Source organism: Orcinus orca, chromosome 13 (assembly GCF_937001465.1).
Source record: "Orcinus orca chromosome 13, mOrcOrc1.1, whole genome shotgun sequence".
Lineage (NCBI taxonomy): Eukaryota > Metazoa > Chordata > Mammalia > Artiodactyla > Delphinidae > Orcinus > Orcinus orca.
The window spans coordinates 4,862,137-4,918,135 of record NC_064571.1 but is presented as its reverse complement, the minus strand read 5'-3'; the positions used below and the strand labels follow the sequence as shown (position 1 = coordinate 4,918,135).

The following is a 55,999-nucleotide window of genomic DNA, read 5'->3' as shown; positions in this document are numbered from 1 at the left end:
AACCCCAAAGTTAGCAGAAGGAAAGAAATCATAAAAATCAGATCAGAAATAAATGAAAAAAAATGAAGGAAAGGATAGCAAAGATCAATAAAACTAAAAGCTGGTTCTTTGAAAAGATGAACAAAATTGATAAACCATTAGATAGACTCATCAAGAAATAAAGGGAGAAGACTCAAATCAATAGAATTAGAAATGAAAAAGGAGAAGTAACAACTGACAATGCAGAAATACAAAAGATCATGAGAGACTACTACAAGCAACTGTAGGCCAATAAAATGGACCACCTGGAAAAAAATGGACAAATTCTTAGAAATGCACAACCTGGCAAGACTGAATCCAGAAGAAATAGAATATATGAACAGACCAATCACAAGCACTGAAATTGAAACTGTGATTAAAAATCTTCAACAAACAAAACCCCAGGACCAGATGGTTTCACAGGTGAATTCTATCAAACATTTAGAGAAGAGCTAACACCTATCCTTCTCAAACTCTTCCAAAATGTAGCAGACGGAGGAACACTCCCAAGTTCATTCTATGAGGCCACCATCACCCTGATACCAAAACCAGACAAGGATGTCACAAAGAAAGAAAACTACAGGCCAATATCACTGGTGAACATAGATGCAAAAATCCTCAACAAAATACTAGCAAACAGAATCCAACAGCACATTAAAAGGATCATCCACCATGATCAAGTGGGGTTTATTCCAGGAATGCAAGGATTCTTCAATATATGCAAATCAATCAACGTGATACACCATATTAACAAATTGAAGGAGAAAAACCGTATGATCATCTCAATAAATGCAGAGAAAGCTTTTCACAAAATTCAACACCCATTTATGATTAAAAACCCTGCAGAAAGTAGGCATAGAGGGAACTTTCCTTAACATAATAAAGGCCATATATGACAAACCCACAGCCAACATCGTCCTCAATGGTGAAAAACTGAAAGCATTTCCAGTAAGATCAGGAACAAGACAAGGTTGCCCACTCTCACCACTCTTATTCAACATAGTTTTGGAAGTTTTAGCCACAGCAATCAGAGAAGAAAAGGAAATAAAAGGAATCCAAATCGGAAAAGAAGAAGTAAAGCTGTCACTGTTTGCAGATGACATGATACTATACATAGAGAACCCTAAAGATGCTACCAGAAAACTACTAGAGCTAATCAACGAATTTGGTAAAGTAGCAGGATACAAAATTAATGCACAGAAATCTCTGGCATTCCTATGCACTAATGATGAAAAATCTGAAAGTGAAATCAAGAAAACACTCCCATTTACCATTGCAACAAAAAGAATAAAATACCTAGGAATAAACCTACCTAAGGAAACAAAAGACCTGTATGCAGAAAATTATAAGACACTGATGAAAGAAATTAAAGATGATACAACTAGATGGAGAGATATACCATGTTCTTGGATTGGAAGCATCAACATTGTGAAAACGACTCTACTACCCAAAGCAATCTACAGATTCAATGCAATCCCTATCAAACTACCATTGGCATTTTTCACAGAACTAGAACAAAAAATTTCACAATTTGTATGGAAACACAAAAGACCCCGAATAGCCAAAGCAATCTTGAGAATGAAAAACGGAGCTGGAGGAATCAGGCTCCCGGACTTCAGACTATACTACAAAGCTACAGTAATCAAGACAGTATGGTACTGGCACAAATACAGAAAGATAGATCAATGGAACAGGATAGAAAGCCCAGAGATAAACCCACGTGCATATGGTCACCTTATCTTTGATAAAGGAGGCAGGAATGTACAGTGGAGAAAGGACAGCCTCTTCAATAAGTGGTGCTGGGAAAACTGGACAGGTACATGTAAAAGTATGAGATTAGATCACTCCCTAACACCATACACAAAACTAAGCTCAAAATGGATTAAAGACCTAAACGTAAGGCCAGACACTGTCAAACTCTTAGAGGAAAACATAGGCAGAATGCTCTATGACATAAATCACAGCAAGATCCTTTTTGACCCACCTCCTAGAGAAATGGAAATAAAAACAAAAATAAACAAATGGGACCTAATGAAACTTCAATGCTTTTGCACAGCAAAGGAAACCATAAACAAGATCAAAAGACAACCCTCAGAATGGGAGAAAATATTTGCATATGAAGCAACTGACAAAGGATTAATCTCCAAAATTTACAAGCAGCACATGCAGCTCAATAACAAAAAAACAACCCAATCCAAAAATGGGCAGAAGACATTTCTCCAAAGAAGATATACAGACTGCCAACAAATACATGAAAGGATTCTCAACATCATTAATCATTAGAGAAATGCATATCAAAACTACGATGAGATATCATCTCACACCAGTCAGAATGGCCATCATCAAAAAATCTAGAAACAATAAATGCTAGAGAGGGTGTGGAGAAAAGGGAACCCTCCTGCATTGTAGGTGGGAATGTAAATTGATACAGGCACTGTGGAGAACAGTATGGAGGTTCCTTAAAAAACTATAAATAGAACTACCATATGACCCAGCAATCCCACTACTGGGCATATACCCTGAGAAAACCATAATTCAAGAAGAGTCATGTACCACAATGTTCATTGCAGCTCTATTTACAATAGCCCAGAGATGGAAACAACCTAAGTGTCCATCATCGGATGAATGGATAAAGAAGATGTGGCACATATATACAATGGAATATTACTCAGCCATAAAAAGAAACGACATTGAGCTATTTGTAATGAGGTGGATGGACCTAGAGTCTGTCATACAGAGTGAAGTAGGTCAGAAAGCGAAAGACAAATACCGTATCCTAACACATATATGTGGAATTTAAGAAAAACAATGTCATGAAGCACCTAGGGTTAAGACAGGAATAAAGACACAGACCTACTAGAGAATGGACTTGAGGATATGGGGAGGGGGAAGGGTGAGCTGTGACAAAGCGAGAGAGAGGCATGGACATATATACACTACCAAACGTAAGGTAGATAGCTAGTGGGAAGCAGCCGCATAACACAGGGAGATCAGCTCGGTGCTTTGTGACTGCCTGGAGGGGTGGGATAGGGAGGGTGGGAGGGAGGGAGACACAAGAGGGAAGAGATATGGGAACATATGTATATGTATAACTGATTCACTTTGTTATAAAGCAGAAACTAACACACCATTGTAAAGCAATTATACTCCAATAAAGATGTAAATAAATAAATAAAACGAAGAGGAACAAACAAAACCCAAAGTTAGTAGGAGGAAATCATAAAGATCAGAGCAGAAATAAATGAAATAGAAACAAAGAGAAAAGCAAAAATCAATGAAACTAAAAGCTGGTTCTTTGAAAAGAAAAACAAAATGGATTAATCTTTAGCTGGACTTATCAACAAGAAAAGGGAGAGGATTCAAATGAATAAAATTAGAAATGAAAAAGGAGAAATTACAACTGACAACACAGAAATACAAAGGATCATAAGAGACTATAACAACTAACTATATGCCAATAAAATGGACAACCTAGAAGAAATGGATACATTCTTAGAAAGGTACAGTCTCCCAAGACTGAAACAGGATGAAATAGATAATATGAACAGACCAATTACAAGTACTGAAATTGAATCTATGATTTTAAAAGTCCCAACAAACAAAAGTTCAGGACCAGATGGCTTCACAGGCAAATTCTACCAAATATTTAGAGAAAACGGTTATGCCTATCCTTCTGAAACTATTCCAAAGAATTGCAGAGGAAGCAACACTTCCAAACTCATTCTATGAGGCCACCATCACCCTGATACTAAAACTGGACAAAGATACTACAAAAAAAGAAAACTACAGGCCAATATCCCTGATGAATATAAATGCAAACATCCTCAAACAATACTAGCAAAACAAATCCATCAATACATTAAAAGAATCATACACCATGATTGAGAGGGATTTATCCCAGTGATGCAAGGATTTTTCAGTATCTGCAAATCAATCAGTGTAATATACCACATTAACAAATTGAATAATAAAAACCATATACTCATCTCAGTAGATGCAGAAAAAGCTTTTGACAAAAGTTAACACATATTTATGATAAAAACTCTCCAGAAAGTGGGCATAGAGGGAAGCTTCCTTAACATAATAAAGGCCATATATGACAAACCCACAGCTAACATCATACTCAGTGGTGAAAAGCTGAAAGCATTTCCTCTAAGATCAGTAACAAGACAAGGATGCCAGCTGTTGCCACCTTTTTTCAACATAGTTTTGTAAGTCCTAGCCACAGCAATCAGAGACGAAAAATAAAAGGAACCCAAATTGGAAAGGAAGAAGTAAAACTGTCACTGTTTGCAGATGATATGATACTATACATAGAAAATCCTGAAGATGCTACCAGAAAACTACGAAAGCTCATCAATGAATTTGGTAAAGTTTCAGGATAGAAAAATTAATACACAGAAATCTGTTGCATTTCTATACAGTAACAATGAAAGATCAGAAAGAGAAACTAAGGAAACGATCCCATTTACCGTCTCATCAAAACCAATAAAATACCTAGGAATAATCACACCTAAGGAGGCAAAAGACCTGTACTCTAAAAACTGTAAGATGCTGATAAAAAATTGAATACAACACAGATGGAAATATAGCGTGCTATTGAACTGGAGGAATCAATATTGTCAAAATGACTATACTACCCAAAGCAGTCTACATATTCATTGCAATCCCTATCAAACTACCAATGGCATTTTACACAGAACTAGAAGAAAAAATTTGTATGGAGACACAAAAGACTCCAAATAGCCAAAGCAATCTTGAGAAAGAAAAACCGAGCTGGAGGAATCAGGCGCCCTGATTTCAGACTATACTACAAAGCTACAGTAATCAAAACAGTATGGTACTGGCACAAAAACAGACATATAGATCAATGGAAGAGGAAGGCCCAGAAATAAACCCATGCACCTATGGTCAATTAATATACAACAAAAAAGGGAAGCATATACAATGGAGAAAAGACATTCTCTTCAATAAGTGGTACTGGGAAAACAGAACTGCTAGATGTAAAAGAATGAAATTAGAACATCCTCTAACACCATATATAAAAATAGACTCAAAATGGATTAAAGAGCTAAATATAAAACCAGTTACTGTAAAACTCCTAGAGGAAAACAAAGGCAGAACACCCTTTGACAAATTGCTGGAGTATCTTCTTGGATCTTTTTCCTAGAGTAATGAAAGAAAACAAAAATAAAGAAATGGGGACTAATTAAACTTAAAAGCTTTTACACAGCAACAGAAACTGTAAAAAATGAAGACAACATACAGAATGGCAGAAAATATTTACAACTGATGTGACTGACAAGGGATTCATCTCCAAAATATACAAACAGCTCATACAACTCAGTATCAAAAGGCAAACAAGCCTCATCAAAAATGGGCAAAAGATCTATGAAGATATCTCTCCACAGAAAACATACAGATTCCAAAAGGCACATGAAAAGATTCTTAGCATGGCTGATTATTAGAGAAATGCAAATCAAAACTACAATGAGGTATCACCTCACACCAGTCAGAATTTCCATTATTAAAATGTCTGCAAATAACAAATGCTGGAGAGGGGGTGGAGAGAAAGGAACCCTCCTACACTGTTGGTGGGTGTGTAAATTGGTGCAGCCACTATGGAGAACAATATGGAGATTCTTTAAAACTATAAATAGAACTACTATGTGATCCTGCAGTCCTGGTCATCTAGTTGGAGAAAACCATAACTGAAAAAGATACATGCACCCCAAAGTTCATAGCAGCACTATTTACAATAGCCAAGACATGGAATCAACCTAAATATCCATCAATAGATAAATGAACAAAGAAGATGTGGTGTATATACATACAATGAAATATTACTTGGTCAAAAAAAAGAATGAAATAATGCCATTTTCAGCAACATGGATGGATCTAGTGCTTATCATACTAAGTGAAGTAAGCCAAAGACAAATATCATATAATATCACTTATATTTTAAAAATCTTTAAAAAAAGATACAAAACAAAAATAGACCCACAGACACAGAAAAACTTAGGGTTACTAAAGGGGATGTGGGGGGACAGGTATAAATTACGAGTGGGGGATTAAGATATACACAGCACTATATATAAAGTAGATAACCAAAAAGGACTACTGTATAGCATATATATTTATCTGAATCAATTGACTGTATACCTGAAACTAATGCAAAATTGTAGTTCAACTATATTTTAATTTAAAAAAGGGTATTGGGGATAATATTCATTTAGCTTTCTGAACTTTCTGGGCAGAGCTGGTGCCTTGTCAACTCCAGCTGCCTTCTTGTCTGCTGCTTTGATGACATCCACAGTTACTGTCTATCTCATGTCATGAACAGCAAAACGAACAAGAAGGATAGTCATAGAGGTTCACAACACACATGGGCTTGCCAACAAGCATATCAACAATGGCAACATCACCAGATTTCAAGAATTTGGGGACATCTTCCAGCTTGTTTTTCCAGAATGATGATCAATCTTCTCTTTCAGCTCAGCAAACCTGTAAGCAATGTGAGCTGTGTGACAGTCCAGCACAGGTGAATATCCAATGCTGATTTGTCCTGGATGGTTCAAGATAATCACTTGAGCTGTGAAGCCAGATGTTTCCACCGGTGGGTCATTTTTGCTGTCACAAGCCACATTGCCATGACAAACATAGTTGAGAGACATGCTCTTGACATTGAAGCCCACATTGTCCCCCGGAAGGGCTTTACTCAAAACTTAATGGTGCATTTCAACAGACTTTACTTCAGTTCTAACAATGACTGGAGCAAAGGTGACCACCATGCCAGGTTTGAGAACGCAAGTCTCCACTTGACCCAAAGGGACAGTACCAGTAACACCAATTTTGTAGACATCCTGGAGGGGCAGATGCAAGGACTTGTCAGTTGGACAAGTCGGTGGCAAGATGCAATCCAGAGCTTCAAGCAGTGTGGTTCCACTGGTATTGGCAACTTTACAGATGATTTTCCATCCCTTGAACCATGGCATGCTAGCACTTGGCTCCAGCATGGTTCCACCATTCCAGCCAGAAATTGGCACAAATTCTACTGTGTCACAGTTGTAGCCAATTTTCTTAATGTAGGTGCTAAATTCCTTAATAATTTTCTTGTATCTCTTCTGGCTGTAAGGTGACCAGTGGAATCCATTTTGTTAACTCCGACAATCAGTTCTTTCACGCCCAGAGTGTTAGCCAGAAGGGCATGTTCTTGGAGATACCTGCTTCAAATTCACAACACCAGCAGCAACAATCAGGACAGCGCAGTCGGCCTGGGATGTGCCTGTAATCATGCTTTTGACAAAGTCTCTGTGTCCTGGGGCATCAATGATGGTCACATAGTACTTGCTGTTCTCGAATTCCCACAGGGAGATGTCAATGGTGATAACATGCTCATGTTCAGCTTTCAGTCTGTCCAAGACCCAGGCATACCGTAAGCAGCTTTGGGCAGGAAAGAGCTCTCTGCAGGAGACACCTCTTGCCCTGTCCCTAACCTTAAACAAAGCACCTCCATATTCTACACATCTACAGCCCTAGCACACCTTTCAAATCTTTGGATCACATAATACCTTCCTAATCTGTTAGCTCTTTCCATAGATCAAAGAAGTAGAAATGAAGAATAAGTAATTAACAGATGACGAAATCTCTTCCCTGGCTTTCCCTTCAGTAATCTTGTGAAAAAGCTGTGTGAACAAGATAGCATCTAAAGAAAAACCACAAGAAGTCTATAAGCCTGCAGACGAGCCTGCGTACAGTGGGGGATGGTGACCATTCTGATCCCCTATCTCAGTGATTAACTGAGATTACACCCTTTTACCCTTTAAAAACTTTCATGGTCAAGCAGAAACTTTGGAGGTGGGTTTTGGGGGACACTGAGTCCACCATCTAACCAGATTGCTGGCATTCTGATGAAAAGCAGCTTTCCTTTCTACCAACATCTCTCTCTCATGTATTGATTTTCGAGTGGCGAGCAGCTGGATCTGATTTGGTAACAGATGTTTTGGCACCCAATGTGGAGCTGAACTCTCATGATATTTGGGTCCTCTGGGCTTCCTGGAGTAAGGCCACCAGCCACAGCAATGCACCAGGACAGTAGTGATGAGTCAGCTGCTTGTGGCTAGCTGGCCTTCGTGGGGAAATTTCTGGGGAGGTCTTGGCCGCTGACTAAGCCAATTTTTTAGAGGACTCTCCTGGTCTCTTTCCTGCCTGACACCAGCTGCCTTTTTACTTCAGGTTGATAGAAATGAAACTTGCAACTTTAAGAGCTGATGGGCTCTAGATGTGGGTAAATCTGCTGGAGCTAGCACCAGCCAATCTCTCTTACCTGTTCTGTGGCAGCTTGCTGCCCTTTGACCTTGATGAGTGTCAGTCTTCGCTGCCATAGAGTGTCAATTCTTTAAGGGAGCAAAAAAAAGTGAGATTCCAAATTGGTCTCTCCACGGGCTTGAGGAGGATTTGGGTTTGTGACCAGTCTGGTTTGTGAATTTGTGTTTCGTCTCTATCTTTTGTCTTTTGAAATGGGAAAGATTTTTGTTATGAGACAATGACTAAGAGAAAGATGGTATTTTATTATAACATTGTGTGGCCACAATACTCTTTAGACTCTAGAGAAAAACTGGTTAAGATGAAACTCTTTTTTTTTTTTTTTTTTTTTTTTGCGGTACATGGGCCTCCCACTGTTATGGCCTCTCCCGTTGCGGAGCACAGGCTCCGGACATGCAGGCTAAGCAGCCATGGCTCACGGGCCCAGCCGCTCCGCGGCATGTGGGATCTTCCCGGACCAGGGCACGAACCCGTGTCCCCTGCATCAGCAGGCGGACTCTCAACCACTGCGTCACCAGGGAAACCCAAGATGAAACTCTTTTGAAACTCCAAAACAGATTCCTTTCCTTGTATATGCAATTAGAAAAATCTAGCTTGGAAAAATATCTCTTTAAATTCTGATCCTTAGAGAAGGGCCTTTCTGGGAGAAGTTGTTTCCTGTGCCTTTGAGATGTAGATGATCTACCTGGGCTCTTAGGAGCTTATGTAATCAACGTGTGATCCTTGGACTGAAGGCTCCATCAGCCAAAGTTTAGTTCATAAGCCTTCTAAGGGTTTATCAAGAACAAATAGTAAAGCCTTTATCATCTGAGCAAGCAACGTTTATTCCTTTGTAAACTAGTAAGTTTATATTGTAATACCTGATTCATAACTGAGTTTTTAAATATATTTTTAAATTTTTATTTTTTAAATGTATTTATTTTTAGTTGTGTTGGGTCTTCGTTGCTGCACGCTGGCTTTCTCTAGTTGCAACAAGTGGGGACTACTCTTCATTGCAGTGCGCAGGCTTCTCATTGTGGTGGCTTCTCTTGTTGCAGAGCACAGGTTCTAGGTGTGCGGGCTTCAGTAGTTGTGGCTCGTGGGCTCTAGAGCGCAGGCTCAGTAGTTGTGGTGCATGGGCTTAGGTGCCCTGCAGCATGTGGGATCTTCCTGGACCAGGGCTCGAACCCATGTCCCCTGCATGGGCAGGTGGATTCTTAACCACTGCACCACAAGGGAAGTCCCATAACTGAGTTTTTTCAAGTGAACCTATGAGAGCTCTAGTGTTGTCTGTTTATATGTCTGTGAACACATTATACATATGAAATATCTCTACCTCTGGAAAATATTATCAAAATTGAATCTATAAAGAGCTCTACTTAACTGACTTAAAAGTAAGCAAGCACTTACAAATTAAATATAAAAGTAGCTAGACAAAATGGCTTTCAGGTTCATGTGAACTGGGAATTATTCAATATTAGGTTGATATCTGGTATTTAGGTTAGTTTAAGTTTGCTGATCTAATTAATGTAGAAATGTCTTTAGAGTCATGAACATTAAGTATAATACTTTTATTATACTTGGGTTTAATAGAAATAACAAACAAGACCTTGTTATATCTGTTGCAAATTTGTCAGCAAGAAAATTAAATTATTGTGATAAAATTCTTATAAGTAAATTGAATGCAAATGAGGCAAGAGTTTTTGGGTGAATTGTTTAGAAATGATCATGTTTTAGACATGTGTACTTAAACATAATAACTCCAGATATTTGGTAAATTGAAATCTTAGAGTTATGCCAAATTGAGTTAAATGATGGAAGTTTAATAACTAGGTCATTCCCTCCCAAAAAAGAAATATTGAAATATTACCTGACATTGGCTTCCCTTTTTGGAAAAACTAAAAGTGTTCAGAACTATCGATGAATATGTTTGGTGCCACCCTTAGATATTCTCTATAAGAAAGCACCTATATTTAGAAATTATTATTGGTATTTATATTTGCCAATCTATTGAATGCTAATGCAGAAGACAGTTCATAATTGCTTATTTCTTAGTTTTCACTGGAAACTAAGATTTTAAGAGTTGAGGATTCTATCTTAATCATGTAGCTAAGGCTACTAGAAATAATAAAGAAATACATTTCAGTATACAGTAGGAAAGTAAGATGTGTGTTTTAAAAAAGGAGGTATAAAGGATGGAATTACATTTCATTAAGGGAAAAGTAATTTTGTCTTAGAGCTGGTTGTCTCTAGATGGGAAAAATAAGGGACAAACTATTTGGATACAGAAAGTGATGGAAGTTTTGTGGAAAAGAAATCCTAAGATAAACGGTTTGTGCATGGATAGAATTGACCAAATTTAGATTTAATTCAATTTAGTAAGCAGATTTTCTTGTTAAAAGTAAGCTGGGGGCTTCCCTGGTGGCGCAGTGGTTGAGAGTTCACCTGCCGATGCAGGGGACACAGGTTCGTGCCCCGGTCTGGGAGGATCCCACATGCTGCGGAGCGGCTGGGCCTGTGAGCCATGGCCGCTGAGCCTGTGCGAACGGAGCATGTGCTCCGCAATGGGAGAGGCCACAACAGTGAGAGGGGCCCACGTACCACAAAAAAAAAAAAAAAAAAAAGTAAGCTGGTATAAGACTGGAGTTTAATTTTCTCTCTGTTAAGGGAAGAAAGTTTTCTTGGAGTGTTGCTTTTGATAACAGATTGTGTGAGTTTCTGTGCCTTTAAGTAATTTTTTTGGAAAACTTTCTTAAAGCCTTTAGTTAAGTGAATAAGTAATATTTCACAGTGACCTCATGTGTTTTAAAACCTTTCTGATATATTTAACAAACTTCCCAAATATCAAATTCTAACTAAATTTCTTTTAACCTCCAGCTAACTCTGAGATGTGCTTGCTTCAAAGGAACCCTGAGACATATCAGAGAGGAATGTAAAACTAATTAGGCTTATTTGGTATGTTAAAATTACTTGAGAAACATTCTCAACTGATTGGAGATGAACTTTCGGTTATATAAGTAAATGTCATTAATATAGATATTCCAAAATTTATATGAAATTCCTAAAATCTGCTATGCCCTGATATGTTGTCATAATTCTAGGTGTTATCTTAAAATGTTGCATGTCACAACATCTTGGTTAAGCTCCTTTGTAAAAAAAATTGTAATTATATCTCTAACGTTGCGTTTTTAAGCCCGTTGCCATTCATAGACAGTTATGTTTTGCAAAGCATCAGCTTCTTCATCTTCAGGAAGATTCATGGAAAATGACTTTGACAAGTACAGGTATCTGAAAACTTTAAAGCATACAGCTAAAATGGGTAAGAAATTTTAAAGAGTCTAAGGGAAACTGATTTCACAAAGCTAAGCAAAAAAGATTACATAGAGAGGAACCATGATGGTGGAGTAGAAGGATGTGCTCTCATTTCCTCTTGTGAAAACACCAGAATCACAACTAGCTGCTGGACAATCATCAACAGGAAGACACTGGAACTCACCAAAAAGGATACCCCACATCCAAAGGCAAAGGAGAAGCCACGATGAGATGGTAGGAGGGGTGCAATCACAGTAAGATAAAATCCCATAACTGGTGGGTGGGTGACTCACAGACTGGTGAACATTTATACCACAGAAGTCCACCCACTGGAGTGAAGGTTCTGAGCCCCGTGTCAGGCATCCCAACCTGGGGGTCTGGCAACAGGAAGAGGAATTCCTAGAGAATCAGACTTTGAAGCCTAGTGGGAATTGATTGCAGGACTTTGACAAGACTGGGGGAAACAGAGACTCCACTCTTGGAGGGCACACACAAAGTAATGTGCGCATTGGGACCCAGGGGAGGGAGCAGTAACCCCAGCAGAGACTGAACCAGACCTGCCTGCTAGTGTTGGAGGGTCTCCTGCAGAGGTGGGGGGTGGCTCTGTTTCACCGTGGGGACAAGGACACTGGCAGCAGAAGTTCTGGGAAGTACTGCTTGGCGTGAGCCCTTCCCAGAGTCTGTCATTAGCCCCACCAAAGACACCAGGTATGCTGCAGTGTTGGGTTGCCTCACACCAAACAACCAACAGGGAGGGAACCCAGCCCCATCCATCAACAGTCAAGTGGATTAAAGTTTTACTGAGCTCTTCCCACAAGAGCAACAGTCAGCTCTACCCACCACCAGTCCCTCCCATCAAGCCTCTTAGATAGCCTCATCCACCAGAGGGTAGACAGCAGAAGCAAGAAGAACTACAATCCTGCAGCCTGTGGAACAAAAACCACATTCACAGAAAGACAGACAAGATGAAAAGGCAGAGAGCTATGTCTCAGATGAAGGAACAAGATAAAACCCCAGAAAAACAACTAAATGAAGTGGAGATAGGCAAACTTCCAGAAAAAGAATTCAGAATAATGATAGTGAAGATGATCCAGGACCTCGGAAAAAGAATAGAGGCAAAGATCGAGAAGATGCAAAATATGTTTAACAAAACCTAGGAGAATTAAAGAACAAACAAACAGATGAACAATACAATAACTGAAATGAAGACTACACTAGAAGGAATCAATAGCAGAATAACTGACGCAGAAGAATGGATAAGTGATCTGGAAGACAGAATGGTGGAATTCACTGCTGCTGAACAGACTAACGAAAAAAGAATGAAAAGAAATGAAGACAGCCTAAGAGACCTCTGGGACCACATTAAATGCCACAACATTTGCATTATAGGGGTCCCAGAAGGAAAAGAGAGAGAGAAAGGATGAGAGAAAATATTTGAAGAGATTACAGTTGAAAACTTCCCTAACATGGGAAAGGAAATAGCCACCCAAGTCCAGGAAGCACAGCAAGTCCCATATAGGATAAACTCAAGGAGAAACACGCCAAGACACATAGTAATCAAACTGGCAAAAATTAAAGACAAAGAAAAATTATTGAAAGCAGCAAGGGAAAAATGACAAATAACATACAAGGGAATGCCCATAAGGTTAACAGATGATTTCTCAGCAGAAACTTTACAAGTCAGAAGGGAGTGGCATGATATATTTAAAGGTATGAAAGGGGAGAACCTACAACCAAGATTACTCTACCCAGCAAGGATCTCATTCAGATTCAATGGAGAAATCAAAAGCTTTACAGACAAGCAAAAGCTAAGAGAATTCAGCACCACCAAACCAGCTCTACAACAAATGCTAAAGGAACTTCTCTAAGTGGGAAACACAAGAGAAGAAAAGGACCTACAAAAACAAACCCAAAACAATTAAGAAAATGGTCATTGGAACATACATATCGATAATTACCATAAACGTGAATGGATTAAATGCTCCAACCAAAAAAAACAGGCTTGCTGAATGGATACAAAAACAAGACCCATATATATGCTGTCTACAAGAGACCCACTTCAGACCTAGGGACACATACAGACTGAAAGTGAGGGGATGGAAAAAGATATTCCATGCAAATGGAAATCAAAAGAAACCTGGAGTAGCTATACTCATATCAGATAAAAGAGACTTTAAAATAAAGACTGTTACAAGAGACAAAGAAGGACACTACATAATGATCAAGGGATCAACCCAAGAAGAAGATATAACAATTATAAATATTTATGCACCCAACATAGGAGCACCTCAATACATAAGGTAACTGCTAACAGCTATAAAATAGCAAATCGACAGTAACACAATAATAGTGGGGATTTTAACACCTCACTTATACCAATGGGCAGATCATCCAAAATGAAAATAAATAAGGAAACAGAAGCTTTAAATGACACGATAGACTAGATAGATTTAATTGATATTTATAGGACATTCCATCTAAAAACAGCAGATTACACGTTCTTCTCAAGTGCGCATGCAACATTCTCCAGGATAGATCACACCTTGGGTCACAAATCAAGCCTCGGTAAATTTAAGAAAACTGACATAATATCAAGCATCTTTTCTGACCACAACACTATGAGGTTAGAAATGAATTACAGGGAAAAAACGTACAAAACACAAACACATGGAGGCTAAACAGTACGTTACTAAATAACCAAGACATCACTGAAGAAATCAAAGAGGAAATCAAAAAATACCTAGAGACAAATGACAATGAAAACATGATGATACAAAACCTATGGGATGCAGCAGAAGCAGTTCTAAGAGAGAAGATTATAGTTATACAAGCCTACCTCAAGAAACAAGAAAAATCTCAAAAACATTCTAACCTTACACCTGAAAGAACTAGAAAAAGAACAAACAAAACCCAAAGTTAGCATAAGGAAAGAAATCATAAAGATCCGAGCAAATAAATGAAATAGAAACAAAGAAAACAATAGCAAAGATCAATAAAACTAAAAGCTGGTTCTTTGAGAAGATAAACAAAATTGATAAACCATTAGCCAGACTCATCAAGAAAAAGAGGGAGAGGACTCAAATCAATAAAATTAGAAATGAAAAAGGAGAAGTTACAACAGACACTGCAGAACTACAAAGCATTCTAAGACACTACTACAAGCAACTGTATGCCAATAAAATGGACAACCTGGAAGAAATGGACAAATTCTTAGGAAAGTATAACCTTCCAAGACTGAACCAGGAAGAAACAGAAATTATGAACAAACCAATCACAAGTAATGAAATTGAAACTGTGATTAAAAATCTTCCAACAAACAAAAGTCCAGGACCAGATGGCTTCACAGGTGATTCTATCAAACATTTAGAGAAGAGCTAACACCCATCCTTCTCAAGCTCTTCCAAAATATTTCAGAGGAAGGAACACTCCCAAACTCATTCTATGAGGCCACCATCACCCTGATACCAAAACCAGACAAAGATACTACGAAAAAGAAAATTACAGACCAATATCACTGATGAATATAGATGCAGAAATCCTCAACAAAATACTAGCAAACAGAATCCAAGAACAAATTAAAAGGATCATACACCATGATCAAGTGGGATTTATCCCAGGGAGGCAAGGATTCTTCAATATATGCAAAATCAATGTGATACACCATATTAACAAATTGAAGAATAAAAACCAGATGATCATCTCAATAGATGCAGAAAAAGCTTTTGACAAAATTCAACACCCATTTATGATAAAAACTCTCCAGAAGGTGGGCACAGAGGGAACCTACTTCAACATAATAAAGGCCATATATGACAAACCCACAGCAAACATCATTATCAATGGTGAAAAATGCAAAGCATTTCATCTAAGATCAGGAATGAGACAAGGATGTCCACTCTCACCACTGTTATTCAACGTAGTTTTGGAAGTCCTAGCCACAGCAATCAGACAAGAAAAAAATAAAAGGAATACAAATTGGAAAAGAAGAAGTAAAACTGTCACTGTTTGCAGATGACATGATACTATACATAGAGAATCCTAAAAATGCCACCAGAAAACTACTAGAGCTAATCAATGAATTTGGTAAAGTTGCAGGATACAAAATTAATCCACAGAAATCTCTTACATTCCTATACACTAATGATGAAAACTCTGAAAGAGAAATCATGGAAACACTCCCATTTACCATTGCAACAAAAAGAATAAAATACCTAGAAATAAACCTACCTAGGGAGACAAAAGACCTGCATGCAGAAAACTATAAGACACTGATGAAAGAAATTAGAGATGATAACAGATGGAGAGATATACCATGTTCTTGGATTGGAAGAATCAATACTGTGAAAATGAGTATACAACCCAAAGCAATCTACAGATTCAATGGAATCCCTATCTAATTACCAATGGCATTTTTTACGGAAGTAGAACAAAACATCTTAAAATTTGTATGGAGACACAAAAGACCCCGAATAGCCAAGGCAGTCTTGAGGGAAAAAAACGGAGCTGGAGGAATCAGACTCCCTGACTTCAGACAATACTACAAAGCTACAGTAATCAAGACAATATGGTACTGGCACAGAAACAGAAACATAGATAAATGGAACAACATAGAAAGCCCAGATATAAATCCATGCATCTATGGTCAACTAATCTATGACAAAGGAGGCAAAGATATATAATGGAGAAAAGACAGTCTCTTCAAGAAGTGGTGCTGGGAAAACTGGACAGCTACATGTAGAAGAATGAAATTAGAACATTCCCAGCACCATACACAAAAATAAACTCAAAATGGATTCGAGACCTAAATGTAAGACCGGACAGCATAAACCTCTTAGAGGAAAACATAGGAAGAACACTCTTTGACATAAATCACAGCAAGATCTTTTTTGATCCACTTCCTAGAGTAATGGAAATAAAAACAAAAATAAACAAATGGGACCTAATGAAACGTCAAACCTTTAAAGCTTTTGCATAGCAAAGGAAACCATAAACAAGATGAAAGACAACATTCAGAATGGGAGAAAATATTTGCAAACGAATCAACAAAGGATTAATCTCCAAAATATATAAACAGCTCATGCATCTCAATATTAAAGAAACAAAAAATCCAATCCAAAAATGGGCAGAAGACCTAAATAGACAGTTCTCCAAGGAAGACATACAGATGGCCAAGAAGCACATGAAAAGCTGCTCAACATCACTAATTATTAGAGAAATGCAAATCAAAACTACAATGAGGTATCACCTCACACCAGTTAGAATGGGCATCATCAGATAATCTACAAACAACAAATGCTAGAGAGGGTGTGGAGAAAAGGGAACCCTCTTGCACTGTTGGTGGGAATGTAAGTTGATACAGCCACTATGGAGAACAGTATGGAGGTTCCTTAAAAAACTAAAAATAAAATTACCATATGATCCAGCAATCCCACTACTGAGCATATACCCAGAGAAAACCATAATTCAAAAAGACACATGCATCCCAATGTTCATTGCAGTACTATTTACAATAGCCAGGTCATGGAAGCAACCTAAATGCCCATCAACAGATGAATGGGTAAAGAAGATCTGGTACATATATACAATGGAATATTACTCAGCCATAAAAAGGAATGAAATTGAGTCACTTGTGGAGCCATGGATGGATCTAGAGACTGTCATACAGAGTGAAGTCAGTCAGAAAGAGAAAAACAAATATCGGATTCTGGAGAAGACGGTGGAAGAGTAAGACACAGAGATCACCTTCCTCCCCACAGATATACCAAAAATACATCTACACGTGGAACTCCTCCTATAGAACACCCACTGAATGCTGGCAGAAGACCTCAGACCTCCCAAAAGGCAAGAAACTCCCCACGTACCTGGGTAGGGCAAAAGAAAAAAGAAAAAACACAGATAAAAGAATAGTGACAGGACCTGCACCAGTGGGAGGGAGCTGTGAAGGAGGAAACGTTTCCACACACGAGGAAGCCCCTTCACGGGCGGAGACTGCGGGGCGGTGGAAGGGGGAGCTTCGGAGCCATGGAGGAGAGCACAACAACACGGGTGAGGAGTGCAAAGTGGAGAGATTCCCGCACAGAGGATCGGTGCCGACCAGCACTCACCAGCCCGAGAGGCTTCTCTGCTCACCCACTGGGGCGGGCGGGGGCTGGGAGCTGAGGCTAGGGATTTGGAGGTCAGATCCCAGGGAGAAGACTGGGGTTGGCGGCATGAACACAGACTGAAGGGGCTAGTGCACCACGGCTAGCCGGAAGGGAGTCCGGGAAAAAGTCTGGAGCTGCCAAAGAGGCAAGAGACTTTTTCTTCCCTATTTTTTTTTTTTTTTTTTTTTTTTTGCGGTACGCGGGCCTCTCACTGTTGTGACCTCTCCCGTTGCAGAGCACAGGCTCCGGACGTGCAGGCTCAGCGGCCATGGCTCACGGGCCCAGCCGCTCCGTGGCATGTGGGATCTTCCCGGACCGGGGCACGAACCCATGTCCCCTGCATCGGCTGGTGGACTCTCAACCACTACGCCACCAGGGAACCCCTTTCTTCCCTCTTTGTTTCCTGGTGCGCGAGAAGAGGGGATTAAGAGCGCCACTTAAAGGAGCTCCAGAGACGGGTGCGAGCCGCGGCTAACAGCGTGGACCCCAGAGACAGGTATGAGACGCTAAGACTGCTGCTGCAGCCAACAAGAAGCCTGTGCTTGTGCAAGGTCAGGTCACTATCCCCACCTCCCCTCCTGGGAGCCTGTGCAGCCCGCCACTGCCACGGTCCCGTGATCCAGGGTCAACTTCCCCGGGAGAATGCACGGTGCGCCTCAGGCTGGTGCAATGTCACGCCGGCCTCTGCTGTCGCAGGCTCGCCCCATATCTGTACCTCTCCCTCCCCCTGGCCTGAGTGATCCAGAGACCCCAGCGCAACTGATCCTTTAACCCTGTCCTGTCTGAGTGAAGAACAGACATCCTCAGGTGACCTACACGCAGAGGCAGGGGGAAATCCAAAGCTGAACCCCGGGAGCTGTGCGAACAAAGAAGAGAAAAGGGAAATTTCTCCCAGCAGCCTCAGGAGCAGCGGATTAAAGCTCCACAATCAACTTGATGTACCCTCCATCTGTGGAATACCTGAATAGACAACGAATCATCCGAAATTGAGGAGGTGGACTTTGAGACCAAAATTTATTATTTTTTCCCCTTTTCCTCTTTTTGTGAGTGTGTATGTGCATGCTTCTGTGTGAGATTTTGTCTGTATAGCTTCGTTTTCACCAATTGTCCTAAGGTTCTGACCGTCCGGGTTTTCTTTTCTTAAAAAAATTTTTTTTCTTAATAATTATTTTTTATTTTAATAACTTTATTTTATTTTATCCTACTTTATTTTATCCTCTTTCTTTCTTTCTTTCTTTCTATTTTTTCTCCCTTTTATTCTGAGTGTGTGGTTGAAAGGCTTTTGGTGCTCCAGCCAGGAGTCAGTGCTGTGCCTCTGAGGTGGAAGAGCCAACTTCAGGACACTGGACCACAAGAGACCTCCCAGCTCCACGTAATATCAAACGGTGAAAATCTCCCAGAGATCTCCATCTCAACACCAGCACCCAGCTTCACTCAACGACCAGCAAGCTACAGTGCTGGACATCCTATGCCAAACAACAAGCAAGACAGGAACACAGCCCCACCCATTAGCAGAGAGGCTGCCCAAAATCATAATAAGTCCACAGACACCCCAAAACACACCACCAGACGTGGACCTGCCCACCAGAAAGACAAGATCCAGCCTCATCTTCCAGAACACAGGCACTAGTTCCCTCCACCAGGAAGCCTACACAACCCACTGAACCAACCTTAGCCACTGAGGAGAGACACCAAAAACAACGGGAACTATGAACCTGCAGCCTGCGAAAAGGAGACAGCAAAACAATAAGATATGCAAAATGAAAAGACAGAAAAACACATAGCAGATGAAGGAGCAAGGTAAAAACCCACCAGAGCTAACAAATGAGGAGGAAATAGGCAGTCTACCTGAAAAAGAATTCAGAATAATGATAGTAAAGATCATCCAAAATCTTGGAAACAGAATAGAGAAAATGCAAGAAACATTTAAAAAGGACCTAGAAGAACTAAAGAGGAAACAAGCAATGATGAACAACACAATACATGAAATTAAAATTACTCTAGAAGGGATCAATAGCAGAATAACTGAGGCAGAAGAACAGATAAGTGACCTGGAAGATAAAATAGTGGAAATAACTACTGCAGAGCAGAATAAAGAAAAAAGAATGAAAAGAACTGAGGACAGTCTCAGAGACCTCTGGGACAACATTAAACACACCACCATTCGAATTACAGGGGTCCTAGAATAAGAAGAGAAAAACTAAGGGACTGAGAAAATATTTGAAGAGATAATAGTTGAAAACTTCCCTAATATAGGAAAGGAAATAGTTAATCAAGTCCAGGAAGCACAGAGAGTCTCATACAGGATAAATCCAAGGAGAAATATGCCAAGACACACATTAATCAAACTGTCAAAAATTAAATACAAAGAAAACATATTAAAAGCAGCAAGGGAAAAACAACAAATAACACACAAGGGAATCCCCATAAGGTTAACAGCTGATCTTTCAGCAGAAACTCTGCAAGCCAGAAGGGACTGGCAGGACATAAAGTGATGAAGGAGAAAAACCTGCAACCAAGATTACTCTACCCAGCAAAGATCTCATTCAGATTTGATGGAGAAATTAAAACCTTTACAGACAAACAAAAGTTGAGAGTTCAGCACCACCAAACCAGCTTTACAACAAATGCTAAAGGAACTTCTCTAGGCAAGAAACACAAGAGGAGGAAAAGACCTACAATAACAAATCCAAAACAATTAAGAAAATGGGAACAGGAACATACATATCGATAATTACCTTAAATGTAAATGGACTAAATGCTCCCACCAAAAGACACAAATTGGCTGCATGGATACAAAAACAAGACCCATATATACGCTCTCTACAAGAGACCCACTTCAGACCTAGAGACGCATACAGACTGAAAGCGAGGGGATGGAAAAAGATATTTCATGCAAATGGAAACCAAAAGAAAGCTGGAGTAGCAATTCTCATATCAGACAAAATAGACTTTAAAATAAAGACTATTAGAAGAGACAAAGAAGGACACTACATAATGATCAAGGGATCAATCCAAGAAGAAGATATAAAAATTGTAAATATTTATGCACCCAACATAGGAGCACCTCAATACATAAAGCAAATACTAACAGCCATGAAAGGGGAAATCGACAATGACACAATCATAGTACGGGACATTAACATCCCACTTTCACCAATGGACAGATCATCCAAAATGAAAATAAATAAGGAAACACAAGCTTTAAATGATACATTAAACAAGATGGACTTAATTGATATTTATAGGACCTTCCATCCAAAAACAACAGGTTACACATTTTTCTCAAGTGCTCATGGAACATTCTCCAGGATAGATCATGTCTTGGGTCACAAATTTAGCCTTGGTATATTTAAGAAAACTGAAATCATATCAATTATCTTTTCTGACCACAACGCTATGAGACTAGATATCAATTACAGGAAAAGATCTGTAAAAAATACAAACACATGGAGGCTAAACAATACACTACTTAATAACGACGTGATCACTGAAGAAATCAAAGACGAAATCAAAAAATACTTAAAAACAAATGACAATGGAGACACGACGACCCAAAATCTATGGGATGCAGCAAAAGCAGTTCTAAGAGGGAAGTTTATAGCAATACAATCCTACCTTAAGAAACAGGAAACATTTCAAATAAACAACCTAACCTTGCACCTAAAGCAATTAGAGAAGAACAAAAAAACTGCAAATTTAGCAGAAGGAAAGAAATGATAAAGATCAGAGCAGAAATAAATGAATAAGAAATGAAGGAAATGATAGCAAAGAGCAATAAAACTAAAAGCTGGTTCTTTGAGAAGATAAACAAAATTGATAAACCATTAGCCAGACTCATCAAGAAAAAAAGGGAGAAGACTCAAATCAATAGAATTAGAAATGAAAAAGAAGTAACAACTGACAATGCAGAAATACAAAAGATCATGAGAGACTACTACAAGCAACCGTATGCCAATAAAATGGACAACCTGGAAGAAATGGACAAATTCTTAGAAATCCACAACATGCTGAGACTGAACCAGGAAGAAACAGAAAATATGAACAGACCAATCACAAGCACTGAAATTGAAACTATGATTAAAAATCTTCCAACAAACAAAACCCCAGGACCAGATGGCTTCACAGGCGAATTCTATCAAACATTTAGAGAAGAGCTAACACCTATCCTTCTCAAACTCTTCCAAAATATAGCAGACGGAGGAACACTCCCAAGTTCATTCTATGAGGCCACCATCACCCTGATACCAAAACCAGACAAGGATGTCACAAAGAAAGAAAACTACAGGCCAATATCACTGATGAACATAGATGCAAAAATCCTCAACAAAATACTAGCAAACAGAATCCAACAGCACATTAAAAGGATCATCCACCATGATCAAGTGGGGTTTATTCCAGGAATGCAAGGATTCTTCAATATATGCAAATCAATCAACATGATACACCATATTAACAAAGTGAAGGAGAAAAACCGTATGATCATCTCAATAGATGCAGAGAAAGCTTTCGACAAAATTCAACACCCATTTATGATAAAAACCCTGCAGAAAGTAGGCATAGAGGGAACTTTCCTCAACATAATAAAGGCCATATATGACAAACCCACAGCCAACATCGTCCTCAATGGTGAAAAACTGAAAGCATTTCCACTAAGATCAGGAACAAGACAAGGTTGCCCACTCTCACCACTCTTATTCAACATAGTTTTGGAAGTTTTAGCCACAGCAATCAGAGAAGAAAGGGAAATAAAAGGAATCCAAATCAGAAAAGAAGAAGTTAAGCTGTCACTGTTTGCAGATGACATGATACTATACATAGAGAACCCTAAAGATGCTACCAGAAAATTACTAGAGCTAATCAACGAATTTGGTAAAGTAGCAGGATACAAAATTAATGCACAGAAATCTCTGGCATTCTTATACACTAATGATAAAAAATCTGAAAGTGAAATCAAGAAAACACTCCCATTTACCATTGCAACAAAAAGAATAAAATATCTAGGAATAAACCTACCTAAAGAGACAAAAGACCTGTATGCAGAAAATTATAAGACACTGATGAAAGAAATTAAAGATGATACAACTAGATGGAGAGATATACCATGTTCTTGGATTGGAAGCATCAACATTGTGAAAACGACTCTACTACCCAAAGCAATCTACAGATTCAATGCAATCCCTATCAAACTACCATTGGCATTTTTCACAGAACTAGAACAAAAATTTTCACAATTTGTATGGAAACACAAAAGACTCCGAATAGCCAAAGCAATCTTGAGAAAGAAAAACGAAGCTGGAGAAATCAGACTCCCTGACTTCAGACTATACTACAAAACTACAGTAATCAAGACAGTATGGTACTGGCACAAAAACAGAAAAATAGATCAATGGAACTGGATATAAAGCCCAGAGATAAACCTATGCACATATGGTCACCTTACCTTTGATAAAGGAGGCAAGAATATACAGTGGAGAAAAGACAGCCTCTTCAATAAGTTGTGCTGGGAAAACTGGACAGGTACAGGTAAAACTATGAAATTAGAACACTCCCTAACACCATACACAAAAATAAACTCAAAATGGATTAAAGACCTAAATATAAGGCCAGACACTATCAAACTCTTAGAGGAAAACATAGGCAGAACGCTCTATGACATAAATCACAGCAAGATCCTTTTTGACCCACCTCCTAGAGAAATGGAAATAAAAACAAAAATAAACAAATGGGACCTAATGAAACTCCAAAGCTTTTGCACAACAAAGGAAACCATAAACAAGACCAAAAGACAACCCTCAGAATGGGAGAAAATATTTGCAAATGAAGCAATTGACAAAAGATTAATCTCCAAAATTTACAAGCAGCTCATGCAGCTCAATAAGAAAAAAACTAACAACCCTATCCAAAAATAGGCAGACGACCTAAATAGACATTTGTCCAAAGAAGATATACAGATTGCCAACAAACACATGAAAGGATGCTCAACATCATTAATCATTAGAGAAATACAAATCAAAACTACAATGAGATATCATCTCACACCAGTCAGAATGGTTATCATCAAAAAATCTAGAAACAATAAATGCTGGAGAGGGTGCCGAGAAAAGGGAACACTCTTGCAGTGCTGGTGGGAATGTGAATTGGTACAGCCAGTATGGAGAAGAGTATGGAGGTTCCTTAAAAAACTACAAATAGAACTACCATATGACCCAGCAATCCCACTACTGGGCATATACCAGGAGAAAACCATAATTCAAAAATAGTCATGTACCACAATGTTCACTGCAGCTCTATTTACAATAGCCAGGACATGGAAGCAACCTAAGTGTCCATCAACAGATAAATGGATAAAGAAGATGTGGCACATATATACAATGGAATATTACTCAGCCATAAAAAAGAAATGGAGTTATTTGCAGTGAGGTGGATGGACCTGGAGTGTGTCATACAGAGTGAAGTAAGTCAGAAGGAGAAATATAAATACTGTATGCTAACACATATATATGGAATCTAAGGAAAAAATAAATGTCATGAAGAGCCTACGGGTAGGACGGGAATAAAGACACAGATCTACTAGAGCATGGACTTGAGGATATGGGGAGGGTGAAGGGTAAGCTGTGACAAAGTGAGAGATTGGGATGGACATATATACACTATCAAATGTAGGGTGGATAGCTACTGGGAAGCAGCCGCATGGCACAGGGAGATTAGGTAGGTGGTTTGTGACCACCTAGAGGGGTGGGATAGGGAGTGGGGGAGGGAGGGAGACGCAAGAGGGAAGAGATATGGGAACATATGTATATGTACAACTGATTCACTTTGTTGTAAAGCAGAAACTAACACACCATTGTAAAGCAATTATACTCCAATAAAGATGTTAAAAGAAATCTCATATATTAACGCATGTATGTGGAACCTAGAATAATGGTACAGATGAACCAGTTTGCAGGGCAGAAGTTGACACAGATGTAGAGAACAAACGTAAGGACACCAAAGTGGGGAAACCGCGGTGGGGTCGGGATGGTGGTGTGCTGAATTGGGCAAGTGGGATTGACACGTATACACTGATGTGTATAAAATTGATGACTAATAAGAACCTGCAGTATAAAAAACAAAGAAAACAACTAATACTAAACTTTCTGTGGGTTATTTGTATGGAAATATGTTAATATAAGTGTTTCAGACATTACATGAAATTTCTAAAACTCTTATATGTTCTGGTATAATGTTATAAGTCATAATTCTAGTTATTACTTTAAAATGTATATCTCAAAAATAACTAAATTTCCTTGTCAATTGCATTATTATGACCTTTCATCAAATCTTTAACCGTGGTCATTTTTAAGTCTTTTGTCATTTACAGAGAGTTCTGGGTGTACTCTGATGCTTTTGCAAATATGTTCCTATAAAAGGGTTTCATCTTCAAGGAATTCATGGAAAAGATTGACAAGTACAGGTTTCTGGTAACTGACTATACTGCTGAACTGAATGAATAAGTATTTTCCGAACTCTAATGGAAAACTAATGACTTCATAAAAGTGCTAACAAAAGATCAAGATGAAAAAATATTACATGGGACTGAGTGAACTGATGAGGATGATTATAATTTTTATGACTTTCTGTTTGGAAAAAAAAAATCCCACAAGGACACAGAGGCAAAAAATATACAAATCAACTTTCACTGCAAAGTAAAGGAGCTATTACAGTGGAGGATTACTGGACTGAATGTCAATATTATGACATAGTATGAGTGTGTTTCATGTTTGGTAACTGCAATCATTGTTGCTTTTGTTGTGATCATACATTTACAATGCTTGGTGTCAGTTTATTTTTTGTAAAAATAAAATACAGTGTGTGAGTGAAAAAAAAAAAAGAGATAAAACAGTCTGAGGGGCTTCCCTGGTGGCGCAGTGGTTGAGAGTCCGCCTGCCGATGCAGGGGACACGGGTTCGTGCCCCGGTCCGGGAAGATCCCACATGCCGCGGAGTGGCTGGGCCCGTGAGCCATGGCCGCTGAGCCTGCGTGTCCGGAGCCTGTGCTCGGGCAACGGGAGAGGCCACAACAGTGGGAGGCCCGCGTACCACAGAAAACAAAGAAAAAACAGTCTGAGGAAAGGGTAATGATTAAAATTTTATTATCAGAAAAACAAAGAACAAACAAACCAAAAAAAAAAAAAGATTACATAGGAGTAAAGTGATGAATGTGGTTATATTTTTGGTTTTGTCTAAAATATTACTGGCTTTTAATCTGTGTTTTTTCCAGGTAAAAAGAAAACTTTCCCCTTAAGGTAATTATGACTTACGGGAATTTGGTAAATTATACCTTTGTAAGGAAAACTGAAGCAGTTTTCTCTCTACCTGATCCCTCCAGAAATTGGAAACTCTTAGTTCCAGCAGCTTTATCAGATAAATTAGGAAGGCCACCTCCTAACAGGTTCAGAAATCTTAAGGTATTTGGGAGACCTCAAAAAGGAAGGAATTCACCCAAATTTGTAAGATAAAACCTGTGACTAGCCCTTGGTGTGGTTTTCCTAAAGGCCTTTTCGAAGGTTCAATCTGAAGACTCCTTATGGAAAGTTTCAGCACAATCAGTTTAAAAAGAGCCTATATGATCAATTAATCACTCATTTTGCAAACAAATAATTTTAATTTGGCTGTATTTGGTAGAAATGAGGATAATTTTAGAGAGAAAATTATGTTTCAGTAGATATTAAAGTCTAGTTTTGTTAATTGTGGTCTGTATTTACTAAGATTCACATCCCAGATAGTTCCTCGCTGTTAGGTTATATTGTTGCAAAGTTTAATGGAATTAGTAAAAGGACACTCTATTTGTTTCTGAAGCTTATCTCAGTAATCTGTCTTTGGATGGAGATGAGATGCCCCATGACCTGCAACCAGATGATTATGCATAATTTAAAGGACTATCTCCAACCTAGATGGAAGGACTTTTATCAAATACTCTTAACTAGCTCATGCACAGCAAAACTGAAAGGAATTGAGTCTTTGATTAATATTTCCACTTAGAAAGGGCCTCTGCACTGGACTGGCCTATAGAGAGGATTGTTGACGTTAAAATCACCTTAAAACAATGCTCAGAGAGAGGAGAAACTATCAGACCAGGATAGGAAGAAGACGACATCTGAAGTGGAGAGCTGACCCAAGATGCTGGACCAGGCTTATATATCAATTACTTTGATAATTGCTCACACATTTGCTTATGAACCAACTGTATTTCACAATCTTATGCAGAGCTACATTTGACCCGGTTGGTAGGTTTATAGTCAATTAACTATACCCAGTACTTCTTGGTTACCTTGGTGGATTTTTCCACTCCATGGCTCTTACTGGTTAGCCCTTAGGGAATTTATTCTAGGAGAAAGAAATTATAGTTCTGTTCAGGCCACTACTGACGTTATTGGCCAGGGGAGGTGGGATCCCCTCCCCTGGCCAATAAATAATACCTGCTCTGATTCTGGTCATAAATGTAAATTTTCTTCTAAAGTTACTCAAGCTCAATCACAGCAACAAGCAAAATTTCAGCCAAAGAATATAACCTCCCACAATTATGGGATGGATTTATGTGGTTAACACCAGGCTATGGTCATTGAAGTTTAAAGGCTCCCTTATGTTGGGAACAATTAAACCACACTAAGGATATCCAGCCTAGTAACATTAGGAAATTGGGCTGGGTGCCCTATGGACAATGCCAAGATATAATTTCCCTTAAAGATAAGGTTTGGTACAGAATAGACTAAGTCAGATGACCTGGGGATATATTGGGCTGCACCTAATGGAAGTTCTTAACTTAAATTCTTACTTATGACCTTACTAATACTGCTAGCTATATTGTTTTCTATATTTCCTATTTTACAAAATTGTTGCTTCTTGTATTACCAAATGTATGACAGACTGATAAAAATAATGATGACTAGGCAACTTGAAACAGTTGATCAGATATATAGTTCTATGTAAGGTCAATGATTGTAATAGTGTAACTCTAGATATGGGAAGAAGCAACAAGAGGGAATTCTTTCCTGGACCATAACAGACTAGCAGGACAGGTGGTCCAGAGACTTTTGGCTACTGTTAATAAGGCCTAGTCCAGTAATAGCACATTGAGTGGCCTATTAACAAAATCCTCGCCTGACCTAGGAATGAACATTCCTAGCACCATGGGATGAAATGGTCATGAAATGCCTTCCAAACCATGGTCGAACTTATGACCATGAGGGGGCCCTGCAGACCAAAACTTGGCACTTGCCATCTGCCTCTGCAAGGATTGAGTCACAAGCCACTGCAGTTGCTGACCTTCAACACACCCTGAAGGGAGTTCAGGGTGGAGATCAGCAACGAGGCACTCCGTGTTCTGAGAAAAACTGGCAGGACAGGCCTTCAGGTAGTGAGATATTCTCAGGAGAAGCTTTCATGAGCCCAAATTCTTGCATCTCCTCATATCTAGAAAAGCACTAAAATCATTAATGGTGACACCTGCTTTGTCCATTAAGGAGAGAAATGTATTGTACAGTCAAAATGGAGTAGCTGTGGTTCAGACATCCAAGGTAAAACTGGGTGGCCACTGTGAATGTCATTTCATATACAATTCTGTATTGCCAAGAACTTGAATTCCCTGAGTTGTGTCGGACTCAGATACCACCAGCCATTCTGAAAGCAGTATCTGCTGGTGAAACTGAACAGCACCCTGTGGGTTCCTTGGTCAAGTTTATGATTAGCCTCTCTATCCAAAACGTTACTCCTTTTTTTCGGTCTGCACCTGTCCCTCCTCAGCATTGAGGAGTATCAGAGAAGAGGGGGGATGAGAACTGAGTAGAACCCTGCGGGCCCCCCATCCAGTATGGAGACCCCACCTTGTCTCCTGCCTCTTGTTTATAGAAAAGCCGAAGTCTCCCAGGCCTCACTGAGTCACAAAACAGCAGGCTGAGGCAGCTAATGATTAGGAAGATTGAGTCACAGTGTCTGATGCACATTCCTGAGTTGTTTTACAGATACTATAACTGCCAACAGAGGGAAAAAGCCAACTGCAATGATGACCAGACTGCAGCCATGACACAAACTGCTCTATCTTGAGCAGTACTGAGTCTAGGGCTAGCACAATTCCAAGAACGGCCTTAAGAAAATGGGATTAACACTATTGCTCATAATAATCTATACCTTTGTGGGCATCAAAATAATCGTAGCTTGTTCTTCCAGTATATGTAAACGGGCAACTACAGCTGTGAGCAAAGAGATGCTACAGACCCACGTCGACATCTTCCATGCTAAGAATACCGCGCCCTAAGTCGGCAGGAAGAAGTTACGGAAGATGGACTTTCACCCATAATCCCATAGAAATGGAATGATGTTCTAACAAGGGGGATTTGTGAGCAGCTTTTGGCAGGAAAGCTCTCTTTGCAGGAGGTCCCTTCGTCTTGTCACTAACCTCAAACCAGGCGCCCCCATGCTCTACTCATCTCCAGCCCTAGCACACCTTTCAAATCTTTTGATCACACAATATCTTACCTAATCTGTTGGTTCTTTCTGTAGAGATCAAAGTAGAAATGAAGAATAAGTAATTAACAGATGACCAGATCTCTTCCCTAGCTTCACTTTTAGTAATCGTGTGAACACACTGTGTGAACAAGATAGCATATAAGAAAAATCACAAGAGGTCAACAAGCCTGCACACCGTGGGAGATGGCGACAACTCTGACACCCTATCTCCATGATTAACTGAGATCACTTCCCTTGTTCCTTTTAAAAACTTCCATGGCTGAGCAGAATTTTCAGAGGTGGTTTTGGGGGGACACTGAGTTCACCGTCTACCCAGATTGCTGGCGTTCTGATGAAAAGCAACTTTCCTATCAATCTCTCTCTCTCATTGATTGATTTTCGAATGGCAAGCAGTCAGATCAGATTCGGTAACAGCACTATTCAGACCTTTTCTGTCCAGGTGGGATATACCTCTACCTATCCTGAAGAAATGGTCACGAACACCAGCAGGTATCTGAAATTTCCTGCAGCTCAAGGCATTCCAGTCCAGTCCTTGGTGGTGCAGGTTCCTCTGGGGAAGCTTAAGAGCACTCTTTGGGTTCTTTTTAGCACAAATCATACAATTCTGAGTGACTGGCTGGCTGGCCTGTTGTAGGTTAGGCCCCATTATCTATTTTTGAATCCATTAAGGTGGCATCTCTCCCAAAATAGGTACAGCACAGTGTCCAAGAGTGCCTCAGGAATCAGAACAATCGTACACTACATTTTCAGCCAGGTGAGGTGGGATCCAAGGGAAACCCCACTCTTTGTCCTTTTCTGACTCCACTGGCTGGTATTTTGACAAGTCAATCTGTGGGAGAAGTGATCCCCTTGCCTCAGAGCATATTGTTTTTGATTAGGTGTCCCAGTGTCCCTATTTAATGGGTTTCGTACTGGCCATGTGTTTTTGGCCTTCCCTTGGGCGTTGTTAGCACACACATCTGTTCTTACCTTTTCACAGACCTCGGAGGAAAGTGTTCTCTCTCTTTTCCTGGGGTTTTCATGAGCACCATCTGTAGGCTTAAAGCGTGTTTGGGTGGGACTCTGATGTCAAGCTGCTCTGGTGAAAAACTTCAGGGTGAGGTCTATCAGAAAGCTAATCACCTCGTTCTCTACGGGCAGTTTTACCCTGGACTCCTACAGGGAATCAGGTGCCTCAAGTCCAAGGGAGCCCCTGGACCTCTGAATTCATCAGAGTGTTCCTCTCTTCCTACCCTATGAGAGGCTCTCATCTTTTATTGTTTTTCATCTTATGATTTAGCCTAGGGTAATCTGATTTCCAGCGTTCATTCAGTAAGGAACAGGAAGTGCATTGTTCCTTCCCCAACAGTGGCTTACCTCTCTTCGGGTTACTCACCCTCTGGGAATCCGGTGTTGCTGCCAAAAAAGTGCATTTTGTTTTGCATCTTCTTTCTTCCGTTGTTATTCCCTATTGAACATTTTAAAAGCAACATCTACCAATTGAGAAGGGTTCACTCCAAATGTACCATCTAATTTTTGCCACTTTTCTCCTGATATCTGAGGCACTTTACCTCCCCCCCCCCCCACCAAAGAAGGTCAAATGTACCATTCTAATATTTCCAGGGGCTTCGGGATCTGAGTTAGTATAATGTCTGTAGTCTTGATAAAGCTCTTCCAAAAATTCAGAGGGGTCTCCTTTTTGGGCTGAGTTTCTTGAATTTTTCCAACGGCTTTTGCTTTGGTTCCCCTTTTTCAAAGCCCTGCACTAATAAGTAGTTCTCCAACAAAGGCATTCTTCCTTCATTGGCGTCTCAATTTGGTTCAGCTGTCAAGTTGGCTTCAGGTGTAGAGGATCCTCCCTATAAGGAGGGTTGCCATCTTTCCAACTAAATGAGTCTGAGAAACCCAGCCAGCTGGTCATTTGCATTTAGGTCCCTATGAGATGATGGCATAAGGGACATTATTCTGCCCCAGGAGTGTCTCCTGGCCAAAACTGGGTGCCCTGTTGGATCTTAGATGGTAATACCAGACACCATATCCCTGTGCTCCAGGAACTAACACAGGATTTTCTAACTGATCCCTAGAAGGAGGGATAGTCCTGATTGCCAGGGTCAGGAATTGGGGCTGGATAGACATGGAAGGTAGTGGAAGGGTTGGATATATTGGAATAACATCTGGAGTGGCAGGGACAGCTAGCTCAGCTGGAGGAGTTAAGGTTTGAAGCAATATATCCTCACTCTCATTACCTTCCCTTTCTTATTTTCCCTGATGTAATGATAGCAGAAATGCTTGTACATAAGGAATTTCATCATTCTTTCCCACTTCATTACAGAATAGCAACCGTAAAACCATAAACAGCAATTGATAATTTCTAACCATTAAAAGGATGCCTTTTTGCCTAGGCATCAACCAACTGGGTTGAATTCTGGGATGGGACTTTTGGAGATTTTAGGAACAAAGTGGAACCTTTCTCTTCTCCTCAGGAATGTCCCACAGCCAGGTCTTTTTTCCTTTTCTATTCCTTTCCTCCATTTGACATCAGTAAAAGTTTTAAACATCACAAAATTGATTTGGCTATAAATGGAGAAACAGTACCAAACAAAATGAAATGAAGAAACAAAAAGACAAACAGAAAATACTAAATAAACCCTCAAGTTTGGTCTTGGGGTTTTCCATATACCAATGACACAGGAGACCATAACAATGTAATGAACACAGCAAGGGTAGCAGTAAATGGTGCACAGGGTCCCAAGATAACCCCCTAAACCTCCTGTGGAGATCCTAACTGTGGCCACACATTATTACAATAAAATATCATCTTCTAACTCATGGGTTCATGGTTTTAATCAGATCACTTATCCAAAATGCACATCAGAGTACTTTCTTTAGAGATGGGGAATGTTTCACCTATCTTTAAAGACAGAAATTCAAGAGAAACAAAACACAAACAGCACACACAAATGCTAGCATACAAAGAAGCAAACTAAAGGCTCCAATCAAGATGGCAGAACAGAAGGACATGGAGCTCACCCCCTCCCACAAATACATCAAAAATACATCTACACGTGGAACACTTCTTACAGGATACCTACTGAACACTGAAAGAAGATCTCAGGCACCCAGAAGTGTAGGAAAGATCTCCCCGTAACTGGGAAGGATGAAAGAAACAGCAACAACAAAAAAGGAGGAAGTGGGATAGGACCTGAGCCCCTGGGAGGGAGCTGCAAAAGAGGAAAGGTTTCCATATCTTGGGAAGCCCTTTCACTGGCAAGGAGATCAGCCGGGACAGGAATGGAGTTTCAGAACTAGGAAGAGGGTGCAGCAGCCAGTGTGTGGCAGGCAGAACAGAGACAGACTGGCCCAGAAGATACTTGCTAGCTCACTGCAGTCTCCGGGCCTAGATGTGCACCTTTTGGTATGTGCTAGGGCTAGGTGCTAAAACCTGGGTTTCAGAGAACAGACCTGGGGAGAGGACTAGGGTTGCCTGCTCAGAGCTGGCCTGAAGGGGCTGGAGTGTGGTGTGTGCCCTGACTGGGTGTGTGTGTGTGGAAGAAGCCAGGGCCTGCCATAGAAGTGAAGCGCCATTGTTGAGGGGAGCGTGAAGGGAGGGGTGGGGTTTGCTTTAGCAGCCTGTGTCTTGGTGCCACCTCTATGAGCTCTGGGAGTGCACACGTGCCAGTGGTTTGCCCAAGCACAGAGGTGGGCCTGAAATCAGAGTTGAGCCCCAGGGGCTGCATGACTTAGGAAGCAGGGCTGAAATCTGAGTCCTATTTCTCAGCTGTATGATCCGAGGATTTATGCCACTGCCACAGGCTTTGTAAACTCCGCTCCTGTGGGACATCTGAGTGGACAAAGTGTGCTCCCGGGGCTGGGATGGGTCCAGCCTTAGCATTTGTGGGCTTTTTGTGTGCATGTTCACGGTGGTAAGGCTGTAGTCTGGGCTGCTTCCATAGCTCCCTAGGTGGGTCCAGATGTGCGACTACTACGGTCCTGATACCTGACCTCAGTTGATTGGTACCCACAGATCTATGCTGGTGGCTTCTGAACACAGCACCTGAGGGACACCAGGGCTGATTTCCTGCATTTCCACAGTGGAGGCAGGGCTGAGGGCAGTACCAACATCAAGGTACTTTGTGAGCCCACATAACAGGCTACAGTGACACCACAGAGCACACTCCCCTGTGGACAGCTCCTGTGGAGGAATACTCAGTGGCTCCTCACCCAGTAGGAGTGCTCCAATCCTGCCTACCTCACATTGCAGCTTAGAAACGGATCTGGGGGCTCCTACTCCAATATCTAGGGAGCACACCCTGAAACTGACAGGGCAGTGATGACTGCAGAGCCAAGAGGAGGTCCCACTCAATATCCAGTGAGAGCTCTGGTCACTACAACACCAGTCACACAACCTGATGTAATGGAGGTAATGGCTAGCACACAGGGAAGATGCAGCAGGTGTCCGTACTAAAAACAACCCTTGTGACAAAACAGTAAACCCACAAAGGCTATACAGGGATGCTCTCACATAAAAATAGCCCTCCAAGACCAGAGTAGATAATTGTTTCTTCTAAACTCGGAGTAAGAGAAATAAGTAAAATGAAGCAGATGAACCACTCCCAATGAAAAAAATCAGGAGAATTCTCCTGAAATAACAATGAAACAGACCTCTTCAGTATAATAGATATCGAGTTCAAAAAGGAGATAATGAAAATACTGAAGGATTTAGGAAGAGCTATTGACAGAAATACAAATTACTGTAAAAAAGAACATAGAAACTATAAAGAGTAACCAAGAGAAATTAGAAAACTCTTTTGCTGAGACAAAAGCTGTGCTGCTAAAGGCAATAAATAGCAGATTGAATAATGCAGAAGAATAAGTAATCTAGAACATAGAATAATGGAAATCACTGAATCAGAACATCAGACAGAAAGCCAAATGAAAAAAAACTGAAAGCAATATAAGAGGCCTATGGGATAATATAAAGCATGCCAATCTATGCATAATAGGGATCTCAGAAGGAGAAGAAAGAAAAAAGGGGATCAAAATGTAGTTGAAGAAATTATGGCTGAAAACTTCCCAAACATAAAGAAGGAAACAGATATTCAGGTACAGGAAGAACAGATGGACCCAAACAAGATGAATCCAAACAGACCTACGCCAAGACATTATAATTAAAATTGCAAAAGTTAAGAATAAAGAGAGGATTCTAAAGGCAGCAAGAGAAAAACAGAGCTCATTACAAGGGAACCCACATAAGGGGGTTTCTCTACAGAAATCTGCTGATTTCTCTACAGAAACGTTGTACAACAGGAGTGGCAAGATATATTCAAAGTCCTGAAAGGGAAAAATCTGCACCCTAGGATACTGTACCAGCAAGATCATTTAGAATAGGAGAGATAAAGAATTTTTCAAACAAAAACTAAAAGAATACAGCAATACTAAACATACCCTAAGAGAAATATTGAAAGGTCTTCTTTAAATAGAAAAGAGGCAAGAATCTATAGGAAAGAGAAAAATCACAATTGCAAAGTAAATCACTTAAATAAGCCAGTAAACAGATTTAAAAAAATGTTTTTTAAGTTCTGTGAAAGGGATGATAACCACAATAACAGCAAAAGGATAAACATGAAGATGTAAAAGAGGACATCAAAATTAAAAAATGTGGGGGAAGAGAGTAAGAAAACGTAGATTTTTTTTTTCCCAGAATATGTTTGAGCCTATATGACTATCAGTCAAAACAAGTAGACAGGGCTTCCCTGGTGGCACAGTGGTTGAGCATCTGCCTGCTAATGCAGGGGACACGGGCTCGAGCCCTGGTCTGGGAGGATCCCACATGCTGCGGAGCAACTGGGCCCGTGAGCCACAACTACTGAGCCTGTGCGTCTGGAGCCTGTGCTCCGCAGCAAGAGAGGCCACGATAGTGAGAGGCCCGCACACCACAATGAAGAGTGGCCCCTGCTTGCCACAACCAGAGAAAGCCCTCGCACAGAAACGAAGACCCAACACAGCAAAAATTAATTAATTAATTAATAAATTCCTACCCCCAACATCTTCTTTAAAAAAAAAATAGTAGACATAAGAAGGGGTTAACAAACTTGAAAAACAGGGTAACCACAAATCAAAACCATACAACAGATTTACAAAACCCAAAAAGAGAACACAAGCATAGTACAAAAGAAAATCATCAAACCACAAAAGGAAAAAGAAAAAAGAAAGGTAGAAGAAACTCAAAATCAATGGGAAAACAAGGTTTAAAATGGCAACAAGTACATATCTATCAACAATTACCTTAAATGTTAATGGACTAAGTTCTCCAGTCAAAAGACAGAGTGGCAGATTGGATTAAAAAAAACCAAGAACCTAACATATGCTGCAGGAGACTCATTTTAGGGCAAAGGACACACATAGATGGAAACTGAAGGGATGGAAAAAGATATTTCATGCAAACGGAAATGACAAGAAAGCAGGGGTCACAGTACTCATATCAGAAAACAGACTTTCATACAAAGGCTATAAAGAAAGACAAGAAGGACACTGTATAATGATAAAAGGATCAATACAAGAGGATATTATACCCATCAACATATATGCACCCAATGTAAGAGCACCTAAATACATAAAACAAATACTAACAGAAATAAAGAGAGAAATTGACAGGAATGCAAAAATTGTAGGAGATATTAACACCCCACTCACATCAATGGACAGATCTTCTAGACAGAAAATAAATAAGGCAACAGAGAGCCTAAATGATACAACAATAAGACTTAATTGAAATTTTTAGGACATTACATTTTTAAAAAACCCAGAATACATATTCTTTTCAAGTGCACATGGAACATTCTCTAGGGCTGACCACGTACGAGGGCACAAAAAAGCCTCAACAAATGTAAGAGAATGGAAGTTATTTCAAGCATCTTTTCTGACCACAACAGCATGAAACTAGAAATCAACCACAGAAAAAGAATCAAGAAAAATAAATGATTACATAGAGACTAAACAACATGTTACTAAAAAACCAATGGGTCAATGATGAAATCAAAGAGGAAATTTAAAAATATCTTGAGACAAATGACAATGAAACACAACCATATAAAGTCAATGGGATGCAAGAGTTCTTAGAGGGAAGTTCATCTTGATACAGGCCTTCCTCAGGAAACAAGAGAAATCTCAAATAAGACAACCTAACCTACCACCTAAAAGAATTAGAAAAAGAACAAACAAAACCTTAAGTCAGCAGAAGAAAGGCAATAATAAAATCAGAGAGGATATAAAATAGAGATTAAAAGAATAGAAAAAAAATCAATAAAACCAAGAGCTGGTTCTTTGAAAGGGTAAACAAAATTGAAAAACCTCTGGCCAGGCTCACCAAGAAGAAAAGAGAGAGGACCCAAATAAGCAAAATAAGAAATGAAAGAGGCAAAATTACAAATGATACCAACCACAGAAAATTAAAAAAAAAAGAATACTATGATCAATTATATGCCAACAAACTGGACAGTCTAGAAGAAATGTATGGACAAGTTTTTAGAAACACACAGCCCACCAAAACTGAATCAGGAAGAAATAGACAATTTGAACATACTGATCACTAGAAGTGAAACATAATGTGTAATTTAAAAAAAACTTCCTGCAATCAAAAGTCCATGACCAGATGGCTTCACTGGGCAATTCTACCAAACATACAAAGAAGAACTTTTACCAATCCTTCTTAAACTCTTCCCAAAGAAGAGGAAATGCTGTCAAAGATATTCTATGAAACCACTATCACCCTGATACCAAAACCAGACAAACACCTAAAAAAGAAAAATACAGGCCACTATCTTTGATGAATATAGATGCAAAAATTTTCAGCAAAATATTAGCAAGTCAAATCCAACAGCATGTAAAAAAGATCATACACCATGACGAAATTGGATCCCTTTTAAAATCACATTAAGAAGGATGTCCAAGGACAAATTGGCAGAGTAGAAGGACCTGAGTTCACCTCTCTTGAAAACACCAAAATCACGACTAACTGCTGAACAATCATCGACAAAAAGACTGGAACCTACCAAAAAATTATTCTACTTCCAAAGAAAAGGAAGCCACAATGAGACAGTTGGAGGACCGAATCTGTAATACAATAAAATCCCATACCTGCCAGGTTGGTGACCCACAAACTGGAAAATAATTATATCACAGAGGTTCTCCCATAGGAGTGAGAATTCTGAGCTCCACATCAAGCTCCCCTTCTAAGGGCCTAGCATCAAGAGGAGACACAGAGCATCTGTCTTTGAAGGCCAGCAGGGCTTGATCACAGGAGCTCCACAGGACTTGGGGAAACAGACTCCAGTTCAGGGGGGCACACTCAAGGTACAGTGCATATCAGAACCCAGAGGAAAAAGTAGTGACTTCATAGAAGATTAGACCAGACCTACCTTCTGGACTTGGAGGGTCTCCTGGGGAGGCATAGGGCTCACTGTGTGCACAAAGACAGTGGTGGCAGAGGTACAGGGGAGTACTCATTGGTGTGAGCTGTCCTGGAGGCTGCCATTTTGATGCCAAGACTTGACCCAACCCAAGAGCCCATAGGCTCCAGTGCCGGGACACCTGAGGCCAAACAACCAACAGAGCAAGAACACAGCCCCACCCATCAGCAAACAGGATGTTTAAAGTCTTCCTGAGTCCCCAGCCACCTCTAAACACACCTCTTGACATGGTCTTGCCAACCAGAAGGACAAGACCCAGCTCCACCCACCAGTGGGCAGCACCAGTCCCTCCCAACAGGAAGCCTGCACAAGCCTCTTAGACCAGCCTCACCCACCAGGGTGCAACATGAGAAGCAAGAGGAACTACAGTCCTGTGGCCTGTATGACCACAAACACAGGAAGTTAGACAAAATGAGATGGCAGAGGAATATACTCCAGATGAAGAAAAAAGATAAAACCCTAGAACAACTAAGTAAAGTGGAGATAGGCAATCTATCTGAAAAAGAATTCAGAGTAATGATAGTAAAGATAATCCAAGATCTCAGAAAAAGAATGAAGGCACAGACCAAGAAGATACAAGAAATATTTAATGAAAAGCTATAGCGTATAAAGAACAGATGGAGAATACAATAACTGAAATGGAAAAATACACTAGAAGGAATCAATAGCAGAATAAATGAGGCAGAAGAACAGGTAAGTCAGTGGGAAGACAGAATGGTGGAAATCACTGCCACAGAACAGACTAAAGTAAAAAGAATGAAAATAAATGACAACCATTTAAGAAACTTCTAGGACAACATTAAATGCACCAGCATTTGCATTACATAGGTCCCAAAAGGAGCAGAGATAGAAAGCCTTGAGAAAATATATGGAGATGATAGCTGAAAACTTCCCTAACATGAGAAAGGAAACAGACACCCAAGTCCAAGAAGCACAAAGAGTTCATATAGGATGAACCTAAGGAGGAACACGCCAAGACACATAGTAATCAAATTGACAGAAATTAAAGACAAAGAGAAAATATTAAGAGCAACAATGGTAAAGCAACAAATAACACACAACGGAATCCACATAAGGTCATCAACTGATGTTTCAGCAGAAATTCTGCAGGCAAGAAGGGAGTGGCATGACATATATGAAGTGAGAAAAGCCTACAACCAAGAATACTCAACCCAGTGAGGCTCTCATTCTGATTTGATGGAGAAATCAAAAGCTTTACAGACAAGCAAAAACTAAAAGAATTCAGAACCACCAAACCAGCTTTACAACAAATGATAAAGGAACTTCTCTAGGAGGAACAGAAAAGGCACAACTAGAAACACATCAATTATGAAAGGGGAAAGCTCACAGGTAAAGACAAATATACAGTAAAGGTAGAAAATGATCCACATGCAAATATGATCTCAAAACTAGCAACCCTGAGGAGAGGAGAGTACAAATGCAGGATATTGGAAATGAATTTGAAATTAAGAGAACAGCAACTTAAAAAATCTTGTATATATATCGACTGCTATTTCCAAACCACATGTTAACCACAAACAAGAATCTACAATAGATACATACACCAAAAAGAAAAAGGAGTCCAAACAACACAAAAGACAGTCATCAAATCACAAGAGAAGATAACTAAGGAGGAAGGGAAGAAAAAAGTCCTACAAAAACAAATCCAAAACAACTAACAAAATAGCAATAAGAACGTATATGCTGGTAATTACCTTAAATATAAATGGATTAAATGCTCCAACCAAAAGATACAGACTGGCTGAATAGATACAAAAACAAGACCCATATGTATGCTGTCTACAAGAGTCCCACTTCAGATCTAGGGACACATACAGAATGAAAGTTTGTGGATGGGAAAATCTGTTCCATGCAAATGGAAATCAAAGAAAGGTGGAGAAACAATACTCCTATCAGGCAGAATAGACTTTAAAATAAAGACTGTTACAAGAGACAAAGGACACTACATAATGATCAAGGGATCAATCCAAGAAGATTTAACCATTGTAAATATATATGCACCCAACATAGGAATACCTCAATATATAAAACAAATGCTAACAGACACAAAAGAAAAAATTGACAGTAACACAATAATAGTGGGGGACTTTAACACCCCACTTACATCAAAGGACAGATCATCCAGACAGGACAGATCAATAAGGAAACACAGGTCTTAAATGACACATTAGACCAGACGCACTTAACTGTTATTTATAGAGCATCTTATCTGAAAGCAGCAGAATTCATATTCTTTTCAAATGCATGTGGACAATTCTCCAGAGTAGATCACATGCTGGGCCACAAAGCAAGCCTATGTAAATTTTTTAAAAACTGAAATCATCAAGCATCATTTCTGACCACTATAGGTTAGAAATCAAATATAAGAAATAAACTGCAAAAAAACACAAACACATAGGGCCTAAACAATACGATACTAAACAACCAATGGATCACTGAAGAAATCAAAGACGGAATAAAAATACCTAGAGACTAGTGAAAATGAAAACACATCAATCCAAAATCTATGGGACACAGCAAAAGCAGTTCTAAGAAGGAAGTTCATAGCAATACAAGCTTACCTCTGGAAACAAGAAAACTCTCAAAACTAACCTTACACCAAAAGCAACTAGAGAAAGAAAACAAACAAAACCCAAAATTAGTAGAAGGAAAGAAATCATAAAGATCAGATCAGAAATAAATGAAATAGAGACTAAGAAAATAACAGAAAAGATCAATGAAACTAAAAGCTGGTTCTTTGAAAATATAAACAAAATTGATAAACCTTTAGCCAGACTCATTAAGAACAAAAGCGAGAGGGCTCAAATCAGTAAAATTAGAAATGAAAAAGGAGAAGTTACAACTGACACCACAGAAATTTGAAGGATCATAAGACTACTACAAGCAACTATGTGCCAATAAAATGGACAAACTAGAAGAAATGGACAAATTCATAGAAAGGTACAATCTCCCAAACTCAACTGGGAAGAAATAGAAAATATGAACCAACCAATCACAAGTACTGAAATTGAATCTGTGATTTAATACTCCCAACAAACAAAAGTTCAGGACCAGATGGCTTCACAGGTAAATTCTACCAAACATTTAGAGAAGAGTTAACACCTGTCCTTCTGAAACTATTCCAAAAATTGTAGAGAGAGGAACACTTCCAAACTCATTCTATGTGGCCACCATCAGCCTGATACCAAAACCAGACAAAGATACAAGGAAGGGAGAAAGGGAGGGAGGAAGGAAGGGAGGGAGGGAGTGAGGAAGGGAGGGAGGAAGGGAGGGAGGAAGGGAGGGAGGGAGTGAGGAGAGGGAGGGAGGGAGGGGGAGAGAGGGGGAGAGAGGGGGAGAGAGGGGGAGAGAGGGGGAGAGAGGGGGAGAGAGGGGGAGAGAGAGCGAGGGAGAGCGAGGGAGAGCGAGGGAGAGCGAGGGAGAGAGGGAGAGAGGGAGAGAGGGAGAGAGGGAGAGAGAAAGAAAGAGAGAGAAAGAGAGAGAGAAAGAGAGAGAGAAAGAGAGAGAGAAAGAGAGAGAGAAAGAGAGAGAAAGAGAGAGAAAGAGAGAGAAAGAGAGAGAAAGAGAGAGAAAGAGAGAAAGAGAGAAAGAGAGAGAAAGAGAGAGAGAGAGAAAGAAAGAAAGAAAGAAAAGACAGAAAATTACAGGCCAATATCACTGATGAACACAGATGCAAAAATCCTCAATGAAATACTAGCAAAATGAATCCAACAATATGTTAAAAGGATCATACATCATGATTAAGTGGCATTTATCACAGGGATGCAAGGATTTTTCAATATCTGCAAATCAACCAGTCTGATATACCACATTAAGAAATTGAATAAAAACCATATGATCATCTCAATTTATGTAGAAAAAGCTTTTGACAAAATTTGATGCCCATTTATGATAAAAACTCCCCAGAAAGTGGGCATAGAGGGAACTTACCTCAACATAATAAAGGCCATATATGACACCCACAGCTAACATCATACTCAATGGTGAAAAGCTGAGAGCATTTCCTCTAAGATCAGGAAAAAGACAAGGATGTCCACTCTTGCCATTTTCATTCAACATAATTTGGAAGCCCTAGCCATGGCAATCAGAAAAGTAAAAGAAATAAAAGGAATCCAAATTGGAAAAGAATAAAAACGTCACTGTTTGCATATGACATGATATATACATAGAAAATTGTAACGATGCTATCAGAAAACTACTAGAGCTCATTAATGAATTTGTTATAGTTGCAGGAGACAAAATTAATACACAGAAATCTGTTGCATTTCTATATACTAACAACAAAATATCAGAAAGAGAAATTAAGGAGCCAATCTCATTTACCATCACATCAAAAAGAATAAAATATCTATGAATAAATATACCTAAGGAGGCAAAACACATGTACTCCAAATATCATAAGATGCAGATAAAAGAAATCAAAGATGACACAAATAGATGGAAAGGTATACAATGTTTCTGGATTGGAAGAATAAATATTGTCAAAACGTCTATACTAGCCGAAACAATCAAATGACCCAGTGCAGTCCCTACCAAATTTCCATGGCATTTTTTGCAGATCAAGGACAAAACACTTTAAGATTTGTATGGAGACCCAAAAAACCCCAAATAGCCAAAGGAATCTTAAGAAGAACAGAGCTGGAGGAATCAGGCTCCATGATTTCAGACTATACTATGAAGTCAAAGTAATCGAAAGAGTATGGTACTGGCACAAAAACAAAATTATAGATCACTGGAACAGGATAGGAAAGCCCAGAAATTAACACACACATCTATGGTCAATAATCTATGCAAATGAGGCAAAAATACACAATGGAGAAAACACAGTCTCTTCCTTCAATAAGTAGTGCTGGGAACCTTGGACAGCTACATGCAGAAATATGAAATTAGAACATTCTCTAATGTTCTTTAAAAAAAAAACACCTCAAAATGTATTGAAAACCTATGTAAGACGAGATACTATAAAACTCCTAGAGGAAAACATAGGCAGAATATTCTCTAACATAAATCATACCATTGTTTTCTTAGTTCAGTCTCCCAGGCAATAGAAATAAAAGCAAAAATAAATAAGACCTAATCGAACTTATCAAATTTTGTACAGCAAAGGAAACCATAAACAAAATGAAAAGACAAGCTACAGATCGAGAGAAAATATTTGCAAATGATGAGCCTGAAAAGGGATTAATTTGAAAAATATACAAACAGATCATTCACTTCAATATCAAAACACTAACAATGCAATCAAAAAATGGGCAGAAGATCTAAAGACATTATACCAAAGAAGATATAATGATGGCCAAGGAGCACATGAAAAGATGCTCAGCATTGACAGTTATTAGAGAAATGCAAATCACAACTACAATGCGGCATCACCTCACAATGATCAGAATTTCCATAATTAAAATGTCTGCAAATAACAAATGCTGGAGAGGGTGTGGGGAAAAAGGAACCCTTCAACACTGTCACTGGGAACGTACTTGGTACAGCTAATATGGAGAAGAGTATGGCTGTTCCTTAAAAATTACAAGAACTTTATTTATGAAAACCAAATAGAATCACAAACTCAAAAACTAAGAAAACAACCTTATGGTTAAAAACTGGAGAAAGGTGGTGGGTAGGGATAAATAAGGAGTTTAGGATTAACATACACACACTACTATATACAAGATGGAAAATCAACAAGGACCTACTGTATACAACAGGGACTCAACTTAATATACTGTACTAACCTATATGGATAAAGATCCAGAAAAAGAATAGACATATGCTTATGTATGAGTAAATCACTCTGCTGTACAACTGAAAACAAAACATTGTAAATCAACTCTACTCCAATATAAAATAAAAATTAAAAAATGATTGGAAAATGTTATGCATATTTTACCACAATCCAGAAATTTGATAAAAACACATAAAAATAAATAAAATACTTCAAAATAAACATGAACACATAGGTGAAAGACTTATATACTGAGAACTATGAAACATTAATAAAGGAAATTGAAGATAATTCAAAGAAATGCAAAGATATTTCATGCTCTGTGATTGGAAGCTTTAATACGGTTAAAATGGCCATACAACTAAAAGCAATCTAAAGATTTATTGCAGTCCATATCAAATTACCCATGACATTTTTCACAGAACTAGAACCATTAAGCCTAAAATTTATATGCAACCATGAATGACCTAGAACCGCCCAAGCAATCCTGAGGACAAAGAACAAAGCAGGAGGCATAACCCTCCCAGACTTCAGATACCACTATATAAAGCAACAGTATTCAAAACAATGAGGTACTGGCACAAAAACAGACCTATGGATTAATGGAGCAGAATAGAGAGCCCAGTAACAAAACCACACAGCTATGGTCAATTAATCTTCGAACAAAAAAGCAAAAATATACAACGGGGAAAAGATAGCCTCTTCAGCAAGTGGTGTTGGGAAAGTTGGAGAGCTGCATGTAAATCACTGAAATTAGAAACCACCCACACACCATACAAAAAAAGGAACTCAAAATGGCTTAAGGACTTAAATAGGAGACATCACACAATAAAACTCCTAGAGAAAAATGTAGGCAAAACATTCTGACAGAAATGGTACCATTGTTTTCTGAGTTCAGTCTCCCAAGGCAATAGAAAGAGAATCAAAAATAAACAAATGGGACCTAATCAAACTTATGACCTTTGGAACAGCAAAGGAAACCATTAACAAAATGAAAAGACAACCCACAGAATGGCAGAAAATATTTGCAAACGATATGATTGACAAGGCGCTAATCTCCAAAATATACAAACAGCTCATTCACATCAATATCGAAAACACTAACAACCCAATTAAAAAATGGGCAGAAGATCCACATAATACGTTTCTCCAAATAAGACAGATGGCCAAAAAGCACATGAAAAGATGCTCAACATCAATAATTAACAAAATGCAAACTAATGAGGTACCACCACAAGGATCAGAATTTCCATAATTCAAATGTCTACAAATAAGAAATGCTGGACAGGGTGTGGAGAAAAAGGAACCCTCCTATGCTGTTAATGGGAATGTATGGTGGTACAGCCACTATGGAGAACAGTAAGGAGGGTCCTTAAAAATTAAATGAACTTATTTACAAAACAGAAACAGACTCAGAGACTGAGAAAACAAATTTATGGTTACCAAAGAGGAAAGGTGGTGGGGATGGGTAAGTTAGGAGTTTGCAATTAACATATACACGCTACTGTATACATAAGGCATATTCAACAAGTACCTAATATATGGCATAGGGAACTCAACGTAATACTCTGTATAACCTATATGGGAAAAGAATCTGAAAACGAATAGACATAATTGTAAGTAAGTCACTTTGCTGTACAACTGAATCCAACACAATACTGTAAATCAACTACTCCAATAAAAATTTTAAAAATTAAGATCATAAATGTTATATTATGCATACTGTAATACCACAATAAAGAAATCTGCAACAAGTAAAATAAAATACAAAAATATTGCATCAAAATGGATAAAATACTTAGGAACCAACCTCACAAAGGAGGTCAAAAACTTATATGCTGAGAACCATAAAACATTAATAAAGGAAATTGAAGGTGATGCAAAGATATCCCATGCTTCTGGAATAAAAGCATTCATATTTTCAAAATAGCCATACCACCCAAAGCAATCTACAGATTTAATGCAATCCCTATCGAATTACCCATGACATTTTTCACAGAACTAGAACCAATAAGTCTAAAATTTATACGCAACCATGAATGACCTAGAATCGCCCAAGCAATCCTGAGGACAAAGAACAAAGTGGGAGGCATAACTCTCCCAGACTTCAGACAGTACTACAAAGCAACAGTATTCAAACCAATGAGGTACTGGCACAAAAATAGAACTATGGATGAATGGAACAGAATAGACAGTCCAGTAACAAATCCACACAGCTACGGTCAATTAATCTTTGACAAAGAAAGCAAGAATATACAATGGGGAAAAGTATCTTCAGCAAATGGTGTTGGGAAAGTTTGACAGCTGCATATAAATCATTGAAATTATGACACACCTCTCCACCATACAAAAAAGGCAACTCAAATTGGCATGAGGTCTTAAATAGGAGACATCACACCAAAAAACTCCTAGAGAAAAACATAGGCAAAACATTCCCTTACAGAAATTATACTGTGGTTTTCTTAGGTCATTCTCCAGAGGAAATAGAAAAGCAAAAAAATTAAAAGAGGACATAATCAAACTTCTGCATCCTTGCACAACAAAGGAAACCACAAACAAAATGAAAAGACAAACCACCAAATGGCAGAAAATATTTGCTAATGATGCAACTGACAAGGCACTAACCCAAAATATACAAATACCTCATTCACATCAGTATCAAAAACACTAACTACCCAATGAAAAAATGGGCAGATCTTAATAGACATTTTTCCAAAGAAGACATACAGATGGCCCAAAAGCACATGAAAAGATTCTCAAAATCAATAATTAGAAAAATGCAAATCAAACCTACAATAAAGAATCACCTCACAATGATCAGAATTTCCATAATTAAAATATCTACAAATAAGAAATGTTGGACAGGGTGTGGAGAAAAAGGAACCCTACTATACGGTTGGTGGCAATGTAAATTGGCATACCCATCAAGGAGAACAGTAAGGAGGGTCCTTAAAAATTAAATGAACTTATTTACAAAACAGAAACAGACTCACAGACTGAGTAAAGAGACTTATGGTTACCAAAGGGAAAGGAGATGGGTAGGGTTGAATTAGGAGTTTGGGTATAACATATACACACTACGATATACAAAATAGATAATCAACAAGGATCTACTGCATAGCCCAGGGAACTCTACTCAATACTCTGTATAACCAATATGGGAAAAGAATCTGAAAAAGAATAGATTTATGTATAAGTACATCACTAGGCTATACAAGTGAAAGTAACAAATCATTATAAATTAACTCTACTCCGATATGAAATAAAGTTTTAAAAAAGTGATTAAGGTGATAAATGTTATGTTATGCATATTGCACAATACAAAAATTTGAAAAAATGTAAATTAAAATAAAATCACATCAAAATAAATAAAATAATTAGGAATAAACCTGACCAAAGAGGTGAAAGACTTATATGCTGAGAGCCATAAAATATTAAGAAAAGAAATTGAGGATGATTCAAAGAAATGGAAAGATACCCCATGCTCTTGGATTGGAAGCATTAATATTGTTAAAATGACCATACTACCCAAAGAAGTCTACAGATTTAACGCAATCCCTATCAAATTACCCATGACATTTTTCACATAACTAGAACCAGTAAGACTAAAACTTATACAGAACCATAAATGACTCAGAATTGCCAAAGCAATCCTGAGGACAAAGAACAAAGCAGGAGGCATAACCTGCCCAGACTTCAGACAACACTGCAAAGCTACAGTAATTAAAATAATGTTGCACTGGCATAAAAAATAGACCTATGGAGCAATGGAACAGAACAGAGAGGCCAGCAATAAACCCACACACCTATGGTCAATTAATTTTCAACAAAGGAAGCAAGAGTATACAATGGGGAAAAGCCGGTCTCTTCAGCAAGTGGTGTTGGGAAAGTTGGTCAGCTACATGTAAATCACTGAAATTAGGACAACCTCCTCACCCCTCCACACACCATACAAAAAAGGGAACTCACAATTGTTTAAGTACTTAAATTGGAAACATCACACCATAAAACTCCCAGAGGAAAACAGACAAAATATTCTGACAGAAATCTTAGCACTGTTTTCTTAGGTCAGTCTCCCAAGGCAATAAAAATAAAAGCAAAAATAAACAAATGTGACCTAGTCAACTCATGAACTTTTGCATGGCAAAGGAAATCTTAATTAAAATGAAAAGAGAATCCACAGAATGGCAGAAAATATTTGCAAACGATGCGACAGACGAGGCACTAATCTCCAGCTCATTCTTCTGAAATGGAAAAACAACCGAATCAAAAAATGAGAAGATCTAATAGTTATTTCTCCAAAGAAGACATACACATGGCCACAATGCACACAAAAAGATGCTCACCATTGATAATTATGAGAAATGCAAATCAAAACTGCAATGAGGTATCACCTCACAACGTTAAGAATTTCCATAATTAAAATTTAGACAAATAATATATGCTGGAGAAGGTGTGGATAAAAAGGAACCCTCTTACACTGTTGGTGAGAACGTAAATTACAGCCACTATGGAGAATGGAATGGAGGTTCCTTAAACTTTTTTTTTTTTACCGAGTCCAAACTTGTAGTACTGTAGACAGGCCAATAAATCAAGCTGTGTGTTGTTTGGGCAAGAAACAGGGGCTTTATCTGGAAACCAGCTGACTGAGAAGATGGTGCAGACTGGTACCCCAAAGAACCACCTTGCCTGAGTTAGAATTCACGCTTCTTTTATACAAAAAGGAGAGGGAGTAAAGTCAAACAATTCCAGGTCAGCCTCCAGAGGGGATGTGTTAACTTCTCCTGTCCTGTAGGCATCCACAGGTGGGCTTGGTCAGGATGTCTCCTGTGAGCTGAACAGAGATATTTTTAGCTTAATGATCATTACCTGGGAGGCAGGGTTCCCAGAGATGGGCCATGATGTATAATTAACGCTTACAGGCAACACCTATTTAGTAATTAACTTGTAATAGAATACAAAGGTTTCTCCCTACGACAGAAAGTCTGTGTCCAATACCTGAGATAGAATCTCAAAATGTATTTTCTTAATTTTACCTCTTGATCAGTACAAGTAAGAGTAAATTCGTTTAATCCAGAAATGAATCTTTTTCAAATTCTGGGGATTGGGGAGTGGAGGGAGAGGAGGGCAGATCGTCCTGGTGTCAGCTTCTATAAATGATAATAGCTTCCATTTGATCCAAGTTTAGCAAGTCAGGATCTGGCTTGGTGTTTACGATACAGCTGGTTTCCCAAACATTCATTGAAGGGCTAAGTATAAATAGCACACAGTTAGAAAATCAGAGATTCCCATACGCGAGTTTGTCAGAAGAAAACCTTTTCCCCTTTGAGGCAAGAATCTGTGAGTGTGGTGACTGGCTTAATGTGGAGGCCACAGAGAGGGTAGCAGGTGGGGAAGAGAATGATCTGGGGGTCGAAGGGGGAAGTCCTTTCTTACTAAAATAAAACGCCCAAGTGAATCATGACCGTAGTAAGAATTCAAAAAATAGGGAAAAAATAGACCACCCCTGAAAAAATGTACATGGGGAGATAGCTGGGAGGGACTATTTTTGGTGTACTAACATTTACTTTAACAGCCGAAGTGTGTGTGTGTGTGTGTGTGTGTGTGTGTGTGTGTGCGCGCGCTGGTTTTAGGGAGGAGAGCTATAGGAAATAGATGACAATATTTAAAGTGAGTATTAATCTTTTAAGCTGAAAACATGCTCATCTTAACATGCATGGCTCAGATTTCTTCTAAGGAAGGTCTGGTTGTTTAAAGTTCATAGATCCTGTAATGGTCACCTTAAATCGGCAGCCCAAACACAAGGCAGCAATCACTAAAAACTGCAACTGTCAGACCAGTTGAGCTTGGAGCACCTGAATCATGGAGACTCACAGGATCCTGTTGACTTGCTCTGGGCTCAACCAGTGGGGAGATGAATTTACTCAGAGTGAAAGTCAAGGAAACTCATTTTTCTCGGAGGCCTTGACCAGAAGTCATTCCAAGTGTCACTTAGTTCCTGCTTCTGGGTCTGGGATGAGCTGCACTGATACCAGTCTGTGGTGTTCACTGCTTTTCCTTTCATTTAACACATCCTGGAATGAGATTCCTCGGACGTCTTCAGTGAGAGTGTATCACATGTTTAATGGCCCTCGTGTGAACCCATTTCTGCCTTTGCTCGCGTGGTGAATCCTGTCTGGCTACCCACATTTTTCCCTCCTCAGCCATCTCACATCGCTTATCCCGCTTAGCCTGAGACACACTCCTTCTCATTTGCCTCTGTAGCTGTGGACAGTGGCCATCTGTTGAAAGACTTTATTGGTGCATGCTATCCCATAATCCTACCTTCCACACTACACTTAATTGCTTCTGAATTCTTAGTTGCCTAAAACTGGACCCCAAATTCCTCCCTCAAATTCCAAAACAGGGGAATATATTTGCTTTCCAGTTGAATTTTGATTGTTTTAAAAGTGCTAAGTATGTGCCTAACATATTAGACACTGAGAAAATTACAAAGTTGCAAAACCCTTAATCTCTCTAGTCATAGAGAGTAGTGTCGACAGAAGGTAGTTCAGGAAACCAACTCATTATGATAGAGGGTCTTAACTCCCCGACTGAAATACTTAGACTTCATTATTTGGAGTTGGTATATAGAAGCTCTTGGATATTTTTGAATGGAAGAACACTAAGGCATAAGGAAAGTGTTAACAGAGGAGCAGGCGTTATTACGCAGGCAAATTAGAAGGGAGTAAAGGGTCAGAAAGAGAGGTCTTGAGGAAGTTGGTACAGTAATCCTTCTGTGAGCTGACTGTATTAAAAACATTTTTCTTAAATTTTAAAAACGCTTTTTACATTGTAGAAGCAATACTGGCTTGAGAGAACATAGAAATTCCTGAATATTGTGAGGGAGAAAAATTCACCCATAACCTCACAAGTTAAAGATAATTATTAACATTTCATTGTCTTTCTATGGATATAATTGAGACCATATAATACATTCATTTTAATCCCTTTTTTTAACTTAGTAACAATATTTGCCCACATTATCTGAAATATGATCTATGAATGGTCATTCACTTTATCGAGTGGATGCTCTATACTTTAGCTTTTCTGCTTTGGTTGTACATCTAGATTTCCAGTTTGTAGCTATCAGGGGTCAAAATGGAGTAGTCATCTTTACCCAAATATCTCTGTCCACTTCCCTGATGATTAGCTTCACATACATTCCTAGAATCAATGGGCCAGAGGGCAATGGACCTTTAAGTTCTTCACTAATTGTGTCCATGGAGACATTTGCTTTGCCTTCCCACAGGAAGCGTGACACTGAAAATAGTCATTGTAAAGTCTTTGCCAACTTGATAGGGTATCGCTATGATAAATACTTCTTTTTCAAATTAAATAATTCAGCTCAAAGTTTCACTCAACACTGACAGTTCCTGGGGGGCAGCCCTTGCCCCCAAATTTGCCATAACTCTCAGCTAATTAGCAAGAGGGCTGAGAAGGGAGCCCAGATGTTTTGCCTCCCAGATAAATGACCTCTTTCACCAACCATCTTTTACCAGATGACATTGACTGAGGCTAAACGTTAAGACCCTTCACTTACAATAAGGAACATGCCTAAGCACAAGTGCAGAAAATACAGCTTAGAGGCTAGAAATGTGGAAAAAAAAAGATTAGTGTCTTAGTGCACAGTAATGTCAGAATGAATGAATGTGGAAAAGCAAAGCAAAACACTTACAAGCCCAATGAGACCACAGGTGATTTTAACACAAGCCTAACATTTAGAATGTCAGGGATGAAGTTCCCGTGTCCTCCATGTCTGAGAGGCCAGCAACGGAGTGGCTGTGAGGCCTGCTGGCTCCTCTGGCTGCAGGTACTAGGTCTGGAGAGAAGGAATGTTGCAGGATATCTGACAACACTGGATGCGTCGCAATGTGGAAGACTGGGTTCTTCTTTCTATGGACCCAAAGGGTGGAACAAGAATCCCTACGTGGCTGAGATCTCCTCTTCCCGTTAGGAAGCAGTGACTCGCTACAGCTTGTAATGGACTGCCTTGGAGGGAATGAGTTCCCTCAAGCCTAAGCTGAGGAAACTCCTGCAGGACTCTGAAGAGAGCTGAACACTGGATGTGAGATTAAACTAGGTGACTTGTGGGCAGGACGTCTCTAGAGGGGAGCCGTCCTGAGCCAAGTCAACTGGTGCTGGTAGGTGGATGGGGTTGCTGTGATGGCTGTGTGAAACACAAGTCGTTAGGGCTGAAAAATGTTGATTACCACACCATGCATTGCCCCATGTGTAGGAGGGTGCTCACTACTCTACACAAGTCATAGCCAAACCTTCGGTTCTATTCAGAACCTCTGATGTTGTGAATTTGATTTAAGATAGACTGATATGAAGAACTCTAATGTATCCCAAATGTATCCCAAATGTAATCCCTCTAATGTATCCCAAATGTGTCTCCATAAGTGCATGTCCACTGTCATCAGGCTACACCTGCCACATCACCTCTTCCTTGGTCTACACTTCAGTAGCCTCCTAACTGGGGCCACGTTTCTCCTCTTGCCATCTCACCCCTCATGACCAGTTCTTCATACAGCATCCAGAGTGAACTTTCTTTGAATTTTTATAACCTACATTTTAGAAGAGAGCTCATAAGTGAATAGCTCCTTGAAGCTTCACAGACACTCCCATGCCACCAGCATTGAAATCAAGAAAGGGAGATGATCAGCACGGAAACATCACTGTCATGTTCCCCCAAGTTACTTATTACCCCTGCCCCAAGGGAAACCACTGTTCTGACTTTCAGCAGCATAATTTTTCCTGTTTTCGAAATTTATGTAAATGCAACCAAGTAGTATGAGCTTTTTTCTGTTTTCTTTTGTTGGACATTTTATCTGTGAGATTCATCCATGAAATGCATCCATACTGTTGCTTGTGTTTGTATGTAGTTGTTTCTCACGGTGCTGTAGTATTCCACTGTGAGAATCTACCACACCTGTTTTATCCATTGTATTGTTGATAGGCATTTGGGTAATTTTTAGTTTTTGACTCTTATGAGTACTATTCCTATGAACATTCAAGCAAATGTCTCTTTTGGTGAATGTATCTATGCATTTCTATTTGGTGTATCTGTCAAAAATGGACTTGCTGACTTAGCTTTAGTAGAAATCACCAAACAGAGTTCCTGAGTGGTCATGCCAATCTGTACCGCCACTGGCAGCATATGACAGCTGCAGTTTTTCCATATCCCCATCAACACTTAGTATTGTCAGCCTGTAATCATAGCCATTTTGGTGGACTTTTAATTGTCAGAGTGACATTTTAAAACTGTAGATAACATTATCTCTCTGTTCTGATTTAAATCTTCTAACAGCTTTCAATTTTGCCTAGAATAAAATCCAACCTTCTGCCTACAGGCCCCTGTACGGTACAGCCCTGGCTACTCTCTGACTTTATTTACCCAACGCTTGCACATATTCACTGTATTCTGGTCACTGACTTCATTTCTGTTATTTAGAAATTTCCACACTCTTTCTTCCTTCAGATATCTTGTCGCAGTGTTCCTTCTATGAAGAGAAGTCTCCCTCAGATGTCTACCTGGGGATCTCCTTGTCATTACTCAGGCCACAATCACTTCTGCAGTGAAGGCTCCCCCATCACCCTCTCTACCTCTTCATCGTATTTCGTATCCTCATGGCTCTCACCAACCTGAAATCATCTAAGTGCTCTTATTCAGTGCTTTTTCCCCACCTCTCTCACCTCCCCCCACCCGCCCCCACACACTAGCCACTATACTGTAAGCTCTGAGATTGTCTGTCTTCTGTCCAGCTGTTTCCAACACTTGGAGTGTCATCTGACACAAAGGAGGAGACTGGATAAATATTTGATGAGTGAGTGAATGAACTGATGACTGGAGCTGAGGACCCCAGGAAACTAAATGTGTTAGCATCACCCTCCTGTCACCCCTGTTGCTTCTTCCATCTCTAGAAGTTCATTTTATTCCAGCAACAAAAGTCAACTGCAGAAATGCTGCTGTGTATTCTCAAGCCCCCCAGAGAGAGGAAAAAAAAAAGGTAAGAAGCTTGAAGGTATAAAGATCTTGGTAGGACCCCACTCCCCCACACTGAGTTTTGGAACGTTTGACTATGCCCTGTGGACACATTCCTGCTTCATTCTCACTGGGAAACTAGGTGTACATTATGTTCAATGGGAAATCAGAAATTTAGTTAGAAAAAAAGTTAATATACATTATATTAAATCTACATTTGTATATGAAACCTTTAAAATATGTTGCCTTGCTACTCTTCTGAATATGCATCACATCCTTGTCTGAATATCAAATGAATTGAATGTAAAATTCAACCAATCCAAAGTCATCAATGCCTCCATCACATACAGACCATTGCTTCACACCTGCTCTCAGGATGAGGTAATGAATTAGTAGAGGAATTGTTTCAGGTGATTAAAAAAACTGAAAGAGTCCATTATCTATGGCTTGTGACTAATGGTATGAAGTTCTAAGAATATTCTCATTGCAAAAATATCTGCAATATTAAATACTGTGGCATGGAAGTGTTGGTTGTAGGATGATAGTAAAGAACTCAGTACTCATCAAGTATCTATTATTGTCAAGCACTCTTCTAAGGAGTTTTTACAATTACCACCCCTGAAAAGTGGGTCTATCATTGCTATGTTATAGATAAGTGGTACTGCTGGGTTTGAACTCCCTTTCAGGGAGAGAACAGTGAGCTACAACTGTGCCTCCCTTTGAAGGTAACCACATAAACTATCAGAGGTCGAATATAACAAGTTCTCTACAAATTGATGAGAGGAAGACAAACAACTAGGTGGGTGAAAGGGAAAAACATAAGGAATTTGAGAGGACAAAGGTGAACATAGGCAAAGGTGTTCCATCTTCCTAGTAATCAGGGAATTGTAAAATAAATGCACACAATAGCTTTCCCATCATTGGACTGGCAAAAGCTGGCACAGTGTAAAAGTCTGACGTTACCAAATATTGGCAAGAACATGAAAAAATGAAATGCTTATCCTCTAAAGGATACTAATGTAGAGGAAGCTAGGGATCCCCTAATACAGTCAAAGGTCCATCTACCCAGTGTTCCTGAATTTTCACTCATTAGACAAGCTCTCAAAAACCCACACTAGAATTCTCGAGAAGATGACAGAGTAGAAGAACCTTGAGCTCACCTCCCCTCATGAGCATAACAAAACCACAACTGCTCTACAACCATCGTTAAAAAAGACTGGAACCTAACAAACAAGATACTCTATACCCAAAGATGATGAAGAAACCACAATGAGATGGTAGGAGGGGTACAATGCCAATATAATCAAATCTCATAACACATGGGTCAGTGACCCAAAACTGGAGAATAATTATATCATAGAAGTTCTCCCACAGGACTGAGTTCTGAGTCCCACGTCAGGATCCCCAACTTGGGGTTCTGGCATTGGGAGGAGAAGCCTTCAGAGCATCCGGCTTTGAAGGCCAGCAAGACTTCATTGCAGGTGCTCCACGGGACTGGGGGAAACAGACACTCCACTCTTGCAGGGTACACACAAGTTCTAGCATGTACCAGTCCCCAGGGAAAAAGCAGTGACTTCATAGGGACATAGGCCAGACCTACCTGCTGGTCTTGCAGGGTCTCCTGAGGCGGCAGGGGGTAGCTGTGGCTCACAATGGGGAAAGGACACTGCTTGCAGAGTTATCAGGGAATATTTATCAGCATGAGCTCTCCCGGAGGCCTACATTTTGCACAAGGACCTGACCCCACCCAACAGCCTGAAGGCTCCAGTGCTGAGATGCTTCAGGCCAAACAACCAACAGGGAGAGAACAGTCCCACCCATCAGCAGACAGGCTGCCTGAAGACTTTCTGAGCCCACAGCCACCTCTAGAAGCACCACTTAACAGGACCCGGCCCACAAGAGGGTCAAGACCTAGCTCCAGCCACCAGTGGGCAGGCACCAGCACCCTCACACCAGGACGCCTGAACAAGCCTCTAGACCAGCCTCACACACCAGGGGGGCAGACACCAGAAGCAAGAAAATTATGATCCCACAGTCTGCAGAAATGAGTCTGCAAACACAGGTGAGAACCTACCCAGGACCAGCTGGAACCTGGCCCTTGGATGACGAGAGGGGAGTGAACTGCTGGGACACATAGGACATCCCCTACAAGAGGGCCACTTCTCCAAGGACAAGAAACATAACTAACCTTCCATATACATGAAAATACAAATAGAAATTTAGACAAAATGAGACAGCAAAGGAATATGTTTCAGAAAGTGGAACAAAATAAAACCTCAGAAGAACAACTAAGCAAAATGGAGAAAGCAATATACCTGAGAAAGAGTTCAGAGTAATGATTGTAAAGATGATCCAAGAACTCTGGAAAAGAATGGAGGTATAGCAAGAGAAGTTATAAGAAGTTTTTAACAAAGACTTAGAAAATATAAAATACAAACAAACGAAAAATACACTAGCAGGAATCAATAGCAGAAAAATTAGGCAGAAGAACAGATAAGTGA

General features: G+C 39.5%; 1 pseudogene; it reads right to left on the bottom strand.

Moving 5' to 3' along the window:
• Nucleotides 1-5,870: 5,870 nt before the first annotated feature.
• LOC101277365 (elongation factor 1-alpha 1-like) lies at nucleotides 5,871-30,315 on the bottom strand (annotated as a pseudogene).
• Nucleotides 30,316-55,999: the final 25,684 nt, after the last annotated feature.